The following is a 60,948-nucleotide window of genomic DNA, read 5'->3' on the forward strand; positions in this document are numbered from 1 at the left end:
CAAGTGTGGCAGAGAATTTCTAGCTAGGTCTCTCTAACCCAGAACCTACACCCTTCTCCCCCATCACCTCTTTAAAGAAGATTAAAGAGAAATATTCTGAGAAACGTAGCCAAGTTGTGGGAAAATAAAGCTCACCCACTTCTACTAAATAGATCCATAGCAGCTACACCCACATTAGATATATTGTGGGCCAAACACTTGAGAGTTCTCTAAAAATCCCCAAGATGGATAACGTTAATTATGAAGTTTCTTTATCTTAGTGGTGTTACACCAAAATAAGAATATCAGTCTCTCGGTCCTGCTCCATTTACGAGTCTCCAAAATCAGGGAATCTCAGAGTAAGGTTTCTGCATCATCTGGTCCCACAGTTCCTTCTAGACTCCCCATATCTCCTCCCACGGGTCCTCCAGCCCTTGCTCAGGCAGAGTTCAGAATGAGAACTCATTGATACCCCAGGCAGCCCCTCCCATCTTTGCAAAGCTCTGGGAAAAAGCACTTCCTCATTCTGAGCATGAGTCTCACGCCCTGTGGTCTCCATCCACGGGTCTTCCTTCAGGGACCCAGAACAATTTGAATCCATCTTTTACATGGTAGCCCCATCTCATATTGAAGCATCCACACCTCTCCTAGCTTTCTAAAATACAAAGACGACATGATTTTTAAATCCCTTCATTATTCTAGTCACTCATTTCTGGTCTCTGCTCTTACCCTTTCCTCTGAGCCTGGCCAATTACAGAAGCTTCTTGACTGGTCTTCCTGAAAGTGAAAGTGTTAAAGAGTTAGTTGCTCAGTCGTGTCTGACTCTTTGTGACCCCAGAGACTCTACAGTCCATGGGATTCTCCAGGCCAGAATACTGGAGTGGGTTGCCATGCCCTCTTCCAGGGGATCTTCCCAACCCAGAGATCAAGCCCATGTCCCTATGTTGCAGGCAGATTCTTTACTGTCTGAGCCACCAGGGAAGCCTGCTTCACTTCTAAACTCCTGGAGTCCAAACAAACTCTGCTCAGAAGCTGGGATGTTTCTTTTAAATGTAAAAATGATGGTGTCTCTCTCCCGCCCCAAACCTTCAAAACAACTCAAGTGCAGAACAAAATTCATACTTCTTTCACTACTGTAGCAGAAGCTCTTTCTTGTTCTCAGAGTGTGACGGACAGCCAAGCTGAAACAAGAAAAGTTGTGCATTGCTGGGTGATTTTGCAATTGCTCTGTATTTGATTTATTAATACATTGTGTGGAATATGAACAGAGAAGTTCAAAGGTGAATTTGGTTTACGTAATCTGAAATGCATGCAGATCTAAAAGTGAAAAACTTTCATCTCTGGTTCTGACCTTGGAAATATTTTACAAACTTTTCAACTCCTTGTAGATTCCAGCTCTTCTGACAAAAACCCTGGCTTTCCAATGTTATGAACATCTAATATGTAGCAAGTTTGTTTTTAATTTTTTTAATTAATTTAATTGGAGGCTAATTACTTTACAATATTGTAGTGGTTTTTTTCATTAAAGAAGGACATTCCCCAGTCATTCTTAATAAGCCCCAAATAATATAGCTGAAAATATTATTGAAGCATATTTCATGTTACAGCCTCTAAACCAGGAGTGTTTGGTGTAGAATCCATGGGCCCTAGAACTGCATATGAAACTCCCTGTGTGTGCGGTGGGCATGAGAGGTTAGGAGGGCGAGGGAAGGAGATGCACATGATGGACCCTGGCAACCTGCACTCTCTATGTGGACTATACAAGGGTGTCTACTTGTCTGACTTCCCCAGAAACTGAATTCTGTGAAGGTAGAGTTCAATTCTGCCCTCTTATCCTCAGTTCTACCCCATGGTCTAGTGTGGGGACTGGGACCTGCTGGGCATTCAGCCAATACAGGTTTAAAACATCATAAATTCATGGAAGGGTGACCAGACGCCCCTTAATGAAAACCCCTGAGTGAACCACTGGAGCCACATGGGAAGATCAGATGTGTCCACCTCTCATCCATGCCTTCATCCTCAACAAATGTCTCCTGAGTTTTTACTGAGAGCCAGCACCACACGAAGCAGAGGGCGTCGGAGAGACTTCAGACAGGCCTGCCTGCCATGTGGAGTTTTCAGCCCCGTCTTGGACTGAAATTTACATTAAATTGGTAATCATAGAAATGTGCAATTACAGACTACGAAATTCTAGGAAAAGCACAGGAGAACCTAACTTAATGACAAGGTCTTAGAAAGTCATCCTGGGAGAGTGATATTTTAACTAAGAGCTAAAGGATGAAAAGTATTATAAGTAACTAGGCAAAGATCTCTGCCAGGCTCAGCACAAAAAGGTCTCTGCTTCTCAATGGCGAGGTTTCCTGGGAGACATTCCAAGAGATGGGACTCGCTTCATGTCGTAACTTGTCTCCAGAGATGATGCCCTCCGTAGCTCCTCGCTTTGTACCCACACACCGCTCCATTGTCTTGAATTTGAATTGGCCTTTCATGGCTTTGGCCAATAGAACATGGCAGAAGGGACGCTATGCTAGGGCACCTTCCTCCCTCTTGGAGCCCTAAGCCACCGTGTCCAGCTGCTCAGCTGCAGCGGGAGGTCAGGGAGGAGCACTGGGGCCCAGAATCGTGGTGGAGGAGGCCCTGCTGGACGTCCAGCCCACACTAGACCATGGGGTAGAACTGAGGATAAGAGGGCAGAATTGAACTCTGCCTTCACAGAATTCAGTTTCTGGGGAAGTCAAATGGCAGCTGACCATCCAGGCATGAGAGCCTCCAAACCAGGGAGGTCAAGCTGAGCCTTGTCCACTCACAAAACCATGACAGATAATAACAAATTATTGTTTTAAGCCTGTAAATTTTGGAGTGGTTGGTCACACAGCAGAAGATAAGCAGTGACCTTGTTAAGACTCATTTGGGGACTTAATCTAAGAGGCCTAGGTTTCTATCAGCTGACAAGTCCTCCTGAGAATAACACATTACAGGTGTTCTTACTTGCAAGACAAGAAAGAGTTTGATCCTCTCAATGGATCCAACCTCTATGTGCCCATCTGTCAAGCTTTTCCTTTTTCTGGACTGGAAAGGAGTGGCCTTTGACAAGGCCCTACCCTGACCTTTGACCTCAGTCTCTTTTAGAGACTCTCAGTTTCTGGCAGCTAATTACACTTCTGTGATTTCCAAACCTTCCCTAAAAGTCCAGCCTCAAGGCAGACAAAGGTGGTGCTTGACTTGCAGTTCCTGGGGCCCATGGATGCTACACTGGCATTTCCTTGTTGATTTCATTTCTTGCTTTACAGGACCCAGTAGCTGGTGGAAGCCACCTACTTTCTGCTACTATCCTGTCCTTCAGGTAAGTCTGGGAGGGAGAGCAGGGCAGAGGAGGAACCACGCTTTGAAACCGGTCAGTGTTTTTGTTTGCACAGCTTGTGTTATTAATACTCCTGTTTAGCATAATTAGCTACCTTCCCCGTTTACACACAACCTGCGGTGTTTATGCCTCTGTTTGAGAGCTGAACCATCAGCAAAGGAGTCTAGCTCCCTGAAGGCTGAATGCAGGTGGTTCTGAATGCTGCAGGATGCCAGTTGTTCAGAAAAGCCAGAGACACAAGCTTTAATTGTGGCTAAAAATACACTCACTAGAAGAATCAGTCTCCTTAGGACTGTTTGGAGTGGATAAAAGCATACATGGATTCAGCAGTCTTCAGAAAGCCCTGCAGAACAAAGTAGAAGTGGGCAAGTGGAAACAAATGAACTTTATTAATGGGTGGGGAGGTGAAGATCGCTAATACAGGACAATATGACTTCTCTTTATTTGAATAATTGGCAGTCCATTTTACTTAGCCAGTGACTATTACCTCGGAATATGATTTCAGACTCAACAAAGCAGTGTATTTTAAGTCCGTCATGACTTCTTGTCAAACTTCAGGCAGGCTGCAATAAATAATTCAGCATCCTTTATAGAATCACAGCCTATTAAGGTTGGAGGAGAGCTTAGAGATAGAATTATGCATCGTGTGATATATTATTACATGATGTATTATTATTATGATATAATTACATGTACATTTCCATGTATATTAACTGAATTAATATTTTTCCATCAGCCACTAATTCACTACTCAAGAAAAAAGTTATCTGTGAAGGAAAAAAAAATAACTCATTTTGACTGGTCAGAAACGAGTCGAGATAAAATGATATACGCGTATGAGCATAGGTAAAAGTGACGCTCTCCAAAGTTGATTTGTGGAACGCCGCCCTGACATCCAGCAGGACCCAGAAACCCCGGTCAAACAACACTACCACAGTGTTCATTATGTGCTGGACACTGTTCTCAGTGTTATCTATATCTAATTCATTTAATCCTTTAAAAATCCCAATGAGGTAAGTAGTAAGAGCAAGCCGTTTTCAAATTAATAATAAGAATACGTCGTGAGCCAAGGATTATAATGAACTTATTTCTGTTTTGTTGTTCAGTCACTCTGTTGTGTCTGAATCTTTGCAACCCCATGGACTGCAGCACATCTGGCCTTCCTGTCCTTCACCATCTCCTGCAGCTTGCTCAAACTCATGTCCATTGAGTCGGTGATACCATCCAATCATTTTGCCCTCTGTCGTCACCTTGTCATCCTGCCTTCAGTCTTTCCCAGCATCAGGATCTTTTCTGATGAGTCAACTCTTCACATCAGGTGGCCAAAGTACTGGAGTTTCAGCTTCAGCATCATTCCTTCCAATGACTATTCAGGACTGATTTCCTTTAGAATGGACTGGTTGGATCTCCTTGCAGTCCAAGGGACTCTCAAGAGTCTTCTCCAACACCACAGTTCAAAAGCATCAATTCTTTGGTGCTCAGCCTTCTTTATGGTCCAACTCTCACATCCATACATGACTACTGGAAAAACCATAGTTTTGACTAATGGTTTACATGGGCCTTTGTTGGCAAAAGGTCTCTTCTTTTTAATATGCTGTCTAAGTTGGTCTTAACTTTTCTTTCAAGGAGTAACCATCTTTTAACTTCATGGCAGCAGAGATTTTGGAGCCCATTTCTGTACACCTGCAATAAAAATGGAAGAGGAGGAGGAAAGGAAAGAAAGGACAGGAGGTCCAGAACTTGCTCGCTTCCTTGGACAGGGAGCTCAGATTAGACTCTCCAGTCCAGTGCTTATATCCACTCTTAATTCAAGTCCTAAACACCTGGAGTCCCTAAGAAGAGTTCAGAAGATAGCAGTTATGTTAAACTGTATGTAATCTATGAAATCTTGAATGGATCTACCCATTTTTTCCTCATGCCAAACCTTCCTAGTCACGCCTTGTCTTCTGCTACTATTCTTAGAGAAGAGTCTGTGGTGCCTGGAGAGACAGCCAGGACTACAGTCCCCCTAATTCTTCATAACCAACTACTCTGATCATAGCAGATTAATCTAGGGTGGTCACTGATTCAAAGACAGCCATTGATGATAGTCTGGCCAAAAATCAATAAAGAAGTCATAAGCATCAGTTGGACTAGATGGAGTAGTGAGACTTAGAAGATATCTTCGGTGCATGTCCAAAGCTAATTCCATGTTATTTTGATGTTCCTCTGGAAAAAGCAAGAGAGTTCCAGAAAAGCATCTATTTCTGCTTAATTGACTGCCAAAGCCTTTGACTGTGTGGATCACAATAAACTGTGGAAAATTCTTCAAGAGATGGGAATACCAGACCACCTGATCTGCCTCTTGAGAAATCTGTATGCAGGTCAGGAAGCAACAGTTAGAACTGGACATGGACCAACAGACTGGTTCCAAATAGGAAAAGGAGTTCGTCAAGGCTGTATATTGTCCCCCTGCTTATTTAACTTCTATGCAGAGTACATCATGAGAAACGCTGGACTGGAAGAAACACAAGCTGGAATCAAGATTGCCAGGATAAATATCAATAACCTCAGATATGCAGATGACACCACCCTTATGGCAGAAAGTGAAGAGGAACTCAAAAGCCTCTTGATGAAAGTGCAAGTGGAGAGTGAAAAAGTTGGCTTCAAGCTCAACATTCAGAAAACGAAGATCATGGCATCTAGTCCCATCACTTCATGGGAAATAGATGGGGAAACAGTGGAAACAGTGCCAGACTTTATTTTTCTGGGCTCCAAAATCACTGTAGATGGTGACTGCAGCCATGAAATTAAAAGACGCTTACTCCTTGGAAGGAAAGTTATGACCAACCTAGATAGCATATTCAAAAGCAGAGACATTACTTTGCCAACAAAGGTCCGTCTAGTCAATGCTATGGGTTTTCCTGTGGTCATGTATGGATGTGAGAGCTGGACTGTGAAGAAGGCTGAGTGCTGAAGAAGTGATGCTTTTGAACTGTGGTGTTGGAGAAGACTCTTGAGAGTCCCTTGGACTGCAAGGAGATCCAACAAGTCCATTCTGAAGGAGATCAGCCCTGGGATTTCTTTGGAAGGAATGATGCTAAAGCTGAAACTCCAGTACTTTGGCCACCTCATGCGAAGGGTTGACTCATTGGCAAAGACTCTGATGCTGAGAGGGACTGGGGGCAGGAGGAGAAGGGGACAACAGAGAATGAGATGGCTGGATGGCATCACTGACTCGATGGACGTGAGTCTGGGTGAACTCCAGGAGTTGGTGATGGACAGGGAGGCCAGGCGTGCTGCGATTCATGGGGTGGCAAAGAGTCGGACATGACTGAGTGATTGATCTGATCTGATCTGTCCATTGAAGAAGGAAACGGCAACCCACTCTAGTGTTCTTGCCTGGAGAATCCCAGGGACAGGGAGCCTGGTGGGCTGCCGTCTATGGGGTCCCACAGAGTCGGACACAACTGAAGTGACTTAGCAGTAGCAGCATAGGGAAATCAGATCAGATCAGATCAGTCACTCAGTCGTGTCCGACTCCTTGCCACCCCATGAATCACAGCATGCCTGGCCTTCCTGTCCATCACCAACTCTCGGAGTTCACTGAGACTCACGTCCATCAAGTCAGTGATGCCATCCAGCCATCTCATCCTCTGTCGTCCCCTTCTCCTCCTGCCCCCAATCCCTCCCAGCATCAGGGTCTTTTCCAATGAATCAACCCTTCACATGAGGTGGCCAAAGTACTGGAGTTTCAGCTTTAGCATTATTCCTTCCAAAGAAATCCCAGGGCTGATCTCCTTCAGAGTGGACTGGTTGGATCTCCTTGCAGTCCAAGGGACTCTCAAGAGTCTTCTCCAACACCACAGTTCAAAAGCATCACTTCTTCAGCACTCAGCCTTCTTCACAGTCCAGCTCTCACATCCATACATGACCACAGGAAAACCCATAGCATTGACTAGACGGACCTTTGTTGGCAAAGTAATGTCTCTGCTTTTGAATATGCTATCTAGGTTGGTCATAACTTTCCTTCCAAGGAGTAAGCGTCTTTTAATTTCATGGCTGCAGCCACCATCTGCAGTGATTTTGGAGCCCAGAAAAATAAAGTCTGGCACTGTTTCCACTGTTTCCCCATCTATTTCCCATGAAGTGGTGGGACCGGATGCCATGATCTTCGTTTTCTGAATGTTGAGCTTGAAGCCAACTTTTTCACTCTCCACTTGCACTTTCATCAAGAGGCTTTTGAGTTCCTCTTCACTTTCTGCCATAAGGGTGGTGTCATCTGCATATCTGAGGTTATTGATATTTATCCTGGCAATCTTGATTCCAGCTTGTGTTTCTTCCAGTCCAGCGTTTCTCATGATGTAATCTGCATAGAAGTTAAATAAACAGGGTGACAATATACAGCCTTTACGAACTCCTTTTCCTATTTGGAACCAGTCTGTTGGTCCATGTCCAGTTCTAACTGTTGCTTCCTGACCTGCATACAGATTTCTCAAGAGGCAGATCAGGTGGTCTGGTATTCCCATCTCTTGAAGAATTTTCCACAGTTTATTGTGATCCACATGGTCCAAGGCTTTGGCATAGTCAATTAAGCAGAAATAGATGTTTTTTCTGGAACTCTCTTGCTTTTTCCATGATCCAGCGGATGTTGGCAATTTGATCTCTGGTTCCTCTGCCTTTTCTAAAACCAGCTTGAACATCAGGAAGTTCACGGTTCACATATTGCTGAAGCCTGGCTTGGAGAATTTTGAGCATTACTTTACTAGCATGTGAGATGAATGCAATTGTGCAGTAGTTTGAACATGCTTTGGCATTGCCTTTCTTTGGGATTGGAATGAGAACTGACCTTTTCCAGTCCTGTGGCCACTGCTGAGTTTTCCAGATTTGCTGGCATATTGAGTGCAGCACTTTCACAGCATCATCTTTCAGGATTTGGAATAGCTCAACTGGAATTCCATCACCTCCACTAGCTTTGTTCATAGTGATGCTTTCTAAGGCCCACTTGACTTCACATTCCAGGATGTCTGGCTCTAGGTCAGTGATCACACCATTGTGATTATCTGGGTCATGAAGATCTTTTTTGTACAGTTCTTCTGTGTATTCTTGCCATCTCTTCTTAATATCTTCTGCTTCTGTTAGGTCCATACCATTTCTGTCCATTATCAAGCTCATCTTTGCATGAAATGTTCCTTTGGTATCTCCAATTTTCTTGAAGAGATCCCTAGTCTTTCCCATTCTGTTGTTTTCCTCTATTTCTTTGCATTGATCGCTGAAGAAGGCTTTCTTATCTCTTCTTGCTATTCTTTGGAACTCTGCATTCAGATGTTTATATCTTTCCTTAATGATCTCTGTTCGTTTTCAAGGCAAACCATTCAATATCACAGTAATCCAAGTCTATGCCCCAACCAGTAACGCTGAAGAAGCTGAACGGTTCTATGAAGACCTACAAGACCTTTTAGAACTAACACCCAAAAAAGATGTCCTTTTCATTATAGGGGACTGGAATGCAAAAGTAGGAAGTCAAGAAACACCTGGAGTAACAGGCAAATTTCGCCTTGGAATACAGAATGAAGCAGGGCAAAGACTAATAGAGTTTTGCCAAGAAAATGCACTGGTCATAACAAACACCCTCTTCCAACAACACAAGAGAAGACTCTACACATGGACATCACCAGATGGTCAACACCGAAATCAGACTGATTATATTCTTTGCAGCCAAAGATGGAGAAGCTCTATACAGTCAGCAAAAACAAGACCAGGAGCTGACTGTGGCTCAGACCATGAACTCCTTATTGCCAAATTCAGATTTAAATTGACGAAAGTAGGGAAAACCACTAGACCATTCAAGTATGACCTAAATCAAATCCCTTGTGATTATACAGTGGAAGTGAGAAATAGATTTAAGGGCCTAGATCTGATAGAGTGCCTGATGAACTATGGAATGAGGTTCATGACATTGTACAGGAGACAGGGATCAAGATCATTCCCATAGAAAAGAAATGCAAAAAAAAAAAGCAAAATGGCTGTCTGGGGAGACCTTACAAATAGCAGCATAGGAAAAGAAGGGGCAAACGTTGAATTCTGTGTTTATGTTTTTGGCTTCATTCATAGGATATAAAGAAAAACGGATAACAAAGAGAAAACAGCAAGGACAACATGCCCAAACTCCCTTGCTGGGCATGTGTCTTGCTCAAAGAAACTGACAGAGGAACTGTGTGGCAGAGAGTTCTTGAAGGGTGTGGTGCAGCCTACAGCACTCTTGGTGACCTGGGCTGGGGAGGAAGGATGGACTGGTGGGTTAGGAGGCTCTGACCATCCCGAGACAGGGACTGGTACAAAAGCTTAACCCAGCTGGTCATTCAGTCCTGGAGGATATTTTGGGGTTCCTGTCGCTTCAGGCTGAGCCCAGTTTTGACTGATACTCTGTCCAGTCAGATGCGTCGTTCCATCTCCTCAGGCCCTGAGTGAGGGAAGGCGAGGTCAAGAGGCGGGGGAGCAGCCCTGAGTGCTACACTGATTGATGTCCCTCCACACGGAAGCGAGCGTTAGCGGGGAGGGAAGAGTTCCCCTTCTGACAAGTTATTCACTCGGCAAACAATTACATACCTCTTGCTATAGGCCAAATCCTGCTTTAAGTGCTTCACAACTGACAGTGTATTTAATTTTCATAACAGTCCGACAAGTAAGCAGGACTTAGCCTTGGTGGGAACTGGCTGACCCCACCAATTGTTTGTATGGAGAAGACAATATTGTTGGCGGACAATAAGGCCGGGCATGCTCAGTCACTTTAGTCGTGTCGGATTCTGCAACCCTATGGACGGTAGCCCACCAGGTTCCTCTGTCCATGGGATTCTCCAGGCAGGATTACTGGAGTAGGTTGCCATTTCCCTCTCTAGGGGCTGTTCCCAATCCAGGGATCGAACCCGCGTCTCTTATTTCCTGCATTGGCAGGTAGGCTCTTTACCACTAGTGCCAGCTGGCAGAAATGTGTATACGTAGAGGGGAAAAATGCAGAAGCCAAAGGCAGTAGAGGACATGCATAAGAAGATACCATGGGGTAGAAAGAAACTGAGTTGAAACCACTGGTGGTTGAATGTGATAGGAGGGCAGAAGCAGGGCAGATATTGACAGGCAGTGATGGAATCCCCACAGTGATGGGAAAATAGTCTAGGAATGATGGATTCGACCCTGCTGAAGGGGTAAGCACAAGCCAGGGCATCTCAGGTGACCACTGAGATAGTCTTTATTTCTCCGGCCTCTCCAGCTATCCCAACATAAACATCCTTCACTTGAGGTAACACAGGAGGGTCTCTGTACTTGTTCCTTCTAGGAAACTGCCTGGTGTCGCAAGGGAATGCAGAAGAGCTAGCCTGCCTAGGGTTGCATCCATGCTCCATCACTCCTGAGCACTGTCATCTGGAGCAAGTTACCTGACCTCTCTGGGCCTCTGTTACATCATCTGTGGAGGAGTTTATCATGGGGATAGTACTAGTATTTACCTTGTAGGACTGTTATGAGAATTAAATAAACTGCCAGGGCCTGAGGAGATAGAATGACGCATCTGATTGGAGAGTGTGTCAGTCAGAACTGGGCTCAGCCTGAAGTAACAGGAAACCCAACTATCCTCCAGGACTGAATAATAATTAAACAAGATACAGGTCATCTCTCTCCCATAAATAAAGTCTGAGGTGAGCCAGTCCAGCTCTGGCATGATGTCCCCGGGGTCCCATCCTCAGAACTCAGTTTCCATTTCTTGGTCCACATGGACACTCTTGCTGGAAGGGAAGAGGAAACCTAGTGGGAAGAATGCAGACCCTCATTCATCCTAGAATGAGGCACAAACCCGTCCTTTTACTCCCACGTCCTTGAGCAGAGTCAAATGGCCACACCTATTGCAAGAGAGATTGGGGAATGGCATCTTTATTCTGAGGAGCCCCCAGGCCCCACTGAAAGATGGGGGCTGTATTACTGTCAGGGAAGGGAAGAAGAGCTTGAGTGGGTAACCAGCGCCATAGTGAGTTTGTGTGGAGAAACCAAATGCTTCGTTCATCCCTTGTTGGGCAAAAGGCTTCTCTTCATCTAGCAGGGCTGGTGGATGTCTGTCTGACTCTAGGCTTCAGGATTAGAAAGTCGCCTTGACCACCAACAGAAACTGTGTTCTCCAGTATCACTGTTATCACCACAAAGGTGATATATTTATTTCCCCCGATGAAAAATTGGCCTTGTTTTTAGTTGTTTCTGTCCTTTATCGAGCCCATCTTTGCATCCCTTGGTATCTCTAATTTTCTTTAAGAGATCTCTAGTCTTTCCCATTCTGTTGTTTTCCTCTATTTCTTTGCATTGATCGCTGAGGAAGGTTTTCTTATCTCTTCTTGCTATTCTTTGGAACTCTGCATTCAGATGCTTATATCTTTCCTATTCTCCTTTGCTTTTCGCTTCTCTTCTTTTCACAGCTATTTGTAAGGCCTCCCCAGACAGCCATTTTGCTTTTTTGCATTTCTATTCCATGGGGATGGTCTTGATCCCTGTCTCCTGTACAATGTCACGAACCTCATTCCATAGTTCATCAGGCACTCTATCTATCAGATCTAGGCCCTTAAATCTATTTCTTGCTTCCACTGTATAATCATAAGTGATTTGATTTAGGTCATAACTGAATGGTCTAGTGGTTTTCCCTACTTTCTTAAATTTAAGTCTGAATTTGGTAATAAGGAGTTCATGATCTGAGCCACAGTCAGCTCCTGGTCTTGTTTTTGTTGACTGTATAGAGCTTCTCCATCTTTGGCTGCAAAGAATATAATCAATCTGATTTCGGTGTTGACCATCTGGTGATATCCATGTGTAGAGTCTTCTCTTGTGTTGTTGGAAGAGGGTGTTTGCTATAACCAGTGCATTTTCTTGTAAAACTCTATTAGTCTTTTCCCTGCTTCATTCCATAACAGTGTCAGACTTTATTTTTGGGGGGGCTCCAAAATCACTGCAGATGGTGACTGCAGCCATGAAATTAAAAGATGCTTACTCCTTGGAAGGAAAGTTATGACCAACCTAGATAGCATATTCAAAAGCAGAGACATTACTTTGCCAACAAAGGTCCGTCTAGTCAAGGCTATGGTTTTTCCAGTGGTCATGTATGGATGTGAGAGTTGGACTGTGAAGAAGGCTGATCGCCGAAGAAGTAATGCTTTTGAACTGTGGTGTTGGAGAAGACTCTTGAGAGTCCCTTGGACTGCAAGGAGACCCAACCAGTCCATTCTGAAGGAGATCAGCCCTGGGATTTCTTTGGAAGGACTGATGCTGAAGCTGAAACTCCAATACTTTGGCCACCTCATGTGAAGAGTTGACTCATTGGAAAAGACTCTGATGCTGGGAAAGACTGAAGGCAGGAGGAGAAGGGGATGACAGAGGATGAGATGGCTGGATGGCATCACTGACTCGATGGACGTGAGTCTGGGTGAACTCCGGGAGTTGGTGATGGACAGGGAGGCCTGGTGTGCTGTGATTCATGGGGTCGCAAAAGGTCGGACACGACTGAGCGACTGAACTGAACTGAACTGAGTTGTTTCAGAACCCTGGTGCGGAAGAAGCGAGATTGTTTAACAGACTCTTCCAGTTTCCAGGATAGCTCAATGAGGGAAAAGACCTGCACAAACTTTGTCATCACACACAGAAGTCATATGTTGTGGACTCATGGCATAGAGAGAAACCAGGGTGCATTTCTGGCTATGTTTCAACTGCACTCCTCCTAGATCCAAAATGTGCTTGGTGACTAAATATGTCTGGATGCAGTCTAAAAAAAAAAAAACCTCCAGTCAAAGCAATGCCATTATACATATTCCTTTCTGGGGAGATTTTCTGTTGAGTGGTATCCAGGGCTTTTGTGTTAATCCTTTAGCAGAGTTGGGGTTTTTTTTTTTATCTAAACTGACTATTCTCCACCATGTACTCTTTTAACATTTAGAAAGTGTCCATTTTTAGCAAAAGCACAGCTGTGTGAATGCAGCATATTGGTGTGGAGGAGGGTTATATTTCACTTTTCTGTATTAGAGAAGTAAGAAAATCACTGATTTTTAGATTTGGAAGGAAACTTAGGGATCTTCAAGCCAATCCTTCCTATTACAGATGAGAAAACTGAAGCCCAGAAAAGGAAAGAAAAGCTGATCACTCAAGCTAATAAATTATAGATTTAGACAAGGGCCCAATAACTACCACTTCCATATACCTACAGGATACCTACCACCCGAGGCAAAACTCCCCTCCACTCTTCCATGCAACACCTTCCCTACAATCAATACAATTAAGAGATGAGATGGGTTATTTAAACTAAGTCTCCATGCCTCGTTTTCCCACCTGTAGAATGAGAATCATGATGACTGTCTCACAGGGCTATCCATAAAGGTTAAGTTAGATAACTATGCTAATACGTGTGTGCGTGCTAAGTCACTTTGGTTGTGTCTGACTCTGCGACCTCATGGATTGTACCCCGCCAGGCTCCTCTGTCCATGGGATTCTCCAGGCAAGAATAGTGGAGTGGGTTGCTTTGCCTTCCTCCAGAAGCTCTTCCCAACCCAGGAACCAAACCAACGTCTCTTATGTCTCCTGCATTTGCAAGCGGGTTCTTTACTGTCAGTACCACCTGGGAAGCCCAACTAGGCTAATACTCTTACACAAACAAAGTAAATGTACCTCAAACAGAATATGGGCTCACAAGGAGTTTTTATTAAAAGAGAACACCATGTAAAAGGTTAAAAGCTCTAAGCGGGTACTGAGGTCATATCACTTCTGTCACTTGTTCATTCATTCATTCAATCAAGAGTAAATACATAGTTATTTATCTGCTCTGTGGCAAGCATTGAGCTGAATTCTGAGGATATAAAGGTGAATCTGATCATGCTCGTGGTGTAGAAGAGGAAATAAGTGATTACCTAATATATTAAAACCAAAAAATGGAATGGGTAAATACAGGTATGAGGTATAAAGAGTGTCCAATGAAGTCTCTTGATTAAGGCTGGGAGCAGAGAGAGTAACGGAAAATATTTCCTGAAAGAAGTGACTCCTGAGTTTGATTTTCAAAGAAATAGCAGGTGCAAAGGCACTGAGGCATGAGACACTATGTTACTCATGGAAAAATAACAGAGTTCAGTGTTGGAGAATAAGGTGCAAGGAGGACAGAAATAGGAGCTGAGGTGGATAGGAACCAGATCATGAAGACTGTTCAGTCCATGTTGAGAACTAAGAGTTTATGTCCAGGCAGTCAAGAGGTTGGTGCATGCTTTTTGAGCAGAAAGAGATGTGGCCAGATTGCTTCTGGTATGAGTTGAGTAAAAGGAGCAATTTGGGAGGCAGGAAGCAGGAAAGCAAGTTAGGCGACAAGGTCAAGACTGTAAGCTGTTCACCAATATCCATCCAATATCCATTCTCTCTTCTTACATAGGGGTTGAATTTTTACCTGGACATAGGCTGCCCAGAATGAAGACTACATTTCCTAGTTAATTCCTTGCAATGAAGTGGGGCCATGTAACTAATCCTGCTCAGTGGGATGGGATTCTAAATTACATGGGAAACTCTAGGTTCCTACTTAAAGGAAAGGTTAAAAATACCCTCTCATTTCTCATATCCCCCTTCTTTCTTCCTGGAATTCAGGGATGGCGGCAAGCCATCTTGGACCATGTAGATGAGAGCACCACCAGAAGGAGGAGGAATTCCCTAGCAGAAGGAATCTGAGCTTCTGAAGAAGAAGAGGCTGCAGACCAGCCTGGATTGTTGACAGAGAAAAACCCTCCTGTCTTGTGTTTTAAGCCACTGGTACTTAGGTCTTTAGCCAACAAAGGTCCATCTAGTCAAAGCTATGGTTTTTCCAGTAGTCATGTATGGATGTGAGAGGTGGACTATAAAGAAAGCTGAGCACCAAAGAATTGATGCTTTTGAACTGTGGTGTTGGAGAAGACTCTTGAGAGTCCCTTGGACTGCAAGAAGGTCCAACCAGTCCATCCTAAAGGAGATCAGTCCTGGGTGTTCACTGGAAGGACTGATGCTGAAGCTGAAACTCCAATACTTTGGCCACCTGATGCGAAGAGTTGACTCATTGGAAAAGACCCTGATGCTGGGAAAGACTGAAGGCATGAGGAGAGGGGGATGACAGAGGATGAGATGGTTGGATGGCATCACTGACTCAATAGACATGAGTTTGAGTAAACTCCAGGAGTTGGTGATGGACAGGGAGGCCTAGTGTGCTGCAGTCCATGGGGTCGCAAAGAGTCGGACACGACTAAGTGATTGAATTGAACTGAACTGAACTTTAGGTCTCGGTCACATGCAGTCAAACCAGTTTTGTCACAATTCCATGAGATAGTGAAGCGTAGATGAAGGGAGACCATCTAAGCTGAGGCAGAGGGAATGGAGCAGAGATAACATTTGAGAGAAGCTGTAGGACTTACTCACAGAAGACACGAGAGAAGAGGTGTCAACTGCAGCTCCCGAGTGCCTTTGCTTGAAGACTAAGTGTGTGATGACATCATCAAGGAAGAAAGACAGGAGAAATTAAATGGCTTCCAAACATTTTAAAGACTTGGAAGTTTTCTGGACAAGATCTCAGTTTTCAGTTCATTTATTCATCCATTCAGAAATCCTTTACTGAACTTGCACAAAATGTAAGTAACACATAATTTTTTCAAGTTATACATTAGCAACAGTCAGTTAAAAAAAAAAGGTGATTTCTAATGTAACAGCAATAAAGTACAGAAATCTCTAGACTGTGCAAAGATGTGTGAAATCCTCCATGACCTGAGCTATCAACAGAAAGGCATCTCTTAATGAGTGTGGTGTTGCTCCAGATTTGTACAGCCAGTGAGCCTGGAAAAGGGAAGTGTGAGGGGCCCACTCTGAGCTGAAAGACTTCATTAAACCCTACTTGTTTGGAATCGAGGTGCTGTGAGAAAGAGAAAATCCTTTAATCGAGGAAGATTCCAGGTAACCAACTCACTGAGTTATGCCATAATCCCAACTATCCTTAGGGCATCCATTTTCAACTAAATTGTTGGCACAAAATAAAATATGAGTATGTACATGCCTTACATCTTGAAACATAGTCCTGTTTAGATAATCTGTGCACATTTTCACAGCAGACTTTTTGAAGTGTTTATCCTCCTACACAAGCAGTTTAAATAATCACCCCCATGTGATATTCTGGACTTCCTCAGTAGAAAAGTTTTTCTCATATTGATTAAAAATTCAAAGGATATCTATAAATCAGGAAACTCATTTTACATTTGTGTTACCATCTAAAAATATTAGGCTGCCTCCAACATATCCTAAAATAGGTTTCTTAAATATAAAATACACAGGAAGGAAGATAAACAAGCTGATTTATCCTGTCTTAATGGACTGTTGAGATCCTCTCGTCTCTGTTGCCCTCAGAATCCTCTGTCAACGGTTAAATGAAGGTATTTCTCAACTAAGTCAGACGAAGGTAAAGTGTTGGTTTAATTAACTGGCATTCAGTGCAGTTCTCCAGGTTATTTCTAGAACACCTGCCAGAACCTGCCCTAGGTCTGTAGGATCATGTAAATTATGTACGTTATGCAGAATTATGTAAAATTGTTGCTCTGTTACAGATGCAAGCAGAGAGCCCTGGGATCTAGAGGCAAGGATGAATTCCTTACGATTAGAATCAAAACACTTCCTAAAGATTCCTACATTTGAGCTGAGCTTCAGGAAGGAAGGGCTGGACCTGTCAAGGAGGCAGGTCTGACATTCCAGACAGAGGGAATTAGTTTCTATGAGAGTTGGATGATCAGTACAGAGCCTGGTGGGAATGGGCTGTCAGCTGTGCAGGAGGTATGTTTATGGGCTGACTTGTGTCTCTCAAGATTCCTGTGTTGAGGTCCTAACCCGTAGTTCCTCAGACCATGACTGTATTTGGAGACAGAGTCTTTGAAGAGGTAATTAAGGCAAAATGAGGTTGCTAGTGGACCTCCCCGGAGAAGGCGATGGCACCACACTCCAGTACTCTTGCCTGGAAAATCCCATGGATGGAGGAGCCTGGTGGGCTGCAGTCCATGGGGTCTTGAAGAGTCGGACACGACTGAGCGACTTCACTTTCATTTTTCACTTTCATGCATTGGAGAAGGAAATGGCACCCCACTCCAGTGTTCTTGCCTGGAGAATCCCGAGGGAGCCTGGTGGGCTGCCATCTATGGGGTCGCACAGAGTCGGGCACGACTGGAGCGACTTAGCAGCAGCAGCAGCAGTGGACCTCCCAGGCGGCACCAGTGGTTAAAAAAAGAAAAATCTGCCTGCCAGTGCAGAAGGCAGAAGAGACTTGGCTTCAATCTCTGGGTCGGGAAGATCCCCTGGAGTAGGAAATGGCAGCCCACTCCAGTATCTTTGCCTGGAGAATCCCATGGACAGAGAAGCCTGGCGGGCTACAGTCCTTGGGGTCACAAAGAATCAGACGTGACTGAGCACAGGTGCACACACAGGGCAGACCTAATCCAGTAAATGACTGGTGTCCTTAGCAGAGGAAGTTGGGACACAGACACTCACAGAAAGAAGACCACGTGATGACACAGGGAAGCCAAGGAAACAGGCCTCGGAGAGGCCAACTCTGCCAGCACCTTGATCACAAGCTTCTAGCCTCCAGGACTGTGAGGAGATAAATTTCTGTTATTTAAGCCACTCAGTCTGTGATACTTTGTGATGGAAGCTCTAGCAAATTAATATGAGGGTGACTTGTCAAAATTTGTAAAAGACCTTCAAGTGCATGACGGTTAGTCCTCACATCATCCTTGCCAGGTACACATTGTTGTGCACATTTAAGGAAACAGGCTCACAGAGGATAATCAACTTTCCCAATGTCACACCTCTACAAGTAGCAGGAAAAAAAAAATAGGTAGAGAACTGGAATCACACTGCACATATTATTTGCTCATTTTTACTTATTGGTATTATCCTAGACACTCTCCATGCTCAGTTGCTTCAGTCACATTCCACTCTTTGTAACCCCAGACGATAGCCCACCAGGCTCCTGTGTCCATGGGATTTCCCAGGCAAGAATACTGGAGTGGGTTTCCATGGCTTTCTCCAGGGCTCTTCCCAGCCCAGGGATTGAACCCACATCTCTCAAGTCTTCTGCTTTGGGGGATGCTCTTCACCACTAGTACCACCTGGGGACACTCCCCATATCAGTAAAAACCCAAGCCTGTCGATGTGGGTTTGCCTATCTCAACTTTGGATAAGCTGCCAAGGGATTCTATGTAAGACAAAAACAACCCTGAAAACTACACTGGAAAAACCAGAAATGAATCATAATCTGTTAAAACTGGTAAGGAATTTCGTGATCACTCAGGAAAGTCAACCGTGTAATAGATGAGAAGAGGGCCATGGCACATCATGGAGCTGGAAAGGCAGTCCTGGAGTATGTGAATACTCTGGGGAGGACTTTCTCATCTTCCTGGAGCTCAAGACCCATGAAAAGCTGAACGAGTGGCTGATTGCTCCCTCAGTCAGTCAGTCAGTTCAGTCACTCAGTCGTGTCTGACTCTTTGTCACCCCATGGACTGCAGCACACCAGGCTTCCCGGTCCATCACCAACCTCCAGAGTTTGCTCAAACTCGTGTCCATTGAGTCGGCGATGCCATCCAACCATGTCATCCTCTGTCATCCCCTTCTCCTCCCATCTTCAATCCTTCCCAGCATCAGGGTCTTTTGCAATGAGTTAGTTCTTCGCATCTGGTGGCCACTTCAGCATCAGTCCTTCCAATGAATATTCAGGACTGATTTCCTTTAGAATTCCTCCCTAACCCTGGATCTGATAAAACAAAACTGATGGTGGTGTTAGTGCTCACCTCACAGTTTACAGAAGGAAAGAATGGTCCACAGGAACACTCAGGAAACATAAATTATGAACTTTACGATTTGCAAGATAAAAATCAAGAGTACTGTTCTTGCCTTTTGTCTCGAGATTATCCAATTCATTCTTTATAACCATCTTTCAGACTGATGTGGTGATTGTTGCAAGACCATATGTCTATCTTCAGTGAAATCCATTGAAGAACTGGGATCACTTAAGGAGAAAGAAAACATTCATCACCTCGTGAATTTTACTATCCAGTTGAAGATAACCTGACAAAATCTTCTTTTAAAATTAGAAAGAAAAAGACAGGAATATGCTTAAAGCGGCCTTCAAATTATTTTCTCAGTAACCTAAGGAGAATCTATGTGGTGGCTCCATTTTTGGTTTTTTGAGGAACCTCCACACTGTTCTCCAAAGTGGCTGTGCCGGTCTACATTCCCACCAACAGTGCAGGGGAGTTCCCTTGTCACCAGAGCCTCTTCAGCATTTATTGTTTGTAGGTGCTCTGGTGATTGCCATTCTGACTGGTGTGAGGCCGAAGCTCATTGTTGTTTTGATTTGCATTTCTCTCACAATTAGAGAAGTGCACAGCTCCTGCATGGGCTATAAAGCATGGAATAATTGAAAGAAATCATGAACATTCATCTAGCATTACAGGCTTTGGGTGTCCATTCTAATCCTAGCAGCCAGGCCCCACAACTCCTGTGAATCACTGGATTCACTATAGTTTTTTTTTTTGGCTTGCCTTCAACAACCCCAAATAGGACATTTTATTACTTATTCATTCTTTTAACTCTAAGTGAACTAAGTTATGCTTGTAAATGATTGGGCCATGGCAATCAAGTTACCTGACAATTTCCATGGAAGTCACAGTGCTAACCTAATGCAATGTGACAGCACTTTCCTGTTCCACATTCTCAAAATTTGATTATACAGAATAAAAAAAAAAATTCATCAGGAGCCTCACTCAGATTTCACAAGGCCTGTTCAATATCCGAATGCAGAGGTTAGGCTGCAGGAGTGACAGCCTAGAGCAGCGGCCTGCCTGTCAGTCATCTTTCTTGGGCTCCAAATGGAGCAGAATTTATGTGTACTGGTTCTGTTACCTTTTTCAGGATTCGGGGCTTCGCTAGTCCATGAATAATGAAATCCACCACTAGTCATAAATTGGAAGAGATAGTCTGTATTTTGACTCCACAAAAGCAATTTAAAAGGATTTCCCATAGTTATATACAGATGTGAAAGTTAGACTATGAAGGTTGAACACTGAAGAATCGATGCTTTCAAACTGTGGTGCCAGAGAAGACTCTTGAGAGTCCCTTGGACTGCAAGGAAATTAAACCAGTCCATCCTAAAAGAAATCAATCCTGAACATTCATTGAAAGGACTGATGCTGAAGCTGAAGCTCCAATACTTTGGCCACCTGATTCAAAGAACTGACTTTGGAAAAGATCCTGATGCTGGGAAAGATTGAAGGCGGGAGAAGAAGGGGAAAACAGAGGATAAAATTGTTGGATGGTATTATCAACTCAATGGAGATGAGTTTGAGCCAATTCTGGAAGACAGTGAAGTCTGGTGTGGTGCAGTCCACCAAGTCTCAAAGAGTCAGACACGACTTAACAACTGAGCAACAACAAAGCCTCTGGCACATTCCTAGACCTGGCACATTAGAGCATCCAGAGTAGCTTCCACCCAGGTTCTTCATTCCACTGGTATTTGTTGCATATTTCCCGCAGGTGTCTAATTAGTAAATGACATAAAAGTGTAGGCGTTTGCATTACCCTGGTTCAGTTCTGGACTGGAAAATGCAGCTTCTCTTTTCTCTATTTTCACTTGGTGCTTCTCATTCTAAGTGTCTACAACCCCTCCAAGGCCCCCAGCCACCAGCAGGGCACAGTGAACATTTAGTGCCATAAAGACTAAGCATGGGATTTTCACCAGACTGAAAGGGCAGCAATCCCAATGAGGTAGGAGGGTGAGGTAACCTCAGAGCCACCTACGACGTCATTCCAAGAAACCACTGACAGGGCAGGATGCTACTTCTCCCCAACTCTCCCTTCACCAGTGAAGAACTCTCAGGATGTCTGAAATTAACACAGGTTGTCCCATGTCTTGGCTGTTGTGAATACTTTTGCTATGAACATAGGGGTGCAAGTGTCTCTCTAAATGATAGTTTTGACCAGATATATATGTTCAGAAGTGGGACTGCTGGATCATAATGGCAACTCTAGCTTTTTGAGGAACCTCAATGCTGTTTTACATACTGGCTGCACCAATGTATGTTCCAACAGTATGCTGCTATTGCTGTTTAGTCGATAATACGTGTAGGACTGTTTGCAACCCCAGGGACTGTAGCCCTCCAGGCTCCTCTGACCCCATGGACTGTAGCCTGCCAGGTTCCACTGTCCATGGGATATGCCAGGCAAGAATACTGGAGTGGGTTGCCATTTCCTTCTCTAGGGATCTTCCTGACCCAGGGATCAAACCTGAATCTCCTGCTTGGCAGGTGGATTCTTTACCAATGAGCCGCCTGGGACGTAGAGACGGCTAAGAGGAATGTGAAAAGATGCTCAACATCGCTAATTATTAGAGAAATGCAAATCAAGACTACAATGAGCTATCTCCTCACACCAATCAGAATAGCCATTATTTAAAAATTCACAAATAACAACTGTCCAACAGTGTAGGAGGGTTCATTTTTCTCCACACTCTCTTTAGCATTTATTTGTGAACTTTTTGATGATGGCTATTCTCTCTGGTGTGAGGCAATACCTAATTGTAGTCTTGGTTTGCATTTCTCTAATAACTATCAACATTGAGCATCTTTTCATGTGTCTCTTGACTATCTCTACATCTTCCTTGGAGAAATATCTGTTTGGGTCTCCTGCCCATTTTCGACTGAGTCGTTTGTCTTTTTGTTAAATGCACTGGTTGCATATTTTGGAAATTAAGCCCTGTTGGTTGCATCATTTGCAAATATTTTCTCCTAGTCCTTATGTTGTCTCTTTGTTTTATGGTTTCCTTTGCTGTGCAAAAGCTTGTAATTTTGATTAAGTCCCATTTGTTTACTTTTGCTTTTATTTCTATTGTCTTGCTATTATTTCTATTGTCTAAGAAAATATTGGCACAATGTATGCTGAAGAATGTTTTGCTTGTGTTCTAGTTTTTTATTATATATATAAAATTTTGTTTCTATTTACTTGGCTGTGCTGGGCCTCTGTTGCTGTACAGGGTCTTCTCTAATTGCAGTGAGCGGGGGTGCTCTCTAACTGCTGTGCAGGGCCTTTGTTGCTGTACAGGGTCTTCTCTAATTGCAGTGAGCGGGGGCTGCTCTCTAACTGCTGTGCACAGGTTTCTCATTGCAGTGGCTTCTCTTGTCATGGAGCACAGGCTCTAGGGAACCTGGCTTCAGGGTTTGTGGCACATAGTTCAGTAATTCTTGCTTGTGGGCTCTAGAGCACAAGCCCAATACTTGTGGTGCACAGGCTTATTAGTTGCTCTGAACCACATGGGATCTTCCCGGACCAAGGATCCATGTCTCCTGCTTTGGCAGGCAGATTCTTCACCAATGAGCCACCAGGGAAGCCCCTCTTATAGGAGTTCTATGGTGTCATCTTATATTTAAGCCTTTAAGCCATTTTGACTTTATTGCATATAGTGTGAGGGTGTGCTCTGACTTTGCATGCAACTGTCCAACTTTCCCAACACCACTTGAAGAAACTGTCTTTTATCCCTTGTATATTCTTGCTTCCTGTGTCAAAGATTGACTGTAGGTGTGTGGGTTTATTTCTGGGCTTCCTAGTCTGTGCCATTGATCTATATGTCTGTTTCTGTGCTGATACCATGTTGTTTTGATTACTGTAGCTTTGTAGTATCAACAATGAACCTTTTTGAAAAAAGAAATATGTATCTTATACACTGAATCTTTACTATAAACTACAAAAGTATATCATGTTTTACAAGTAATAATAAAGTGTGCAATATTTATAGAGCATTATATAGCTCTGTGAATACACTAAAACATCACTGGTTGCCTAGCTCTTAGGTAAAGTGAATGGGGAATGAGAATAACTACTAATATGTATGGAATTTCTTTTGGCAGCATTGAAAATGTTCTAAAATTATATCATGGTGATGACTGAACTGTGTGAACAAATCGAGAAACACCACTAAATGGAAAAGCTTTATACTTTCTGTCTCTATGAATTTGCCTATGCTCAACATTTCACAGAAATGGAATATAACAGTATATGTTTTTGTGACTACTTTTTTTTATCATGAATTCCACACAGCAGTTGATTCCCACAGAATGTTCTCCTTGAGTTTGACTGACCTTTTGTCTCCTTAGATAACCAATATTATGAATTATCAAATGTAGTTCCAACATGGAATAATATTTTCATTATATTCAAGAGTAAAGTGTGAAAGAATGAAGACATATCAGAATGTCAGTCATTCATCAAGGAAAAGCCATAAGCACAACACACTTTTAAGTTTAATCTTGATTATTAACATTTTTCTCCATCACTTTTAAAGTCTAGACTAAGGATCAGCAAACTTTTTCTTAACAGGACACATAGCACATACTTCAGGCTTGTGGGTCATAAAGTTTCTGTTGCAACTACTCAACATTCCCATTGTAGTATGAAAGCAGGCATAAGCAATATGCAAATAAGTGGATGTATTCTAGGAAGATCTAGTTTACAAAAACAGATCACAGACCCACAGGCCATACAACAGAATAAACAATCAACAGAATTTATTTATAGTGTTTATCAATGTCTGATATGTAAATACTTCCACCACTCCCACCAGGATTTCAAGCTACCAGTATGACATCACTGAATGCAAAGTTATGAAGAGATGCATAGTAGGGGGTGGCATGGTGTTCTACTAATAAAAGGAGATAGAATAATAGAGTGTCAAAAGCATAGTATGCAAAATATGAGATCCACTGACTGTGTGCTTAGTCTCTCAGTAGTGCCGGACTCTTTTCAAACCCATGGACTGTAGCCTGTCAGGCTTCTCTATCCATGGGGATTCTCCAGGCAAGAATACTGGACTGGGTTGCCACGCCCTCCTCCAGGGGATTTTCCCAACCAAGAGAATGAAATGAGGTCTGCCATACTGCAGGCACATTCTTTACTATCTGAGCCACCAGGGAAGCCATAAGGCATCTTCATGTTCTATTTTCTGTCATGATTACTAATGGTCTTTGGCCATTTTCTCAAAAGATAAGTTATAAGGAAAAAGAAAGCTTCATGTATTTTCATCAAGCTCATAAGCAGTATTCTTCGTTGATAGAAAACCAATTAATACTGTAAGTGGCTGAAGATATTCTATTTTCTTATGAAGTAATAAACAGAATAGTCTACATAGATTTTAAAGATATAAGAAAGTAAGTTTCTAATAAACACATCAACAAACCTTACTCCAGCAATGGATTTTTTTTGTGTTTGTGTTTGTGACTTAAAAGAAACAACAAAGAAACATATGTATTTATGAGGTTATATTGGATTTCAATGACAACTGATATTCACTGTCTTCAATAATTCAACAATATAGTTTATTTTTAAATTGTAATAAAAACTCTAAAATAAGATGTTGATGACATGAATATAACATTACTTGACTTGAATTCTGTTGGGAAGCGCAGTGCAAAATAGCCTGGAAGGAGAAGGTCCTTGGGAAAATGGCAAAGGGCCAGAAGTACCCCAGCTTTACATACTGCGGGCTGAAAAACATCTCTTGCCTTTAGCTATGCTCGGTGCCAAGATCTAATAATAAATATTAAGGATGTTGCTTGGGAAAACGGGTCATGGGATAAACACCTGGGTCATTTAGAATGCACTGTCCTTGAAATATTTTTTACTGATTATGTCTTAACCCCGTACACGCTCTGCTGGCCATATACTCTAAGCTCTTTGTTCCTGCTTCTATAAAAAGGCTTGACTGCAGAAATAAATTTGTCAGTCCTTGCAAGAGACTGTCCGAGTGTTGTTCTTTCAGGTTCGTCGTTTCCTAGTCCCGGGGAGAGAATCCCCACAAATTCCTTATGTATTAACAAGAATTTGATGAGTGCCTACAAGATGATCAGTCTACTCTGCTAAGTAATATGAAGGATGAAGAGATGAATAAGACACTCCATTTCCATTTCTAACACTCTGACCCAGGTTCTTGTCACTCATGTCAGGATGACTGCAGTTGTCTTCCAACTCATATATCCAACTCATATATACTCCCTACTTTCTTTAATTCACCTTACACATTACCATGTCAAAATTTCTAAAACACTACTTTAGTAATACCACTTTCATGTTGAAAGCTTTTAGTCTCCTTGGGGCTTCCCAGGTGGCTCAGTGGTGAAGAATCTGCCTGCCAGTGCAGGAGACTCAAGAGACAGGGGTTCGATGCCTGAGTCAGAAAAATCCCCTGGAGGAGGAAAGGGCAACCCACTCAGTATTCTCACCCAGGAAATCCCATGGACAGAAGAGCCTGGCGGGCTATCGTCCAAAGGGTCACAAAGAATCAGACATGACTTAATGACTAAGCAACAATAATAGTTACAGTAAAGCACAAACTTCTTAGCTTGGTATTCAAAGTCCTCAACAGTGAAGTTCCTCTTCAACCCTATCTCTTCTTATACTCTCTCGTCTCCAACTACTCTTTGTCTCTCAACTATATCTTTGGAATCGGGACCATTGCCTTTTTACACATTCTATTATCCTGGCTTGGAATATTATGCAGCAAAAGGCTCCTCCCCATCCATCTAAGTCAAAGTTTTAGTCAATCGTCTCATCTTACCTGCCCTTTCCCTGAGGATCTCTCTAACTCCTGACTTCCTGTCACTTGATTCTGCCTGTCATCTGTACCACATATGGAACAATTACAGTTGTATGGACTATTGACTGTGTCAACTGTATTAGTCAGGACTCCTAGAAATCCAGCAAGATGTATTGAAAGAATACTGGGGTAACTTACATTATTAAGGGATTGAACAATCCAATGGCAAGGTCAGAGGTTCAGCTGGAATGCAAGAGCGATTGAAAATGAGCAATTCCTGGACTCTGGGTCTTGCCTTTGCTTCTCACAGTCTATTTCCTTCCAAGGTAGATGATTTCTTCTATATGACAGAAAATAGGACATCCAACAGTTCCTAAATATTTCATTTCATCATGCCTCCTTCCCCCATAAAAGAAAGCCTTTTTTTCCTACTAAAGTCCAGTCAGAAAGATACTAGGGAAGGATTCAGGTTGATGTGACATTGATCAGGCACCCAATTCCTGACTTAGTCAGTTACAGCCAAAGGCACAGCATTATTTAGTATTTGTGTGGCTATTGAGAAATCAACTGCAAAATATCAAGGGCTGTTCCTAGAGTAAAAAGAATATTCACGAATAAGACACTAACTTTGAAAAATGTCTCACACATTCCCCATCTTGACTTCCCAACATTAAGTGCATGAGCACCCATGTGTGGGGGCATGTTCAACCCACATACACACACACACATCCTGTTTTCAGGGGACCTGAGTGTCATAGCCATAAATGAAGACAGAGTTCTCACTGAAGTTGTTCAGTTGCCCAGTCGTGTCCACTCTTTGCAACCCCATGGACTGCAGCATACCAGGCCTCCCTGTCCTTCACCATCTCCCAGAGTTTGCCCAAGTTCATGTCCATTGCATTGGTGCTGCCATCCAGCCATCTCATCCTCTGTTGCCCTCTTCTTCTGCCTTCAGTATTCCCCAGCATCAGGGTCTTTTCCAATGAGTCAGCATTTCGCATCAGGTAACCAAAGTATTGGAGCTTCAGCTTCAGCATCAGTCCTTTCAATGAGTATTCAGGGCTGATTTTCTTTAGGATGGACTGGTTTGATCTCCTTGCAGTCCAAGGGACTCTCAAGAGTCTTCTCCAATATTACAGTTCAAAAGTTTCAATTCTTCAGTACCCTGCCTTCTTTATGGTCCAGCTCTCACAACTGTATGTGACTACTAGAAAGACCATAGCCTTGACTCTATGGACCTTTGTTGGCAAAATGATGTCTTTGCTTTTTAACACGCTGTCTAGGTTTGTATAGCTTTCCTTCCAAGAACCAACTGTCTTCTAATTTCAAGGCTGCAGTCACCATCCACAGTGATTTTAGAGCCAAGGGAGAGGAAAACTGTCAGTGCTTCCACCTTTTCCCCTATTCGCCATGAAGTGATGGGCCGGAGGCCGTAATCTTCGCTTTTTTTTTTTTTAATATTTAGTTAAAGCCAGCTTTTTCACTTTCTTCTTTCACCCTCATCAAGAGATTCTTTAGTTCCTCTTTGCTTTCTGCCATTAGAATGGTATCATCTAGGTTGTTGATGCTTCTCCCAGCAGTCTTGATTCCAGCTTGTCACTCATCCTGCCTGGCATTTCTCATGATGTGTTCTGCATACAAGTTAAATAAACAGCATGACAATAAACAGTCTTGTCATACTCCTTTCTCAATCCTAAACCAGTTTTTCCATACAGGCTTCTAACTGTTGCTTCTTAACCAGTATACAGGTTTCTCAGGAGACAAAGAAGATGGTTTGGTATTTCCATCTCTTTAAGAGTTTTCCACAGTTTGTTATAATCCACACAGTCAAAGGCTTTAGTGTACTCAATGAAACAGATGTAGATGTTTTTCTGGAATTCTCTTGCTTTCTCTGTGATCCAGCAAATCTTGGCAATTTGATCTCTGGTTCAAATTTGATCTCTGGTTTTCTAAACTCTTCAGCTTCAGTGGTTGGGGCGTAAACTTGAATGACTGTGATGCTGAATGGTTTGCTTTGAAAATGAACCAAGATCATTCTCATTTTTAAGGTTGCACCCAAGTACTGCAATTCAGGGTCTTTTGTTGACTATGAGAGCTACTCCATTTCTTCTATGAGATTCTTGCCCACGGTAGTAGATATAATGGTCATCTGAATTAAATTCGCCCATTCCTGTCCATTTTAGTTCACTGATTCCTAAGATGTCAATGTTTACTCTTGCCATCTCTTGCTTGATCACATCCAATTTATCTTGATTCATGGACCTAACATTCCAGGTTTCTATGCAATATTGTTCTTTACGGCATCAGATTTTACTTTCATCACTAGACACATCCACAGCTAAAGCGTCACTTCCTCTTTGGCCCAGCCACTTCATTCTTTCTGGAGCTATTAGTAGTTCTCCTCCACTTCTCCCCAGTAGTATACTAGACACCTTCTAACTTAGGGCTCATCTTTCAGTGTCACATCGCCTTGCCTTTTTATACAGTTCATGGGGTTCTCACGGCAAGTATACTGGAGTGGTTTGCCATTCACTCCTCCAGTGGATCACTTTTTGTCAGAACTCTCCACTATGACCTTGGGTGTCCCCACACAGCATGGCTCATGGCTTCACTGAGTTATGCAAGCCCCTTCACCAAGGGGCAGTGACCCATGAAGGGGCTCACTGAAGTGCCTGTAGATACATCCACTGGATCTGAGATGGTTATCACCATGTCCCTGAGTGCCCAAGAGCCATGACTTGTGAAGCCATTTGTCAGTTTCCTCAGCCTTTCTGCACTGGGGTAAGGTTTGTAGACCCCTAAGCACAGCTGCTACTGCAGCCCTGTTCTCTCAGTCTCTGAACCCCTACTCCTACAGGGCTCTAGGATCTTGTCCAGTAAGTCAAACGAGGGCCTGTCTCTAGTCCCACACTATTCAAGGCTACCAAAAACCTCCATTTGACCCCACGGACTGTAGCCCGCCAGGCTTCTCTGACCATGGAATTTTCCAGGCAAGAATACTGGAGTGGGTGTCATTTCCTCCTCCAGGGGATCTTCTTGATCCAGCAATCAAACCCGCATCTCCTGCATCTCTTGCACTGGAGGCAGATTTTTTTAAATCACCGCACCACCTGGGAAGCCAAGGACAATACAGCTTTTGGCAATTCAGCTCAAGACAGCAGGGGAATAAAGATTCTCTGAGCATAATTCATTGCAATTATGAGGTTTGTGCTGGCAATATCAAAGGGCTGCTTGCCTCTGGGTTCTACCCAAAGGATCTGAAGTGATCACCCCTTGTTCCCCATGCATTCACCACCAACACTTCATTTTCTTACAGAAAAGAATCAGGGGTAACTGGATGACTATCCAGAAGTCGTGCTTAGAAGAATCCTGGAATCCTGATGCAGGATCCTAGGACCAGAAACTAAATGGAAGTTATTGGGAGGGGACATACAGTCTAAAACACAGAAAGTCTAAGACAATATACAGCATGAGGACTGAACCTGGGAGACTTCCCACTAGACCCAGGATGTAGGAGTTGGTACCATAGAGAATCCTGGGAAGAGCTAGATAGAACAGGGACCACTCACAAATCCTCCATCCCATCATGAAGCAATGGATTCAAGAGGGAGAGCCAAACCTGAAGCAAAGACCTCTTGAAAATTCTTCTGAAATCTGGATATGTGTAACCTGCCAGGAGCTTAAGTTGCTTAATGTGGGGCTTCATTCTTCCCTTCGACCATGAAGAACCTAGTCCTCCTCCATTACATTGTTGAGTCCAGGGTCAGCAGAGTCATTTCCCACTGCTGGAGTCAGTCATCTAGACAGGCTGCCTCTCCATGATTCTCCCAGGAGTCACCTGGATCACCTAAATAGATGACAGGTAGGTAGGTAGATACAAAAGTAGATAAAGGATTTTTAAACTAATCTCTTTGAATTGGGTTTTATTTCAAATGAACACTACCATAGTCAGCACAGACACACCTCTTTTTTTGTGTTTCACTTTATTGAGCTTCATGGATACTGCATTTTTTTGCAAATTGAAGGTTTGTGACAACCCTGTCTCAAGCAAGTCTTTTGGTACTATTTTTCAACAGCATTTGTTCACTGCATGTCTCTGTCACATTTTGGTAATGCTTGCAATATTTCAAACTTTTTCAGTAATATATTTGTTACAGTGATCTCTGATCAGTGATCTTCGATGTTACTATTGTAATTGTTTGAAGGGCACCATGAACTGCACCCATGTAAGGCAAAGAACTTAATCAACAAATGTTGGATGTGTTCTGACTGTTCTACCAACCTGCCATTCCCCCATCTCACTCCCTCTCCTCTGATCTATTTCCTGAGAAACAACAATATTTAACTGTGTTAGTAAGCCTCACCTAGAGTCAGACTGCCTGGAATGTGAAGTCAAGTGGGCCTTAGGAAGCATCATGAAGAATTACGAAGAACAAAGCTAGTGGAGGTGATGGAATTCCAGTTGAGCTATTTCAAATCCTGAAAGACGATGCTGTGAAGTGCTGCACTCAATATGCCAGCAAATTTGGAAAACTCAGCAGTGGCCACAGGACTGGAAAAGGTTAGTTTTCATTCCAATCCCATTCCAATCCCTTTGGCGATGCCAAAGCATGTTCAAACTACCACACAATTGCACTCATCTCACATACTAGCAAAGTAATGCTCAAAATTCTCCAAGTCAAGCTTCAATAGTACATGAATTATGATCTTCCAGATGTTCAAGCTGGATTTAGAAAAGGCAGAGGAACCAGAGATCAAATTGCCAACATCTGTTGGATCATAGAAAAATCAAGAGAATTCCAGAAAACATCTACTTCTGCTTTATTGACTATGCCAAAGCCTTTGACTGTGGGGATCACCAAAAACTGTGTAAAGTTCTGAAGGAGATGGGAATACCAGACCACCTGACTGGCCTCCTGAGAAATCTGTATGCAGGTCAGGAAGCAACAGTTAGAACCAGACATGGAACAACAGACTGGTTCCAAATCAGGAACAGAGTACATCAAGGCTGTATATTGTCACCCTGCTTACTTAACTTATAAGCAGAGCACATCATGAAAAATGCTGGGCTGGTTGAAGCACAAGCTGAAATCAAGATTGCCATGAGAAATATATCAATAACCTCAGATATGCATATGACACCACCCTTATGGCATAAAGCAAAGAGGAACTAAACAGACTCTTGATCAAAGTGAAAGAGGAGAGTGAAAAAGTTGGCTTACAACTCAACATTCAAAAAACAAAGAGCATAGCATTACTTCATGGCAAATAGATGGGGAAACAATGGAAACAGTGAGAAACTATTTTCCCGGGCTCCAAAATCACTGCAGATGGTGTCTGCAGCCATGAGGTTAAAAGATGCTTGCTCCTTGGAATAAAAGTTATGACCAACCTAGACAACTTATCAAAAAGCAGAAACATTACTTTGCTGACAAGGTCCATCTAGTCAAAGCTATGGTTTTTCCAGTAGTCATGTATGGATGTGAGAGCTGGACTATAAAGAAAGCTGAGCACCCAAGAATTGATGCTTTTGAACTGTGGTGCTGAAAAAGACTCTTGAGAGTCCCTTGGACTGCAAGGAGATCAAACCAGTCAATCCTAAAGGAAATCAATCCTGAATATTCATTGGAAGGACTGATGTTGAAGCTGAAGCTCCAATACTTTGGCCACCTGATGCCAAGAACTGACTCACTGGAAAAGGCCCTGATGCTGGGCGAGATTGAAGGCAGGAGGAGAAGGGGATGACAGAGGATGAGATGGCTGGACGGCATCACCGACTCGATGGACATGAGTTTGAGTAAACTCTGTGATGGACAGGGAAGCCTGGCGTCCTGCAGTCCATGGGGTCACAAAGAGTTGGACATAACTGAACTGAATCCAGAGCAAGGCCTTTAACTCTCTTCATTTGTCTTGAAGGATAGAAATGAGGAAGCTGCAGAAGGAGAACTTGAAACTAGCAGGGGTTTAAGGAAAGACACTATTTCCATTAACATTAAAAAAAAAAAAAAGGTTTAGCAGTTTAGTGCTGATGTAGAAGCTGCAGCAACTTATCCAGAAGATTTAGCTAAGATAATGAAGTGTTCGTTGTTCAATCGTGTGCAACTCTTTGTGAACCCATGGACTACAGCCTGCCAGTCTCCTCTGTCCATGGAATTCTCCAGACAACAATTTTGGAGTGGGTTGTCATTTCCTTCTCAAGGGGATCTTCCCAACTCAGGGATTGAACCCAGGTCCTCTGCATGACAGGCAGATTCTTTACCATCTGAGTCACCAGGAAGATAATGAAGGTGGCTACACTAAGCAACAGATTTTCAGTGTAGATGAAACAGATTTGTAATGGAAGAAGATATCATCCAGCTGGAGAGGAGAATTCAACATCTAACTTCAAAGCTTGAAAGAACAGGCTGACACTGTTAGAGGCTAATGCAGCTGGCAATTTTCAGTTGAAGGTTGTATTTATTTACCATTCTGAAAATCCTATAGTCCTTAAAAATTGTGCTAAGTCCTCTCTACCTGTGTTCTATGAATGGAATGACAAAGCCCAGATGACAGCTCATCAGTTTACAACATGGTTTACTGAATAATTTAAGCCCATCGTTGAAACCAAATGCTCAGAAACAAATTTTTCATAATACTGCTACTCATTGACAATGCACCTGATCACCCAAGGGCTGTAATGAAGATGTATGAGATTAATGTTTTCGTGCCTACTAACACAATATCCATTCTGCAACTCAAAGAGATCTGCAACTTTCAAGTCTTATTTAGAAATACATTTTGTACAATTATAGCTGCCATGGAGAGTGATTCCTCTGATGGATCTGGGAAAAATAAATTGAAAACTTTCTAGAAAGGAGTCACCATTCAAGATAACATTAAAAACATTTGCAATTCACGGGAAGAGGTCAAAATATCAACATCAGTAGGAATTTGGAAGAAGTTGATTCCAACCCTCGTGAATGACTTTGCAGAGGAAGCAATTTCAGATACCGAGCAAATAGCAATAGAAGTGGACCTGAAGATGTGACTGAATTGCGGCAATCTCATGATAAATCTCCAGTGGATGAGGGCTTGCTTTACAGATGAGGAGAAAGCAGTTTCTTGAGACGGACTCTATCCCTGGTAAAGATGGTGTGAAGATTGTTGAACAACAATCTTCTTTGTTGAGCAGCAATCTTTGTTGTAAAACAACAAAGCATTTAGAATATTACATAGATTTTGTTGACAAAGCAGCAGCAGAGTTTGAAAGGATTGACTCCAATTTTGAAAGAAGTTCTACTGTGGGTAAAACCCTATCAAAGAGCATTGCACACCACAGAGAAATCGTCTGAAAACAAGACTCAATCAAGCTAGCAAACTTCATTAAGAAACTGCCACAGCCCACCCACCTTCAGCAACCACAACCCCGATCAGCCAGCAGTCAACATGGAGGCAAAACCCATCACCAGCAAAAGAATTGGGACTTGCTGAAGGCTCAGAGAGCATTTTTTAGCAATATTTTTAAATTAAGGTTATGCACATTGTTTTCTTTAGACACAGTGCTATTGTATCCTTTATAGACTACTGCACAGTGTAAACATAACTTTTATATGCACTGGGAGACCAAAAGCTCCAGCTGACTCGCTTTATTGCAATATTTACTTTATTGCGGTGGTCTGGAGCCATACCTGCAATATCTCTGAAGTATGCATGTATAAGCCAGTGTGACTGAAGCACACACAGTGGCCACACTTTTTGCTGTAAGGACTACTTTTCCAGAGGGAGGAAAATCAAAAGTCAACAAGAGCTGCAGGTGTAGCACTGTCCTGGAAGCTAGGAGGGCACAGACTCCTTGTCTATTGTTGCCATGACAAATGACCACCCATTTAGTGACATGAAGCAACAAAAAGTTCATTCAGTCACAGTTCTGTCGGTACGGTGGGCTCACCTGGTTTCTCCGCTCCTCCTGGGTCTCAGGGCCAAAACCAAAGTGTTGGCCAGCCACAGCAATTCTGTGGAGATTCTGGAAAGAATGTGCTTCTGGGCCCATTCAGGTTGTCGGTAGAATTCAGTTCCTTTTCCCTGTAGTGCGACTGAGGTCCCTGCATCCTCCGGGGCTCTCAGCCAGAGGTTGTCTCAGCTTCGACAAACTTAATCAGCTCTCTTCGTTTTTAGAGTCACCAACGGGGAGTGAAATGCTTCCGGTGCTTAAAACCCCCCCGCCTTCTCCTCCTGCCGCCTTCCTCGGTCTCCAGCGAGAGAAAAGTCACTGCTTTTAAAGGCTTGTGTGATTAGATCTGGCCCACCTGGACAATCCAGGATACCCTCGCTCTCTCAAGGTCCGTTACCTTAATTACATCTGCAAAATGGCCTTTACCATGTAATGTAACATATTCACAGATTCCAGGGATCGGGGCATAGACATCTTGGAGGACCATTCTGCCGACTGCCGGAGACACGGCCAAGTGCAGAGAAGAGGGCGTTTCTGGCCAGGACAGATGCCACTGTCACGTGGGATTTGTTCTTGAGTTATCTTGTTTCATTCAATACAAAGGAAAATGATACAAAAATAAATTTGTTGATTTCAATATATTTTTTCTGATTGCATATAAATATATGATATACATTTAGAATATATGTATATGTACACATGTAGTCAAAGGGCTTCCCAGGTGACCCTAGCGGTAAAGAACCCATCTGCCAACGCAGGAGACGTAAGAGACCAGGTTCAATTCCTGGGCCAGGAAGATCCCCAGGAAGAGGGCATGGCAATGCATTCCAGTATTCTTGTCTGGAGAATCCCATGGACAGAGGAGCCAGGTGGGCTACTGGACACGCCTGAAGCAACTCAGCATGCACGCATATAGTCAAAGCCTTGGAGCTTTATATTTAGCTCATTCAATTTATGAAAAATATCTAGCACATAACCTACTTAGCAGAGCTAGTCCTACCATCAGGAAAAAAAAAAGACCTCTGACCTTTACCCAAAGTAATGAATTATAAAATCCACAAATCCACTGAAAAAAAAAAGATACAAATCACAATGGTAAGTTTACAAGACTGTAAAATAAACTGTAAAATGTTGTCAATATTAAAATGACACAGATCTATTATCATAAAACTATAAATTTTTCTTAGTTACAAAATCAACCATAAATCTTTTTGTTGTATTCAACTAGTTAAGGTATACTGTTGTATTCAGCTAGTTAATGTATGGTTTAAATTGCACAGTTTTTGGAAAAGCAGGCTTAGGATGAAAGGCAGGGTGCCATTCAGTCAGCTGGGCGCAGGCGTGTGCGCACTAATGCCAGTGTTTGGCTTTGGGGGTGTGGAGGAGACAATTACCTTGATCCAATGGTAACTTCCACCTACGCTCTCAGGTAAGCTCTCTCAGAGGTCATAGAACACAAAGGTTCACCAACCAAATCAAAATATATGAATTACACAGGTTATCTAATCAATTTAAAGCACAGCAAGAAGCCAGGGAAAGAGAAGAAGTAGGCTTAACACATGTAGGATAGGACACAAGCAGATGGAACCAGCACAATTTTCCACCAGGAATTGTAGACTCAGTACCTAGGGTCCATGGCGCTTTTACAAGTCCACAAAACTGTTTAAACTTCTTTTACCAGAAAGAAAAAAACTGTCATCCAGCCTGGATTGTATTCATCTTTATACCAATGTAGAAGTACATGCAGTTTTTAATACTTCTCAATGGAAGAAAGGGTCCCAGAAGAAAAACCCAAATGCTCAGGGTACAGGGCAAGTATCTTACAGTACACAATGGGATGACCACACCACCCATGTTTCCCGCATCAACATTCTGCACTGACGACTGAGGTTTGAACACAGGGCTTTATAGACAAAGCGCCTGGAGCCAACACAAACACTAGCTTTATCCAAGAGACTCGGACCAAGGAAGCCTGGGCAAACAGCTTGGCAACTAGCCTGCTCCATAGCCCTGGGTCTTCACGAGCCTCTTAGACAGTGGGCATGTGGGCCCGAAATAGGACCATAGCAGGAGCCTCAATGGATGGCCGATATAAGGATGCTCAGAGGTGGCATCAGCCTACTTTAGGATGGCTTTTCCATGTCTTTGAACCTATAAGTAACCCTCTTATTTGTTTCATCACACATTTCATCTATCCCATCTTCAACCTGTCTCACAGGTTACTTACTATCTATATTCAACACATGTATTCTGCCTGTGTCTCATAGGCTACTGTTTGGCCATTGTTTATCCCAAGCACGTGCTGTCAATTTTGCCTACATTTCGTAAGTTACTAGCTTTCTTACTATGCTTACCACTTCTTATGAGTTTTATTTGTCCCATTTGTTGTCTTGCTTTTTATAAAAGAACTGAATGTTCTCAAATAATATTGAAAACATGTTACAGGAAAAGTTTAATAAGAATAATGTAGAAGGGAAGAAATAGCACCAATTATTTCATGAGAGGACTTTCCTTAGACTTTGTGATCAAACATGTTTTATGCAGATAAAGTTACAAATCGCAAAAGACTATGTGGGGTTCTAAATGTCCATTGAAAATCTCTAAATGGATAAAGAAGCTGTGGTACAAATATACAATGGAATACTACTCAGCCGTAAGGAAGAATGAAATAATGCCATTGGCAGCAACATGGAGGGGCCTAGAGATTATCATACGAAGTACAGTAAGTCAGAGAAAAGAAATACCACACATCACTTGTATGTGGAATCTAAAAAAGATGATACGAATGAACTTAGTTACAAAACAGAAACAGACTCACAAACATAGAAAACAAACTTACGGTTACCAAAGGGGAAGGGGCGGAGGAGTTATAAACTCCTAAATTAGGAGTTCAGGATTAATAGATTCACCCTACTACATACAAAGCAGATGAACAACAAGGACCTACTGTATAGCACACAGGACTATATTCGGGATCTGGTAACCTATAATAGAAAATAATATAATATATATACACACACACACAGCTGAATCGCTTTGCTGTACACCTGAAAGTAACACAGCGTTTGTAAATTAAATATGTGCTCTGCTTAGTCACTCATGTCCCACTCTTTGGACTGTAGCCCGCCAGGCTCCTCTGTCCATGGGATTCTCCAGGCAAGAATACTGGAGGGGGTTGCCGTGTTCTCCTCCAGGGAATGTTTCCCACCCAGGGATCGGACCCAGGTCTCCCACGTTGCAGGTGGATTCTTCTACCATCTGAACCACCAGGGAAGCCCAAGAAGACTGCAGTGGGTAGCCTATCCCTTTTCCAGGGGATCTTTAAGACCCAGGAATAGAACCGAGGGTCTCCTGCATCACAGGTTGATTCTTCACTAGCTGAGGTACCACAGAAGCCCTAAATCAACTATACTTCAATTTTTAAAAATGTTTTAATAAAACAATTTTAAACACTGTGGTTTATAAACTTTTCATCATGCTTTCATCATGATGTTGCTATTTTATATTAGGAAGTAGATAAAATTAAAACATAAGGTGAAGTAAGATGAAAATTTTCTGTAGTTTAAGTGTCTATTTACCATTATGATTATAATGTAGATTTACACTATACAGAATCACACAAAATTTTTTTCAAGGTAACTTGAAACTTCGACAGCTCCTGAAAATGATCCAGTTACACTTTTCACATTAACCATCTTTGTTTAACCTATCTACAGAGTTGGACACGACCTGGTGACTGAACAAAAACCTATTCTACTTGTGCACTTCACAGGTGTATTTCTTTTTAGGTAAAGATGTCACAGGGACAAGCATTAGCAACAGGTAAAAAGGATCTGCTACTGCCGCTGCTAAGTCGCTTCAGTCGTGTCCGACTCTGTGCGACCCCAGAGACGGCAGCCCACCAGGCTCCACCATCCCTGGGATTCTCCAGGCAAGAACACTGGAGTGGGTTGCCATTTCCTTCTCCAATGCAGGAAAGTGAAAAGGGAAAGTGAAGTCGCTCAGTCATGCCCGACTCCCAGCGACCCCATGGACTGCAGCCCACCAGGCTCCTCCATCCATGGGATTTTCCAGGCAAGAGTACTGGAGTGGGGTGCCATTGCCTTCTCCAGTAAAAAGGATCACTTATGTGAAATATGCCGATGGTGAGGGTTCCAAGGGGGAGGCCCATTTTTAGTTTTCCTTATTTCTTATCAATACTTGTCTTAATTTCATCAAACTTGCAAGAGCTATGCATTTCTCAATAATAGTCAGGGATTGTCAGGGAACATTTAACAGGATTCCTGCATGCTGTTTTCTATTTCTCAAGGGTTCTCTGTTCCTTATCAGTTCCTATTCCGAGAGCGAGTAGAGCTGCACACAGCTCTCAGGACTGAGATCACAGGATGAGACACGCAGTGACTCTTTTCAGCATCAGCGACCTTGTATGTGTTAGACTATCCATGTTGTGGCTGTTGATAAAACTTCATCCTGTGTAATAGCTGAGTAACCATCTTACTAAAGATATATAAGCCTGCATTTCTGCTAATAAAAGCACCCTTGCTGCATCAGAGCTTGGGTCCCCATGTCTTTCTGTCTTTCTTTCTGTCTCTCTCTCTGTCTCTTTCTATCACTTTCTTATCATCGAGTCCAGACCGCCAGGGTCTGGTCCATTAAAGGACCGCAACAAGGGATGAAAGAGAAGGTCATGAAATAAAAACTAGACCCATGGTCTACTGTCAGTGTATTTTAGGACAACCAGCAAGAGCCAAAATACTTTCCTTTCCAGTGCCATGCTTCATCCTCAACACAAATATATACAAGATAGGAAAGGAAAGAAAGATCGGGGTTGGGGGAGGTTCTTGACGTCTCCAACTAAAAGACAAGACTCTTCCCTCAAGTCAGTATTTCAAATCAATTGTGCCCTGCAGCGGGGAGAGGGTGTTTAGAAGCCAGAGCCAAGGACCACAGTAAGAACTGGAAAATGTCAAGTGTATGCCTTTCTTAGACAAAGCAAGAGATGGGCTATAAAAGGGGGGAAATGGGAAAGGACAACTCTCTTGATGACAGGGAAGAGGACCCCAGGGCTCTGATAGCGCGGTTAGAAAGGTATTTATCTGTAATTCACAATTCAGCTGATAATTGTTTACTGACATTATCATCATAAAGTGTTAAGAGTTGAGGACCATTTCTTCTACTCTATCCCCCATGGTTCTGCATATATAATAAGGAACCAGTAATAACTATTTCCTTGGAAGAAAAGCTATGACCAACCTAGACAGCATATTAAAAAGCAGAGGCATTACTTTGCTGACAAAGGTCCATATAGTCAAAGCTATGGTTTTTCCAGTAGTCATGTATGGATGTGAGAGTTGGACCATAAAGAAAACTGAGCACCAAAGAATTGATGCTTTTGAACTGTGGCATTGGAGAAGACTCTTGAGAGTCCCTTGGACTGCAAGGAGATCAAACCAGTCAATCCTAAAGGAAATAAATCCTGAATCTATCAATCCTGAAGTTCTAATACTTTGGCTACTTGATGCAAACAACTGATCATTGAAAATAACACTGAGGCTGGGAAAGATTGAAGGCAGGAGAAGAAGGGGACGATAGAGGATGAGATGGTTGGATGTCATCACAGACTCAATGGACATGAGTTTGAGCAAGCTTTGGTGCCGGGAGCCGGCATATTGCATATTGAATGCATATTGCATATTGCATATTGAGTGCAGCACTTTCCACAGCATCATCTTTCAGGATCTGGAATAGCTCAACTGGAATTCTATCACTGCTGGGAGCCAGCGTGAGGAACTCCGCCCATGACAAAGGTCATGAGGAAGGAGGCTCAGCACACGCAAAAGCGGGATCAAGCCTCAGGAGTCCCCCTGGAAATTCTCGAGCATTTACACCCAAAACCAGAGTCTGCCTACTTTCTGCTTTGTGCTTTCACCTACACCTCTGACTTTACGGGGGGCTGTCCCCCACTACCTCTCTCTGAAAAAAGAGATAGCTTACAGCTCCAGTTAATAATTCCTGGGTGTGACAGTGTTTCAACCTACAAACTCCTTTGGAAGTCTTCTAGCCTGCCTGAATAGGTTTTTCCGGCCACATGTGATTGCTCAGAGCCTCCCAACTGTGAGAGGCATGAGATGTTCTAAACTGTCTGAATACAGATTCCTTTGAGCAGTTAAAAGATTGATTAGAAATTGTATTGGTGAAGGGTTTTTCACTTGTTGGGCCAATGTTTGCTGCTAAGTTTCCATATCCCTTACCTGCTGTGTCCCTGGCAGTGTACTGATTAATATAATTGGTGTAAGTAGTAGTTTTAATGTTTGTAACCTGGGACCCTTGAGTTAATTCTTTTTCTTGTTATAGCCCACCACACCTTTGCTCTGTAGGAATGCAAATTTATCTAATGCTTTTGGAGGGTGGCGCTTGACTAATCACCTTTAGAGAAAAATAAGTTTTCTGAAGAAAGGGTCTTAAAATGTTAACAGGCCTCCGGGCCAGAAGATGATGCAAATCACCTAAACTTTTGCATATGATAAGTTTGCAGGAAGAAAGCCTGGCTTACTGCATGACTACCCCTTCCCCCATTATCCTCTATGCATAACTTAAGGTATAAAAACTACTTTGGAAAATAAAGTGCGGGCCTTGTTCACCGAAACTTGGTCTCCCCATGTCGTTCTTTCTCTCACCTTCTGGCTGAATTATTCAGCCTCTTTTCTCCACTGAATTTCCTCACTGAGCTATCCTTATTTCAGCCTCTTTTCTCCACTGAATTTCCTCACTGAGCTATCCTTATTCTATTACTCTTTATATCCTTAATTAACGTTTAATTAAGCAGTTGTTTCCTGATCCTCGCCGACGCCGTCTCCGCTTCGAATTCCCTGGATCCACCGGGGCTGGACCCTGGCACTTTGGGAGTTGGTGATGGACAGGGAAGCCTGGCATGCTGCAGTCCATGGGGTTGCAAAGAACTGGACTCGACTGACTGACTGAACTGAATAACTACTTGTTGTTCACCCCGTTATTTATTCATGCACGCATTTGCCAAGAACCTGTTGCTGTATACCAGATGCTATATGACAATTAAGCCAATGAGCATTTACTGTCACTGACTCTGTGACAGGCACTGCACTAGACACTGGAGGGAAATCGTGAACAAAACTGTGTCTTGGAGAAATTAATTGATTAGCACTTGGCTCTATACATTTATAGACTAAGTTCCTGGGTCCCTTTTATTTACAGTCTCTCTGATTCTGGCCTTACTGCACTGTTTTTGCTTCATGTATGTATGAATTGAGGAGAGGTCAATATGAAACTATTCTCACCTCGCAGACCACACACCAGAAGAAGTGATGGGCCAGATTTGACCCATGCACCATAATATGTTCACCCAACTTAATAAAAGTAGAAAGAGAAAGAAAACCAGGGAGCAAGATTTCTACAGCAACAATTATTCATATGTGCTGAGACACCATGACTGGTTTTACATCATTGTCCAGAGAGCAAGCAAAGAATGATAGTTGTGATTTGGGGTTTATTTGAGAAGAAATGATTGAGAGGGACATCATTTTTTTTGAGCCAGCTGCAAAGATCAGAGATTGTAGGAAGCAAAAAGGACAATGGAGATAAATAGGGTCATGAGTCATTTGATTGTCAGGACATTTTAAGGCCTCCACCACAACCAGGCTCATTTCTCTTAATAGCTTGGCTAAAGAACACCTACCATCAAGGCAACTATTACAAGAAATTCACCACTGAAACTGGTTGGGCTTAAAATTGTCAGAAATGGTTGTTTTGAGCTGAGTCTTTCAGTAGGAAAATGTGCATATCTATGAATAATGTGCTGTTATTATTATTTTTTTTTTTTTTTGCTTTGCTTTTAGGCAATGTATTGGCTTCCTAATACGATAACGAAGTCTCCTCCTCCCTTCCCCTTCCCCCACCAACACCTATACATTCTCCATCCCCATCTCCTCCTGCTCAACACGGTTACCACCCTGCTTATAAAAGTATGAGTCTATATGCTATTGATAAGTAAGACACGCAGCAAACTCAACTTGTTTTTTCTCTTTTCTGAAACCCATCTTGCTTTTTCCTGGAGCCAATTATTGCCTTCCTTCCACCCCTTTGTTTCCATGTTCGTATCAGTAACTCAACTTCAGATTTTCTAGCAGGACCTTATGGCATGTATCCACCACACTGGGTATTCCATCAGTTTCGTCTCACTGGGGGAGTCTCTCCCAGAACCTTCAGACCTGTCCTGTCTAGACTGGAGACCGAGACACTCCATGGTCCACTCCATTCATCCTGGGGGTTTTGCATGCTTTGCTGTCATATTGCATCTCCTAGTTTTTATACTACGTTTTGTTACAGTAAGAATGCTTCTCACCGTCAGTCGTAGCCATGTATCTTATGCTTGGTCTCCACTAAGTAGGCCATCCATAACAAGGGCCTCCAAAGTTGCCTATGAAGAAGAGACAGCTGGAGGATTGTTAAGGGCCAGGCCTGGAAATGGTTTACATTACCTCTACCCACCTCCCATTGGCCAGAACTCAAGTTATAAGACCTCAACCTATGGGGGATTGGGATACATAGTCTTCCGTGTGTCAGAAAAAGTGGTATATGGAACATCTAGCATTATGTCTGCCAAATCTACCCAACTTATCACCAAGGCATTTTATTTTTCTTCCAATGTGTGTACTAAAGACAGTCTAAACCAATCAATAATCTCCATCGGTTCCAACCCCCTTGGTTTGTTAATGAACTAAAATCAAAACTCATCAGTTATATAAACACAAACTAGAAATTTAGCTTACAGACAAAAAGTACTTCTAGCAAAAGTGTTGAATAGCAGACCTCAGATTGTCACCGCCCCTTACCAATTCTGAAATCCATTCCTACACTGCTGCTGCTGCTGCTAAGTCGCCTTAGTCGTGTCCAACTCTGTGCGACCCCATAGATGGCAGCCCACCAGGCTCCCCCGTCCCTGGGATTCTCCAGGCAAGAACACTGGAGTGGGCCACCATTTCCTTCTCCAATGCGTGAAAGTGAAGTCGCTCAATCGTGTCCAACTCTTAGTGACCCCATGGACTGCAGCCCACCAGGCTCCCCCATCCACGGGATTCTCCAGGCAAGAGTACTGGAGTGGGGTGCCAATGCCCTCTCCATTTCCTACACTGGGAGGGCCCAACCCTGGGGACAGGGAAGTTCCTGTCTGGAGCCCTGTGACTCCGCCTCTGGAAGGAACTCCTTTAGCAGTTATTCTCTGTGGCCCTTTTCTCTGCTCTTTGGGAGACTCTTGATTTTTAGTCTCCTTGGTCGTATCTGATGAGAGTGTTGTCAAGTGTGTCCCTTTGGGAGCCCTTGAATCCTTTTTTCTGGTTGTGAAGTTTGTGCTGCAGGGGTTATTTTAGTTCACAAACTGAGGTTTGTTTTTTTTTTTAAAACAAGTGAAAGTGAAAAGCATTAATGCTCAGTTGTGTCCAACTCTGTGACCCCATGGGCTGTAGCCCGCCAGTCTCCTCTGTCCATGGGATTCCCCAGGCAAGAAGACTGGAGTGGAATCAAACCCAGGTCTCCTGCATTGCAGGCAGATTCTTTACCGTCGGAGCCACCAACTCACTGCCAATATAATTCCTTCCGTCAAAAGCCAAAATTTTTAATGTACTTGTTTTTTGACCAAATTCATAGACACAAACCATATACAAAATTCTTTTCTAAGCATAGCCCTGCCTTCTAGATACAGACTTATTTCATTGCCTCCTCCTCCCCTCCACATCTTTCTCCCCATTTAATGACAACCACATGGCACCTATTAAGCTTGAATGGTACCATCACACCCACTTTCAACTTTGAACTTCTTTTCAACCAGTTCTCCTTGGGCTGCTGGATTCCACATTACAGCAAGTGATACTTTTTCAAATGTTTGCCACTGCATAACTTGGGTGCCCACCTTCTCAGTTTCTGTTAATCCCTTTGCTGCCCACCATGGGGCACTGAGCCGCTGAGCAAATGCCACACAGTTTGTGTTACATTAGCATTCACTTTCTCTGAGAGTGAGAAAGCTATACTAGTTGCTACAATAGACAAAATCCAAATCTCAATAGCTCAGCACAATTTTTTCTCACTCATGTCTGTCCAGTGCAGATCAAGTGGCTCTCCATCCCATAAAAACCCACCCAGAACTCAAAGTTTCAAAGTAATAACCACTGAAAGGAAAGAGACCAGAAGACCATTCTGGACATTCCCATACCCAGAGGGGTGACATCCCTTCTTCCCACCTTCCACTGTCTGGGATTCATTCACATGGCTCCAATACAACCTCAAGGGATGCTGGGATATGTAATCTTCCTGTGTGTTGGGAAGAAGAAATGGTACAGTGAGCACATAGCATTGACTGACACACCATGTCTTCTGATTAATTTTTTTTAATGGAACCCATTCTCCAATCAATTCTTGAGAAGCATTATAGAGAGGCAAGATTTGGGGGGAGCTCCAATGTCTGAAAATTGCTTTCTTATAGCCTCACATTAATAGCATATTTGGGTATAAAATTTTTGATCGAAAATTTTTGTTTCCTCCAGAATTTCATAGCCTTTGCTCTAGTATCTTACAATTTCCTATATTTGTGTGTCTTTGAGAAGAGTCTCATCATTCTGATTCTTTTGTATGGGACTGAAGAGGTTTCTTCAATGTCATCTTCTGATTATTGAATCTTCTTTTTCACTATTAAGTTTTTATTTCCAGAAGCTCTTTTATAGTCTTAGTATATTAATTTATGGGAGACTGTTCTTCAGCCGTGGATAGTACTATATCTTTTCTTAAAAAAATTTCTTCAAGAATGTTCTTTGCTTGAAGTTTTTCATGCACAATTGGTTTCTTTTCCAGAAGGCTTCTTTTTGCTTTTACTATTGCAAGTCTTTTCCAGCATCTGCTAATTGTTGGTTGTCTGCTCCCATGCAGAACTAAATGGCTACCTAGAAGGTTTGCCCCCATGAAGGAATCTATTGACTATGAAGACTCAATCATATTTTTCACACAAAATACTCCTTTTTTTTTTTTTTTTTGGCCTGGATTCCAGTATTCCTAAGCAGAATGGGGGTAGACACCTGGAGGTGGGACAGGGATCTACATCCCATAGACATATTTTGAATTTTTCAGTTTGGCATCCTGCCTTCAATGATGCCTGACTGTTCCTGGTCCACAGACCTACTTTTTTGCCGTTCTAGTTAAGAAGGGCGGTCTATTTCCTGAGTGATAGAAGGGTAGTTATCTCGGAAGTATGGAACAGAAGAAAGAATACAGGGGTCTCACCAGCGCTTAGACAACTCCTCTTTCTTATAGGAAATCATCACCTCTGGAAGTCCCTGAATCTTTCAATTTCAAACCTTTCGGGGGATTTCATAGTTAAACCAGGTTGATTCCTCCTTTTCCCTGCTGTTGGTTACAGAGTGAGCCTTCCTGTGTCTGCTAAATCTGTTGCTGCTTATTCATCTTGTTTTCCAGTTTCCAAAATTCTGTTACTCTGGGCTCTTCTCCGGTTCATCCCCATCGGTCCTGCCTCAGATCTGGGCAAGAGGGAGACTGACTCTGAGCATCTCCCATCCCCAAGAGAGAAGAGCAAGCAGTATGCTCACTCAGGGCCTTTACCATCCCCTTTGGGATCACATTCTGGGTATACAAGACCCCCAAATTCCCTTTCCAAGTAGCCCCAGAACATGTCTAGGACCTGCCTGGGTTCCTTTCTGAGTCAGTCCAGCAGGTTGCACTGCTAATGTGTTCACCCTAGACATGAGGGATGCCAAGAAAAGGCTCTTTGCAAAGGCTGAGTATAGAGCCAAATGTGTTCACACGTGTGCACTACTGCCTCGTCTCAAAGCAAGCCACGGCTCTGACAAAAGTGAAATGAATTTTGACACTGCGCTTCGAGGCTATTTGGCATGAATATACAAATACATTTCAATTTTGTCACTATGAGGGTGTATTTGTCAAGGCAGAAGGATAAACTATAATAGTTAGCTTGATTTATAAACTTTTCAATATTTAAACATGTGACATGGCCCTCCACACTCTCGCTGTGGGGCTCCACAAACATCACAGGCATTTCAGGAGGGAGCAAAGTTAGGCGTGTCTGTCCAATCCGAGGGAGCAAAGTTAGGCGTGTCTGTCCAATCCGCCAACTTGAGCCACAAGTGTGCTCCTGCCTCCTTCCCTACTTGAGGTGCTCCTGGGATACCTGATATTCTCACAACCACTGTGGCTCTTCCCTTCCTTTTGGATATTTCATTGACACTCTCAGCGTCAAGTATAACCAGAGGCGTTTCATAAGGAATATTTATTCTTATGCTTTTATCCAAGAATTCTGCTGCAGTTTCCCCTCATATATACATATACATATATCCTTCTCAGGTTAATTCAGTTTTTGTTTTGTTTTTTTTTATAGATAAAGCACACTAATCTTTTTTTAAGTTTTTGACATCATTTCCTTTCACTGTATCTCATCATCCTGCTTCATTCATCCTTAAGTCTCACACAATGTTTAGCCTAATTCCCTGCCTGTAGTAGAAATTCAATAAATATTTCTTCAACTGCCCGCACTGAATTGTAAAATCTTGAAAATCTATGCCGACGGATGTTATCTTGAGCTGCCGCCGAATCTCCCCCTCCTCTTCGCTGACAGAAAACAAGTGACACTGTCCCTGGACTCCTTAAGGCAGGATTGTGTTTGTGTGCTTCCTGCTAAAAGAGTGCCTAATTGTACTGACCGGTTGCTTCAGAACTGTGTGAGACAGCCTCAAAGGCACATAATCAAAAGAGCCGAAATGCTGCTTTTGTGCAGACTTGTGATTCCTAGTGCTAAGGACCATCTGATAGAAAAGTTTCTGAGCTCTCAAAAATTACTGTTCACAAAATACTTCCATCTGGACATGTCCCCTGGCAGAGACCCCTAAAACAAGAGAAGAGGAGCCTCAGCCACCAGCCAAGCTACAGCCAGTAGAAGGGCACAATATGAATCCAGCAAAGTCATCAACCAGCACCAAATCCTCACGGCTGTCAGACCTGTTGTGAAGACGTTCCCAGAGAGCAGGACGATTGAAGTTCAGAGAGCCAGCAGAGCAGTGAATCTGCGTAGGGTATTGTTTGAAGTGGACCACTCTAGTGATCATTTAAAGACATGCCAAGCAGTCTGTACCCTCCTGGAAGAATAAAAGTATCTAAGAAAAGTCGTCCTCTGGCCAAGCAACTTTTAGGGTTGGGCAAGATTCTGATCCTGGTAAGGCGACCGAGGGAGCTTAAGCATGAATCCAGCTTGACGGCTGTCTCCAGGGACCTTTGCCCTGACTTTGTGGCCATTTGAGACATCTCTGTTCAAAAGACCTCACCACAGCCTTGCGTTTTGACTTCCCCTTCATTGTCAATTGCTTAAAATGGAAGTGATGCACCGAGGAAACCAGAATTGAAAGAGACACGTGTACCCCAATGTTCATCGCAGCACTGTTTATAATAGCCAGGACATGGAAGCAACCTAGATGCCCATCAGCAGATGAATGGATAAGAAAGCTATGGTATATATACACAATGGAGTATTACTCAGCCATTAAAAAGAATACATTTGAATCAGTTCTAATGAGGTGGATGAAACTGGAGCTGATTATACAGAGTGAAGCCAGAAAGAAAAACACCAATACAGTATACTAATGCACATATGTGGAATTTAGAAAGATGGTAATGATAACCCTGTATGCGAGACAGCAAAAGAGACACAGATGTATAGAACAGTCTTTTGGACTCTGTGGGAGAGGGAGGAGGCGGGATGATTTGGGAGAATTGCATTGAAACATGTATATCATATAAGAAATGAATCGCCAGTCCAAGTTCCATGCCAGATACAGGAAGCTTGGGGTTGGTACACTGGGATGACCCAGAGGGATGGTATGTGGAGGGAGGTGGGAGAGGGGTCAGGATTGGGAACACGTGTATACCCGTGGCAGATTCATGTTGATGTATGGCAAAACCAATACAATATTGTAATTAGCCTCTAATTAAAATAAATAAATTTAAATTTTTAAAAAATGGAAGTAATGGTCCTGACTCCCTGCATTTAAAAGTAACGGTGATTTATTAATTTGGGGCAGTTGCTATGGAAATTTTGGGTATGAACTAGGTCAAAGCTAGGTATAAGTTTGGTTAACCGAGCCTCTTAGAACCATGTCTGAGTTTTCTCCAGGATGAGAGAAAAACAGAACTGAATCCTCAGTAGGAAATTCCAGTTACAAAAAAATAAAAAGCTTTTACAAGTTTTGTGCTACAGCTCGTACAAAACCAGGGACTTCCAAGATGCCCACTGGGTCTCCTCCACTGTCTTTACTGGACACACTGCTGTGCTCCCTCCACTTGCCACCTTTCTTACTCTTGGGAGCCCAGAGCATGTCTCCCATGCTTTTCTCATACCATCAAAACAGACCCCCAAAAAAGTTCAGTTCAGTCTAAAAGCAATTTAAAATATGAGATTAGTAATGAGACATCTGTCTCGCTATAGAGGAAAAAACAGTAAAATTAACAAAAGCCACATTTTAATGTTTGAGTTTGAAATTAAGGAAAAGGTCTTATGGACTAGAATTTGGATCTTAAGCCCTGTCTCCTTCTGAAACAAAAGGCAACATAAACATAGCTTCCAGAAAGGCTCTAATACCCTCCACGTAACAGGTCTCTCTGTTTAGGTTTTAAATTACCTAATAATAAATTCAGCTTTGAGCCTTCCAACTTTTGTTGGAAGTCCATGGCAGCATTGGAAAGAGAACCCAAGATCCCTGCTTCTGAAACCCTATTCACCTGTTTCTCCTGCCTCTGCCTCTGCAATGAGGAAGTATGACTCAAGCAATGCTTTGTCATCTACAAAGACAAGAATAAAGAAGAACAGCCCCACAAACAGTCCTTGAGGACCTTAGCAATGCCTTACTATTCTTTGGAAAACATTCCCTTGAGTCTTTAATATGGAGCTGCCAGCACACACCAAAGAGAATGGTCTTCAGGTTGGGATATGGTCAAGGAGAGCAGTATACAGAAGAGAAGTCAACCAGGACCATTAACATAAATGATTGATCTTTCACAGAGGAAGCTTCCATAATGTTGAGGTTTCCATATTTCTTGTTTGCATGTGCTTAAGTATGAGGTTCCTGAAGTGAACTCAGAGAAGAACATGCTCTTGGCGCTGATGAGAAAACACCTCACCTGCTTCTGATTCTTAATATGAATACAGATAATGAAATAGAGTTTCTGGATTCTTCTTGGGGGATTTTAAGTGGAAGGTGTCAGAAAAGTTCCCAAAGGCATCAATGGCTCTTGTCTGTCATAGGAGCTCAGTTTGATCCTTTTGACCCTTCAAAGTGAGTCCTTCCTGTAGAGAAAACAGACTTGGCAAGCACTGAATTTTTCATCCTAATGCCAGTGAGGGGGCCGGGGCAGGGGGATGGAGGGGAGGGAGGGAGGGAGGTGCCTGCAAGTGAGTCCGTGGAGAAGGGCTGAAAATTACCTTGGAAAAAGTTCAGTCAATCCCAGAAAGCGTCTTCTCCTGGCTCTCGAGAGGGTAGTGTGGTCTGGAATGGGTCTTCCCTGTGATACTCTTGCCTTGGAAAGCACTGTGGTCTGTTCCCCTCGGGCAAATTCTTGCCTGCCCTTAAATACCAGGTGGAGAGAGACATTTCCCACCTGAAACTAACCATTCTCTTGGTAGGTCTTCAAAATAAAGCCAGTGTAGCTAACAGTAAGCTAATATAGCAAGCTCCATCTGTACATCTGGAATACAGGGATTTTTTGGTTTTTTGTTTTTGTTCTTTTTTTATACAGGGTTTAACTGGGTATATGATACAATCAAGAAATTGTTTTTTCCCCTACCAATGCCTGGGTCAGATTCCATCACTTTCAAGTCAGTTTCAGCCATTAAAATCTGATTCCATATTCAGAAATTTTAAACTCTAATCCAGACCATTCTAAGTCAAGGCTTTAAACTTGAGTTCAATTAAAACTTCTCCACTCAGCTCAGGCTTGAGTTCAGGCTCGGGGATCAGCCCCTGTGGAGAGGTCATTGCCTGGCCTTCTCTCACAACAATACCTCCTGCCCCAGCAGCTCAACACGCCCGGTGCCTGCTCTTTGGTTCTCCAGGTACAAAAGAGATGAGAAGGAAAAGATTAAAGGAATTTTACTTAATTGGTGCTGTTTCAGTGCCTTGATGTGCTTCCGTCACCTAAGCGCTGACTTTATTTTGCAGACAGCAAGCAGGTCGGGGTGTACTGAAGACCACAGCTAGGGCTCCTCCTTGGAGCAAGCTGTTCTCCCCCTGGCTGAGCCCCTAGAACCCCAGACCCATTAAGTCCTGCCCTGGCAGTATATCTCTGGGGTCTGCTTGCCCAGGAAAATAGGCTTCTTGGACAGGATCCCTTCAAGACAACTGGAGCCCAGATCTGCTTCCACGTCTGCCTGATGCCTTGGGAATACGTTTTTGCCCCTCAAAGCAATCAGTGCAAGTACAGCTTGCTCAGCCACTGAACTTACTCCTGTAAGCCACCCCCAGCCAGCCTCCTACCTCTAGACTCCTCCAGCGGACACCTGTCAATCTTTCTAGAGAGTTCTGTGCTCAGACAAGTAAGATAACAAGTTTCTGAACCCCAACCGATGTTCCGCAAGGAAATGTGACATGGTCACCCTTCCAGCAGGTAACACTGAAGTCTAGCAGAAGTTCTGGTGGTTTTATTGAGTCTTCTTCATTTGGCTCATGAATGAGAGCAAAAAAAAGTGACACTTTCTCCTCTTTTCCCTTCCCTGAGGAGAAGACTCAAAGCTGGCTTTACTCCTACAAATATCCCTTCAAAATAATTCACAATAAATGCCAATCTTCCAATAAGATGGATGGACCTGGTTTATGGGTGCAGGTGTTCAAAGATGAGTCCTCTTTGGTAAATTCTGAATGAATGTGAAGTTATTTATTTAGCCCACTGCCCTCAACTTTAAGGCTTTAGCTGAGATTCCAGTGCAGAGAGAGAAGTCTCTTTTCATAGGTCATTTCACAGATTCTGCCTCTTCATGAATGAGGTTGACTTCTACTAGGACAAAAATAAACACGAGGTGACAGTGAAGTGTTCACTTCAATTGTCTCCCCATCTCCCTGCCTCCACTGGGCGTCTCTTTGGCTATGCCAAAGAGTCTTCAGCACTGACCCTCTGCTCAAAGTCACATGCTCAGCCCCAGTGTTATGAACTTGGACCCCTGTTCAGGAGGTTAGTTTTCCTTCCCCGCAAAGGCTCACTAACCAACTTTCAAGGAGCCTTCAGACACCTGGATGTGTCTTCAGCCTTTACTTCCCGCTAAGGCACTGAAGCGTCTTATTGGGAGAACTGGCTACTTACACGTGAAAAATTGAAAAGCCTTAACCAGCAGCATATGATAGCTCATTAAACATGAAGTGTTTCTTTTAACAAAGGATACCATCAGAAGTTGCCAACCCAAGGCACACCCAAAGATAAGTGATAACACGGAACTTTGCAATTAGCGTCCCCTTTCAGCTCCCCATTTGCAGTTGATGGACAGGAAAATGCTCATCTTAACCAAGCTCAACTTAAGCACTGTTCACCTTCCTCTTGTGTTGCTGTGACATCACAAAACAAAACATAGCAGAATATCACTCCCCCGAAGGCAAGGAGACAGTTCATTTTGCTCAGGGGGGAAAAAACCACATAGAACATCCTAAAGTCAAACGCAGATTGTTTATAGAAATTCTCTTAACATTGCCTGCAAGTGATGCAGTGAATGTGATAGGAAAAAGCAAAACATGCACAGGCTTGGATTTTTTTACACATCAAAGCGGATGGCAAGGAGAGTGAAAGACGTGAGGTATCACGGGTCCAACGCAGGTTCGCCCTTTCATCCTTCTGAGTTCCCAGCACTGACAAAGCAAAGTGCACAAAGTCATTTCCACTGGGGTCCACCCTGAACGCTCAGAGTAACGGCGGCCATGCAGAGGAGGTGATGAGCAGGAGGGGCGGGGCCGGGCCTCTCAGCCAGAGCACAGCCCTAGGACGCAGTCCAGTCTGGGCCAGCTCCCCAGTATTGGCGCTAGAAAGGAGTGGGGCGGGGTGGGGCGGGGGCGGGAGGGCAGCTGAGAGGGCTGGGCACTCGGGCCGCATCTGCCGCCCCACAGGGCCTCCAGGGCAGCTGGCCCCACGGGATCGCGGCAAGCCACTCACGCTCCAGCTCTGCTCCCTGTGTCCCCTCCAGCACCCTCCTAGCTTCACCGTCCCCGTGAACTCCAGAACCCTGGCCTCACCTCCCTATCCAGCCTAACAGTGTTCCCTAGGTCTCACAGGTCAACGTGTCAGTGTGTCTTCCACCTTTGGACGCTTCCAGAAAGGCGCTTAAAGGTTCAACTCTCCTGACGCCTGCTTGGGGCAGTCCGGTCAATTCCCCCCTCACCATCCTATCCGCCTCCCACTGAGGGCTGTCACAACTGGGACTGTTCCCATCTGAGAGTGTCACCTCTGACCCATTCACATCCTTTAAACTGCTCTTCCTTCCTTTCCCAGTTCCCTTCTGAGCTGGGCCGAGCTGATGTTCAAAATATTTAACAACCGGTAGGGTACGGGCTCCAGGCAATCAGAACGGATTCCAACAGTAAACGATCATCCCAGGAGGGCTGGTGGGCACCTCTCGCAGGAGCCTGAAGCCGGGATGGAGAAACACGTAGGCCCGCATTGAAGGCCCATGGCTGTTCTTCCATCGTCAGTCCTTGTGTCCTTGGAGAGCCTCAACCCCGTCTACAGCTGGACCAACCCCTCCTCACTCACGGCGGGGAAAACCTGCCTGTGTGGGAGCAAGCGGGGTCGTGCCTATGTTGCGGGGCGGGGGGCGCTGTATGCAGCGCTGGGGGGCCGTTGAGGTTCTCTTTTACACTTGGACAATGTCCTCCCCTCCCTCCTCGATAAATAAACATCTCCGCGCATAAATTTCAACATGTGTATCTTTCTGAAATCACGCCCCTTCCAAAGGAAAAGCCCTCTCCGTGTTGCCACGTGAACTACTAGGAAATCCCAGGGCAACCCGGCCCTCTAAAGGAGGGCTGCTTCCGCATCCAGCGGCCAGGAAGAAGTAAGCCGGCTCTCACGGACTGTCCTCGGCCGCCGCCCCGACGGGGCTGGGCCAGCTGTCCTCTTCCTTTCCAAATAAAGTAGACCCATCGGCATCTGAGAGAGAAGCCACCGATGAAGACGCCCAAATATCAATTCTATTTTCGTGGGCAAAGTCAGGCGTCATGATTAAGACACCAACCATTTCCTGGAAATAAAAGCCCACCCGGAGGTGTTCAGTAGCTGAAAGTACCATCAACAGAAGCTGGCAGTCATCTCAGGAAACAAACAGCTCCTCTCCTGTCTCTGTTACAGGCTAAATATACTCCAGATACATTTTAAATATAGATGTGCTATCTATTTCTGGCATTCCCTGGGGCTGCCAGCGAAAGACAAGGATCATCCCAACAGTCCAGGCCTCACAGGGTACTCACTGGGGAGATGCACACATCTGCACAATGGGGCTGGATTGAACATATTTAAGAAACGCTAACTTCTCTTCCCCGCAAAAAATATTTTTCATGAATCTCTTGAATTATCTTTTACTACTGAATTGGTACAGCACAATGTGTTTAAATCAGGGCAGTGGAATCTGTTGCAAACCTGCAGTTATAAACCTCTGCTTTCGCCATGGGTTTTTTAGGCTGAAATATATATATATACACATACACACATAAATATTCAGTCAAAGTAGTTGAATAACCCTAAAGGCCCATGACTGCCAAAGGAGAGAAATTTAATACTTGTACTACTGGATGAATGGCCTTATCAGAGAGTGAGGGCATTTCTCATGTAATTTAGCATTTCTGTGGGCTTTTCTGGGGTACCATAAGAGGAAAGCTGTTGCATCAAAGCATAAGGGTGAAAAGCAACCACGTGACAAGAGTATTGGACACAGTTTCCAATTTACTCAGAAAACCCTGAAGTCCGTAATCTGAGGCTAGCAGAGATGTGGCCCTGCAGGGCGGTAGACAAGAAAGGGGCCACTGGAGTCTCAGAGCACGAAGACAAATGCCAGCTCAGACCAGTTTCACTTGCCCCAGTGAGCCAGATTTTATGGAGACTTCAAGAACCTGATACCCTCTAACCCCTCTTTGTGCTTCTGCACATAGAAAACATATCCATGGTTTCATACGAACGTGCTCTGATCCCAAGCTGTAACTCTCACCTCGAGACACGGTTATCATCCTTAAACTCTGTTCCTCCTAAGTTCCTCACGGAGGCCAGCTACACAAGACTGTGCTCTGAACACGTTCACATGTTCCTCTGGCAGAGATTTAACGTTGGCTTTGAAACATGCCACTGATGAAGCTAGAGCCAAGAGCACAGTTGGATCGGAGACAGACTGGGTCAAGCTACGGTCCGTCCAGGACCAAGCGCCTTGTAGGGACAGGAATACAGAGGCAGATCAAAGGGCAGCCAGGGTGGGAAACTAAAATGCTTTGCATCAAGACTCTGGATCAGCTCCCAGGCTGCAAGGCGCACAAGGCACAGGCAGAAACATCCTCCCTGCATGGGCTGGGTTGGATTGAATCAAGATAGAGGGGCCAACGATCGTGGACCCAAAGTCTGTCAGCTCCCATCACCTCCTAGGCGCTGTGCTGAGCAGCCGGGTCACAGACAGCCTGGCGTCAGAAGGATGGAGGGTCCAGCCCGGTCCAGGTTGTGATCGGCTAACTCCCCTAACAAGTCAACTCTATCACCAGCCACCACAGGGCTAAGCGTCTGTCTGCAGGGGACGGTTTTCATACCATGCGACTCTCAACCCAGATGGCGCCCAGCTCTGCGCAGCATCCAGCTCTGCGCAGCATCGGCGTGGCGGGCCTCTGAGGCCCCCTGCACGCCCAGCCCCGCTCCCCTGTACCCCCGCCGCAGCTGGCCCCTGTGCACGCTGTTACCTCACCTTGGTCTGGGTCCAAGCCAAGCCAGGTGCCAGGAAGAAAATGGTGGAGTCGCTTCAGTTCTCCTCCCTCCCGACGCCCCTCCGACCCCTGCCCCGGCCTTGCCCTTCCTACCCCGCTGCCTATCTGGCCAGGCCTAGCTTCAGGGTCCCCTGCCTGCAGACTGACAGGGGAGGGGTGCCCACACTCGATGGCTAGGTCGCTGGGCCACACAGCTCCGTGCCTGGACCCACCCAGGCGGTTGTCTTGACCTCGAAGCCCCAGGACTGATCCCCAGGCTCCCACACATCCCCGAGGGCAGGTCACTCCCCACCCCCACCCCCCACCTGGTGACCACACAGTCAAGGCTTCGCATCCCACACAGAGCTCCCAAAGCGATTCCCTTGGGCCCCAGGTCACAGAGCCGGGCGTCTGCCTTGTATCCCGGGTGCTCAGGTCCTGCGTTGGAATGCTCCAACCTGGTCCTCCAGGTCTGCTATCCCAGTTTTCCAGATCGAAGCCCCCAGCCCTAATCACAACCAAGTCAGGCTTCTCCAGCCCAGTGGTGGGCACCCTCTGCTGGAAAGGTGACCTCCACTCAGGTTTTCCAGCCCTCGCTTGGGCAGGATCCAGACCGAAAGCAGAACCCCCCTTCTCTGGATGCCTGTCCCGACCCCCACCAGCCCAGCAGGGTGAAGGGCCTCACCCTGCGGTTTCAGAGCCCCTCCCCTGTCGCTTCTCTCCAGGATCCTGCTTTTGTGTTCTTTTGTAATTCCACTCCAACTTGACTGCCTGGTCTAGGAGCCATGACCTTAAAGGCAGAGATGAGGTTTTTACCATTTCCGTATAACCGGGGATGCCACATTAAAATGCAAATATGTTGCCTGACACAGAGAGAAAACAAAAGGTGTGCTAGTGAAAAGAATTTTGGATGGATGAATGAGGAAATGAGTTTTCTTGTGGACAGCAGCCAGCCCAGCTGACTTTCTCTGCACCCCCACGAATTTTCACAACCTGGGTCCAGCTTCGTGATGAGAGTTCGCTGGACCACCCAGGAGACTAAGCAGCCCTGCCCACCTGGACAGTCTCAGATGTGGGGGGCCGTGGCTGGGCTCAGCGCCCCAGAGGCCAACCCAGCCCAGCCATGATGTTGGGGGCAGCATGTCTAGAACCGCCCCCCAGCCCTCCTTACTTTGATCATGTCCCACAGAAAGCCAATGGTCTGTCCACACTAAAATTCTGTAGCTCAGCACCCTTTTAAGTGGTGTCTGAAACTGTTACCATTTTTAGAACAGCATTAACTCCTGTCTATTCTTAAAGAATATTCCTGCAAGAAGCCAGCTAATGTTTCAGAAACCACAAAGTTCACAGGCTATGGAAGAGAAGAGAGGAAGAGCAAGGAGGGGCCATTTTTATAATTTACCAAAAGAACAACCTCTTGAAATTCACTGAATATCAACACGGAGAGAACCTGCATTCAACCACGACTGCTGGCAAGCTTCGGAATCTCGTGTGTTGTTTGTCCCAGCGCCTCATGAGAGTACACAGATAAATACTCAGGAGACTCAGGTCAAAAAGAGCCCATTCTACTGGGGGGATGAGATTTGGAGGGCCCCCGGGACCAAGGTGTGGGACCCTCCCCCCACCATGCTGGACTTTCCAGAACAGTCCTGATTTCAAATACACAGTCCTGTTGTACAGACGCTGCATGTTCTGGGCACTCGGTGTGTAGCCCTTTCACTGGATAGATCAGAAAGGAGCTTCTTAAGCCTCTGTGAGAATCGTCAAGAGAGTCTGCAGACCATGCCCACCCTCTGGCAAGGGTGGGGAGGGTATTAAAAAACAGAATATTCTAGAAAGCACCCCCACACACCTGCAGAAGGTGGGCAGAGGATTCTCTCCTGGGACAAGGCTTGTCCAATGAGGCAGGAAACCGGGAGAGACCCCAGGCATTGAGAACTGCAGTCCCTGACAACTCCTGTGGTGCTGCCTCCTGGGGCTGCTAAAAGCCTCTTTCAGATCAGTTGGGATCAAGTTCATCGCAAGTGTGAACCACTAGACTCTACAACAGAATGTACCCACAGAGTTTCCGAATTGGATCCCCCAGGCAGTCGGGAGGTCTAATAGTGCTTTGGAGAAGCCTGGGACCCCTCCTGTCTCTTCCTTTGTGGACTGCCTATCAAAGTCCTTATCAAAGTCCACAGTCCTTTGGCATTGTCTGTGTTATCACAGTGCATCTTTTCTAGTCATCAGTCTGACACTTTTCACATTTGCATATAAACCTCTAACTTTGCAGGCGCTCCCCTCAGCTGTGTCATCTTCCCCCTACATGTGCAGCTGCCTCACGGCTGGGAAGAGGCGATCCACCTTCCATCCATTTTGTCAGAGTGAGTTTGCTGCTAAGTTGGCACCAGCCACTGCCATTCACAGAGTCTCCAGTCTGCACTCACCACACAGCTAGCACATCCCCAAGCCTAGCATCCAATAGGTGGTAGAGTATTGGAGCAGCTATTAAAGACATGTATCCTTCTTTCTGTCTCAACTATCCATTGTCTTCCAGCCACAGTGCAGTGGAGAGATGAATGTAATCTGGGGAAAAAATAGAATCTTGCCACATGTCCTATGGAAAACAGTCTTCCCATGAAGGAGAGGCTCACAAAGCTCACTGTATCCCTCCAGCCAGAAAATCCCCTTTTGGCATAACTTCAGGTCACATCCCAATAGTCCCATCTTTACTTTGGTGCCTGGCCAATGCCTTACAGGATTCCTATACACTCTCTGGTGTGCAAAAAGAAGAACAGACAAAAACAGTGGTTTTTAAATCAGGGTCTGGGGTCAGAGGGAGAAGGGGGCTGGGGGCTGTTGCCAAGGGTCCATAAACACACTGGAATTATGTGTAATGTTTGTCTTTCTGCAAATATGACTTTTGTCAGCTCCCAGAGAAATCCATGACCCAAGTGACGTCAAGCTCCAATGCTCTAAGATATGTTCCAGGCAAGTAAGAGTCGCCATCTGGTACAAAATGGAAAACACGCCATTTTCCTGTGCCAAACCTAGAAAACCACTGGCAGGAACCATTTGACTTTTGACTTTTGAACCAGAGCCATAACCCCATTGCCTTCCTGTTCTGTCAACCTCTTTCCCCAGGCCTGTACCCCAAGTCTCCCTGGTTTCAACCATGACTGACCCCCCAAGTCTCTGCTCACAGCCCACACATTGAGGTGACTCAGTCTGGGGTCCCAGAGTTCATCACTAAGGAAGCACCTGTCGCCATGGGTACCATGGTGTGCCCTTGTGGAAGGGCACAAACCAGAAGAACAATTTCTGGGTGTTCCCTTTCTCCACCTTCAGCACACCATTCCATCAGGGGGTCCTGGAGACTGTCGTCATCTAGCAGTAGAAAGGGCATCCAAAGGTTTGGGATGGGGGGGTCTGCCTTGTCCCTGAACGCTTAAATGCAACCAAGCACACCTCTGCTCTCCTCTGTCGAGTACAGGTAGGTCATTACAAGCAAGGGTACCCCACGAGTGGTTCTCCCAGAACCACTGCTCTATCCTGCCAGGAACTACCTGACTATGCATTTCCCACTACTTCCTGTGGCTCTTGATTTCAGGAGAGACCGGGTTCAGTCAACTTCGTTGGCTCAATGACTTGTTCAGCTCTTGCTTTTTACCTGATGCCTTGGTTCTGGCCCTCGTCAAGAAAGAACACACTAACCCTTTGGCCATGGAGAGCTTCTCCTTCCCAGTCTGGCTACACTCCCTCACTTTCCACTTCTCATCTCCTCAGATCTGCCTATGGAGGTTCCCCAAAGAGTTTCTCATATTTACTAGTTTTTCAGAGCCTTGGAGGAAAGAAGGGCATTTCAACCATGGCTCCAGGCAGTCAATTTGTCCATGTTTTGTTCTTTGAAATTTCTAAAAGCGAAGAAACTGAGTACTGTGCTGAAGCATCATTTTTCCCTCTTCTCTGATAGAAGGTGGAGCCCTGGTCCTCACTGGGAAGATGTTCAGATGCTCCCTTGCCATCACAAATGAAGCCACAACAAGGAGAAAGCCTTCGTCTCCCCTGCATTCTCCACTGCCCAGCTGGCCGGACCTCACCGTAAAGGTTATTACTTACTTGCCAGGTGGGCTTGTTGGTTCAGGGGAGCTGGGAGGAAGTTTCTTGTGCAGCATTTTGTGGCCCTGCAGTGTGACCCCGTGCGACGTTGCCTGCCACATTCTGGGAAGCCAGGAGGGCGAGTGCCGCGGCTCCCGTGGCGCTGTCCATGGTCCTGACCTGCACACTCCCTGAAGGCAATCTCACAGTCTTTCCTTCCTGAGAATCATCCAAAAACAGATCCATCTGGACTCAAGCTCCTAGATAAACTACAGAGTATTGTTGGTATTTGGGTAGGGAAATGGGTCTTTTCGGCTGGGCACCCTCTGACCCTCCGTGGTAGGGTCTACCCACCCCATGGAGTGATGAGATTGGCCCCAACGGCCCCATCTCCCCGGGAATCTGAGCAGAGGAGGGCAGCCCAACCCCGTGGGGCTCCTTCCAGCCCGGCTGCCCCTCTCCTGGACACCACTGCCCCTTGCCTCCTTCCCTCCTGCCCCTTGGGCTCAACCCTTCTCATTTCCTTCCCCCTCCCTCCCCTTCAGACAACGTCCAAGGGCAGATCCATCCAGAGAAGTCTGGGCCATTAAGGGGTGATGCACTGGGTAAGGGGAGGGAGAGGACGAGAGCAGAGCACCCTCTTTACTTTGTTGCTGGAAACGCTGGCCCTCTGCGATTTTACAGAATGAAGGCAGCAAAGATCTATGCCTCATAGATCGAGATTGCAGAGCTGATTATGTCTTCTTCACCTTTTGACCATGAGGACACTGCCCACCTTTCCCTCAGCAGGAAGAGTCATGCACAATCTGCTTTGCCCTCTGGTCAGAAAGGCAGAAGCGGGGCAAGGAGCCAGCACCCAGAGTCCCAGGACCCAAGGCTGGGGTCAGCCTGTGCAAGCCTGTTCACAGAACCTCGGGGCCTCAGTTACAACTTGTGCAAAATGAAGACAGATGGGCAGTGCCCTCTGGACCTTTCACATCCCCCGTGGGCACCCAAGTGTGTCAAAGCATGGATTCTGAAAATGTCATCTAAATCCAAAAGTACACAGATTTGAACAGACGCAGCTGTAGTCCATGCCTTAAGTGTTCCAGCATTTTCTGGGTGGGAAAGCTGGGCCACCAAAAAGCCAAGAGTCCCCTCAAAGGTGACAGAGCCCTTCTTCACCCAGAAATCATGAGAAGTCATAACGTCTTTCTGCCAATCCCTGATATGCAACGATTTTTCCTTGTATTTATTTCTCGAGGAAAGAAATATGATACAGTACAATGAACTAATACTAACAGCATGCGTGGTAATAGGCATAAAGACTGGAGGGAAGTTCTCTAACTTAATCCTTAATCTACTGATTTTTTTTTAAGCCATTTGTACCACAGATGGAATTGGTTGGACTAAAATTCTGTCCCCTCTCAGAGACTCTGTTAAATTATGCATCACGAAAGGACAATCGCCCTCGACCTGAGCCCTTCCAGTCCAGCCACACTACACGGTCGTTTCCAGCAGGGAGTGATTGGCTCTCAAAACTGGACATCTTAATAGACTGGATTCTGCTTGGGTAGCTGGTGGGGAGCGTGGGTGGGGATGCAGGACCACCTGGCTTCCATTAAGGAGTTATGAATAGTGAGGGGAAAGCAAGGCCACAAAGAAGAAAAGCAAAACCCAAACTTGGAAGCAGCCCTGCATTCTGTCCTTTTGGCTCTCGGGAAGAGACTGCCCTGACGCCTCCTTCGCCCAGTGCACACTACGTGTCAGAGGCAGAGAGGTGGCCGGTCTGACTGTGCGTCCGAGGGTGAGGGCAACCCCCTGCAAACAGGGCGTCATTATAAAGGGAAGGCTGCCATGCTTCTGTTTGTCCTGTTTGTCTAGGACTCGCCCAAGGTCACTGAGGGTTGGCGCTGAGATCTTGGATCACTAACTCCACTCAGCCACCCAAGTTTTCTCTTCAGTGAGGAGCACACCACCGCCAAGCCACTGGCCTCTC

General features: G+C 44.4%; 2 long non-coding RNA genes across 3 annotated transcripts; both read right to left on the reverse strand.

Annotated features, from left to right (window-relative positions):
• Positions 1 to 3,707: 3,707 nt before the first annotated feature.
• Positions 3,708 to 37,374, reverse strand: LOC112448534 (uncharacterized). 2 transcript variants are annotated; one of them, XR_009496263.1, is made up of 4 exons: positions 33,883 to 37,374; positions 26,154 to 29,802; positions 18,912 to 19,382; positions 3,708 to 5,023 (listed from the first exon to the last, which is right to left on the reverse strand). It is a non-coding gene; the product is annotated as an uncharacterized lncRNA (long non-coding RNA). The 2 variants fall into 2 exon arrangements; XR_003036929.2 differs by lacking the exon at positions 3,708 to 5,023 and having other exon boundaries at positions 12,496 to 19,382; positions 26,154 to 29,065; positions 29,575 to 29,802.
• Positions 37,375 to 44,284: 6,910 nt separating this feature from the next.
• On the reverse strand, positions 44,285 to 60,488 carry LOC132346428 (uncharacterized). Its single transcript, XR_009496264.1, has 2 exons — positions 58,992 to 60,488; positions 44,285 to 51,812 (listed from the first exon to the last, which is right to left on the reverse strand). It is a non-coding gene; the product is annotated as an uncharacterized lncRNA (long non-coding RNA).
• Positions 60,489 to 60,948: the final 460 nt, after the last annotated feature.

Source organism: Bos taurus, chromosome 10 (genome assembly GCF_002263795.3).
Source record: "Bos taurus isolate L1 Dominette 01449 registration number 42190680 breed Hereford chromosome 10, ARS-UCD2.0, whole genome shotgun sequence".
Lineage (NCBI taxonomy): Eukaryota > Metazoa > Chordata > Mammalia > Artiodactyla > Bovidae > Bos > Bos taurus.